The sequence below is a fragment of the Mesocricetus auratus genome, unplaced genomic scaffold (genome assembly GCF_017639785.1).
Source record: "Mesocricetus auratus isolate SY011 unplaced genomic scaffold, BCM_Maur_2.0 Super-Scaffold_100033, whole genome shotgun sequence".
Lineage (NCBI taxonomy): Eukaryota > Metazoa > Chordata > Mammalia > Rodentia > Cricetidae > Mesocricetus > Mesocricetus auratus.
The window spans coordinates 5,871,153-5,943,241 of NW_024429213.1; the positions used below are offsets into that span (position 1 = coordinate 5,871,153).

At 39.6% G+C, this 72,089-nt stretch overlaps 1 protein-coding gene and 1 pseudogene across 1 annotated transcript; one reads left to right on the forward strand and one right to left on the reverse strand.

The window, feature by feature from the left end:
• The first annotated feature begins 25,035 nt into the window (after nt 1–25,035).
• Nucleotides 25,036–27,456, forward strand: LOC121135239. The gene has a single exon (XM_040733730.1). The coding sequence runs from the start codon at nt 25,256–25,258 to the stop codon at nt 27,431–27,433; it is 2,178 nt and encodes a 725-aa protein (XP_040589664.1). The 5' UTR covers nt 25,036–25,255; the 3' UTR covers nt 27,434–27,456.
• A 9,954-nt stretch (nt 27,457–37,410) lies between these two features.
• LOC101826123 lies at nt 37,411–38,413 on the reverse strand (annotated as a pseudogene).
• Nucleotides 38,414–72,089: the final 33,676 nt, after the last annotated feature.

Consider the following 72,089-nt stretch of genomic DNA (forward strand, 5'->3'; position numbering starts at 1 on the left):
TAGCCATGCTCTCCACCATGATGACAATAAACTAAATCTATGAAAGTGCATGCCAGCCCCAGTTAGATGTTTTCCTTTCTAAGAGTTACATGGTCATGGCATGTCATCACAGCAATAGAACACTAAGACACATGGTGAAAGTACTATTTTCCCCCCTCATGCAAAAGAACTTTGAAGCTGCTATTTACAAATAGTTCAATACTAGAGGCAGTAGTAGGAATCCAAAGTATTGCAGATGGGCCTGTAATTCTAGCACTTGGGAAATGAAAGTAGAAAAATCATGAATTCAAACATGAGGGAATTCAAGACCAGCCTTATGACACTTGAGACTCATTTAAAAAATCAAAAAGGAGGAGGAAGAAAAGGAGGAGATACAAGGAAAAATGAGTACCAAAAATATAAAGACAATTTACTGTTTCAAAGAAATTCAAAATCTGATTATACATTTGGCTATTGCTTGTATATTCATTTTTTGCTTTTGATTTGGTTTGTGTTTTGAGATAAGGTTTCCGTGTGTAGTAGTTCTGACTGAACTGCAACTCACTCTATAGACCAGGCTGGCCTCAGACTCAAAGATTTGCCTGCCTCTGCCTCTTGAGTGCTGGGACTAAAGGTGTGTACCACTAGGCCTGGCTTTATATATATTCTATAAAATTTTCAAAAAATTATTTCATGGGAAGTATTATAATTACAGTGCAAAACCAATAATGTTAATGGTACTATTTTAAATAAACTTAGAAATCTAATTATTCATTTGGCCCTCTTCCTTCTCTCTCCATTTCTTTCTCAAAAATATATGTTCTGGCTAGTAAGATGGCCCAAGAAGTAAATCTTCTTGCTTGTCAAACAACATCCAACCCCCATAGAATTAATTAAAAATTTTTTAAATTGTGTGTGTGTGTGTGTGTGTGTGTGTGTGTGAATTCAGATGCAACAATGCATGCACATGTAGTAGTAAGAGGAGAGTTTGTTTGAGTCAGATATCTGTCTGTATGATTATTTATTTGGCACATATATTTTAAAAAGTTTAAGGGATTGGTGATATGTTTCAAATGGTAAAGGCACTTGTCACCAAGCCTGAAAGCCTGAAAGGAGAGAACTGACACAGGAAATACCTTAAAAGTCAGACATAAAATATGCCTTTATGTGTCAGAGTTCAAAACATTTTTTATTCCCCAAATGATCTTGCATCCATTAGGCAAACATCTAATAGGATAAGCAATTATTACTACTAATAAAGAAGCATCTCAGTGGGTTTGGGCCACCCACAGACATCACTACACATCATTAGGGAGCCCATGATGTATTTCTTTGTGGCTTCTTTTCTCTGATAATATCAAAGCCTGAAACAGAATATGGTGATTTAAAAAGATAGAAATAGTCAATGTATTGACCCCTAAAATTGGCTGGCTGTGGGATTGGGTCTGTTTCTGGGAACCTTCTAACAGTTCTGTTTCTCTATTTCTGTTCAACTGAAATGTATTTAAATAGGCTGTGACTTCGTTGGAATGGGGAACAAGAAAACAGCCAGGTTGGATAATGAGATTGGAATATTAAGTAGAGTACCGTTTCAGAATAGCCTATCTTTTTAAAGTAGCTATGCATATTCTCACCATTTCAAACATAAATATGAAAACATATAGCATGTCTTATAGTCTGTTTGTAATGACTATAAGGCTACCTATACCCCCATTTTTTCAATTATTTCTACTATTAGATCTAAAAATGTACTCAGTCCTATAAAGAAGTGATCCAAAGCCAAGTAACCAATTTAAATAGTGTTGAGCCTTATTTGAGCTGGATTGTAGCAATACAATACCTTCTTTTGGAGATTCAGGAGCTAATTACAATGATATCATGATTTACATAGCAAAAGTTTTGGGTTACAGACAGTTCTAGTTTCAACCTAATATTTAAGCTTACAAATGAACCTAACCTTATTTCTACAAGATAGATTTCTTTCTTTTTCTTTTTTGATTGTTTCTGAGACAAGATCTCATGTAGCCCAGACTGGCTTCCAACTCACTATGGAACAGAGGATGACCTCCCAAATGCTAGAATTATAGGAAGTGCCACCGTGCCAGACTTCCAAGGCAGATTTTGATGACAGGCCACATATTTCTGTGACTGTCATTAAAATACCACAGATTTGCTGTGTAGACCAGGTTGGCTTGTACTTGCAGAAACAGCTGATCTGAGCAAGTGATGGCTCAAGTTCTCAACACTGACAGCTGGTGAACCGGCATAAGACCAAACTAAGCCCGCTGAATGTGGGTGTCAGTTGGAGGGCTTGGGCAGTCACAGATTTAGTGACTCAACCCTCATTTCTTGGTTTTAAGCCTTGTAGGTAAAAAAAATTTGGATACAGATAACATGGCTTTAAGAAGTAGGTACTTGCGTTCAGCTATCAAAATACCCAAATCTCAAGATTTGGCTGGAAGGTTGTGGAGAGTCTTAGAAAGAATCAGTGTGGAGCCTCATTGAGATCATTAGCCAAATTTATATTCTTATGATTGTAGGACGATGATGGTTATATCCTTTCTTGCTGTCAGCTGGGATCTGGGTTTTATTCCCAGTGAGTGGCTGCATTCCCTCTTGAATGCTCCCTGTAACATCTCTAGCAACGACAGATCAAGCCCCTCCCATGCTTCAGATGTCCCTGACATCTGCCACTGCACCTGAGTTCTACTTCTAGCTGGGAGACGTAAAATGTACTGTCTTTTCTTGCAAAGGGTTAAATGAGACAAAACATTCCATCTTTAAAGAAATTTGTAAAGATACCCTGTGGCAAAAAAATCCTTTCCAACATTTAGCAATTTTCTAAGATAAAAGTACATGTTCACTGTTCCACTCTGTTTAGGGTTGCATTCTCTACTCAAAAGTGGCACTTTATTCATCAGCCAAGTTCACTTTAAGCTATCCAATCATGTTGTGAGATTGTAAGGATAATCTCTTACCACTTAGAGTGAGTAATAAAACCCTTGGAACCTTCATGTGTGTGCTTGCCTGGCTGATTTGACCTGACTTTACATATCTTGCACAAGTCAACTTTTATGTCTTGCCAAAATACTTTGGATTGTATGATCATTTTCCTGAGATTCCTAACCCTTAACTGACACAATACAGCAAGCTCTCTACTTTAAGGTTTCAGTGATTAGGATGTGGAATTTTCAGATCATCTTAAGGTTCTTGACTTTAATCACATTTGCAAAGTTCCTTTGGCATAGCATATAGCATGTTTACATATCTAAGGGGTTAGTGTAGGATATCTTTGGAAAGTTATTTTCATCCAATCATTGGCCAAATGCAAACCAGGTTACTCAAGGCTAATCATGAACTTGGCAATTTATAAGCATAAAAATAACACTTTTTTGAATTAGTGTTTAACATCTACTGAAAAACATGGTACATGACAGAGTTTTTCTCATTTGTGAATAAATACAGATATTAGGGGCTTTGGAGATGAAGAGACAAGTTCATATATTATTCTAACATGGGTCATTTAATCAGGGACTCTAAAGTGAAGACAAGAATGAACTTGTGAGTTTCAGTCCCAGAAACTGACCTAGACTCCAGCAGAGTGACAAACCATCTGGGAATGATATGCATGCTTCCCTTGGCCCCTTGTTGACCTTGTGAAGAGTAACACTTATTTAAGAGCACAAATAGATAAAAGAAGAGATTTCTCTGTTTCTCTCCTCTTCCTTCCTCCTCCTTCTCCTACTCCTCCCTTCTTCTAGCTATTCTAGGCTAGTAGTCTACCAATAAGCTTCAAGTACAATCTGTAAAGTAGAGGTTAAATGAGGTCAAATAATCTCTGGCTAATACAAACATTGCTTTCCCTAATCATTCATTGCATAAAATGTTGAAAGATTCAATAACTGTTAACCATAAAAATTTATACCCATTTTAATGTTTTCATTGTTATTTTTACTGAATTTTCCAGAAAGGGATGAATACAGGAATGATACATCAAAATGAGTCTAATTTAAATATTTTAACTTAAAATATGTATATATATTTATTATTCATGTGCATCATCCCTGTGTATGTGCCTCTGGGTGTGCTCTGTGTGTGTGTGTGTGTGTGTGTGTGTGTGTGTGTGTGTGCATGTGTATACATGGATGTGTGTGTAGATGTCTAAGGAGGTCAGAAGAGGGTATTAGGTCCTTTGGAGCTAGAGTTATAGGCAATTCTGAGAGACTCAACATGGGTGCTGGGAATTAAATACTGTCCTCTTGGAAAGCAGCAAGTGCTCTAAATTGCTGAGCCATTTCTCTGTCCCCTAAAGAAGAAAAAAATTCTAATTTGTTACAGACTGGAGAAATGTTGTAATCCTTTTTGAGGCAAACTCTTCCTGGCCACTGATAAGGTTTTGTTACCTCCTTGAGCCCTTTCTCCAAGAAATCAGATGGCAGATCTTTTGTTCCCAGATATGGCAACTTCAGAAGTGCCTGGTGATGGGGGATGTTCTTCTGTCTATGTGTTTCTCTTATTGGTTGGTGGCTAAAATGCTGATTGGTCAGTAGTCAGGCAGGAAGTACAGGCCGGTCTACCAGATGAGGAGAATTCGGAGGGAAGAAGGCTGAGAGAAGCTGCCAAAGAGACACAATGTAGCTGCCAGAAATACAGGATGATCCAGGCATTCTATGGTAATATAAGACCATGTAGAAATACCTAGAATTTTTTAGAAACACTTTTTTAATTATAAATTTAAATTAGAAACAAGCTTGCTTCCCATGTCAGTCCTAGCTCCCTCTCCCTCCCCTCCATGCCTGCTTCTCCCCACCAGAACCTCCAGCCCCCCACCAAAACCCAATCCGTTCCCCGGGTAGTGTAAGGCCCTCCATGGGGGATCTCTAGAGTCTGTCATTTCGTTCCAGGGAGGTCCTAGGCCCTCCCCCAAGTGTCCAGATTTTGAGAGCATCCCTCATTGTGGGATGGGCGCCCAAAGTCCATTTGTGTGCCGGGGATATATACTAATATATTACCCAAAGCCCCATAGATTGCCTAGGTCTCCTCATTGACACACACGTTCAGGGGGTCTGGATCAGTCCCATGCTGACCCTTCAGCCATTGGTTTGGGGTCCAAGATCTTCCCATTAATCAGGTCGGCTGTTTCTCTGGATTCCACCAATCCAGTCTTGACTCCTTTGCTCATAACTCCTCCCTCTCTGTCAGGAGTTCAGTTCAGTGTTTAGCTGAGGGTGTCTGCCTCTGCTTCTGTCTCTCACTGGATGGAGGCTCTAGGATTGTATTTAAGATAGTCGTCAAAATCATTATTAGGGAAGGGCATTTAAGGTAGTCTCTCCACTTTTGTTTAGTTTGTCAGGTGGTGTCATCCTTGTAGATCTCTTCAAATCTCACTAGTGCCAGATCTCCCCTCAAACCTAGAATGACTCCCTCTATTATGGTATCTCTCATCCTGCTCTCCTCTATTCTTCCCCCAACCTTCCTGCTCCCTCATGTCCTCCTCTCCCCTCCTCTTCTCCTCCTCTCTTTTTCCTGGCTCCCACTCCCCTCCCCCCATGTTCACAATCTGCTCAGGAGATCTTGCCTCATTCCACCTTCTCTGGGGTACCATGCATAACTCTCTTAGGGTCCTTCCTGATTCCCAGACTCTCAGGCAGTGGGATTGCAAGCTGGAACTCCCCTGATCCATGTCTAAAATCCATATATTTGTGACTACATACCATGTTTTTGTTACTGGGTTACCTTACTCAGGATGGCTTCTTCTAGTACCATCCATTTGCCTATAAATTTCAAGATTCCATTGGTTTTTTTTTTCTGCAAAGTAGTACTCCATTGTGTAAATGTACCACATTTTCTCTATCTACTCTTCAGTTGAGGGGCATCTAGGTTGCTTCCAAATTCTGGCTATTAAAAACAGTGCTGCTATAAGCATAGTGGAACAGACATCCTTGTTGTATGAATGTGCATCTTTTGGGTATATTCCTAAGAGTGGCATTGCTGGGTCTTGTGGTAAACTGATTCCCATTTTTCTGAGGTATCTCCACACTGATTTCCAAAGTGACTATAGGAGTTGGAACTCCCACCAGCCAAAGAAGAATGTCCCCTTTCTCCATATCCTGTCTAGCATAAGTTGTCATTGGTGTTTTTGATTTTAGCTGTTCTGAAAGCAGCAAGATTGTATCTCAGAATTATTTTGATTTGCTTTTCCCTGATTGCTAGAGATGTTGAGCACTTTCTCAATTGTCTCTCAGCCATTTTAGACTCCTCTATTTAGAATTCTCTATTTAGTTGTGTAGATCACTTTTTAATTGGATCCTTTGGTGCTTTGGAGATTTGTTTCATGAGTTCTTTGTAGATTTTGGAGATTTGCCCTCTGTCAGATGTGGTGTTAATGCAGATCTTTTCCCATTCTGGGGGCTGCCTTTTTGTCTTGTTGACTGTATCCCTTGTGTTGCATAAGCCTCTCAGTTTCAGGAGGTCCCATTTACTAATTGTTGATCTCAGTGTCTGAGTTACTGGTGTTATGTTCAGTAAGCAGTCTCCTGTACCAATTTGTTCAAGGGTGCCCCCCACTTTCTCTTCTAAGAGGTTCAGTGTGACTGGATTTAGGTTGAGGTCTTTAATGCATTTGGACTTAAGTTTTGTGCATGGTGATAGACATGGATCTATCTGCAGTCTTCTACATGCCAGCATCCAGTTATGCCAGCACCAGTTGTTGAAGGTGACTTCTTTTTCCAATGTATAATTTTAGCTTCTTTGTCAAAAACCAAGTGTTCATACATGTGTAGGTTAATATCAGGGATTTTGATTCGATTCCATTAGTCTACATGTCTATTTTTGTGCCTACACCAAGGTATTTTTATAGCACTATAGTTCTATAATAGAGCTTGAAGTCAGTGATGGTGATGCCTCCAGAAATTGCCTTGTTGAACAGTGTTGTTTTGCCTATCCTAGGTCTTTTGTTTTTCCATAAAAAATTGACTATTCATCTTTCAAGGTCTGAGAAGAATTGTGCTGGAATTTTAATGTGGATTGCATTGAATATGTAGATTGCTTTTGGCAAGACTGCCATTTTTACTATGTTGATCCTACCTATCCAGGAGCAGGTGAGATCTTTCCATTTTCTGGTGTTTTCTTTAATATCTTTCTTTAAGGACTCTTGTGATACAGGTCTTTCACTTGATTGATTAGGGCTACCCCAATGTATTTTATGTTGTTTGTGGCAATTATAAAGGGTGATGTTTCTCTAATTTCTTTCTCAGCCATTTTATCACCAATATATAGAAGGGCTATTGATATTCTTGAGTTGATCATGTATCCTGCCACTTTGTTGAAGGTATTTATCAGCTGTAGGAGTTCCTTGGTAGAGTCTTTTGGGTTACCTATGTAAAGTATCTTATCATCTGCAAATAGTGCAAGTTTGACCTCTTCCTTTCCAATTTGTATCCCGTTAATCTCCTTTTGTTGTCTTATTGCTCTAGCTAGATCTTCAAGTACAATATTGAAGAGGTATGGAGAGACTGGACAGTCATGTCTTGCTCCTGATTTTAGAGGAATCAGGTTGAGTTTCTCTCCATTTAGTTTGATGTTGGCTGTTGGTTTGCTGTATATAGCTTTTATTATGTTTAGGTATGTTCCTGTTCTCCCTGATCTCTCCAAGACCGTTATGATGAAGGGGTGTTAGATTTTGTCAAAGGCATTTTCAGCATTCAATGAGATAATAACATGATTTTTGTTTCTCAACTTGTTAATATGGTGGATTACATTGATGGATTTTCATATGTTGAACCATCCCAGCATCCTTGGGATGAAACCTACTAGATCAGGGTGAATACTTGTTTTGATGTGTTCTTGCATCCGATTTTTGCATCAGTGTTTGTTGGGGAAGTCCTGTGTATTTGTCAATAAAGCACTGTTGGCCAATAGCAAACCAAGATAGGAAGGGCTAGGAGTCCAGAAGCACTCTGGGAAGGAGAAACACAGAGAGTCAAGATGTAACACCATGGAGTAGGAAGCCCGGAAACCTCTCCGGTAAGAGAAATACTTAGATTAGCAATTATGGGATAAATACTTAAGTCAGAGCTAGCCAGTAAGAAACAAGCAAGGCCAACAGCTTCATAATTAATACAGCATCTTGTGTGTTATTGGGGACTACAATGCGGCAGAGCCCAGGTGACTGGCGGGAGATAAACCAAAGCGGCTAGCAAGGAAAAGCTTCTTTTACATAATGGTGATCAGGAGTGGGATGATGAATTTCCATGTAGAACGACAAAAGATTTAAGGGAATTTTAGAAACAAAAGAACAGAGAAAAGCACAGGCTTTTGGGTAGCAGCATTTTTCTCAAGTGGGCTCTGTTTTGCTAGCGACAAGCAGAGACTCACGTCCCTCACTTAAGAGAGTCTTCGAGTCTTCCTGAATCAGCACCAACAAAAAACAAAAAACAAGAAACAACAACAATAAAAAACAAGGTTCTTGAGCCCCTCCAAGACCCCAACCCCAGCGAGTCCAGCTTCAGGTGAGATTGGGTCTCCGGCGGGGACTGCCCACCAATCACCCATCCCCTTGATCTTCTGGGCCACTCCTGGCATCCAGAAGACCCGCCCACACAGGAAAGACATCAACTCCTCCAAGACCCCAACCCCAGCGAGTCCAGCTTCAGGAAAGACATCAGCCCCTCCAAGACCCCAAACCCCAGCGAGTCCAGCTTCAGGAAAGACATCAGCCATTCCAAGACCCAAACCCCAGTGAGCACAGCTTCAGGAGTCCTGCCCACACAGCAAAGATGTCAACAATTCCAAGACCCCAACCCCAGCGAGTCCAGCTTCAGGAAAGACATCAGCACTACCAGGACCCAAACTCCGTGTCAGCATCCCCAGCTTCAGCTGCAGGAAGGAAGGAGACCAGTGGAGATGGAAAGACCCCACCAGCACCCACTGGAAGAAGAGATGGGAAGAAGACAGAATAAGAGATCACTCAGCAATAGAAACACCAACATGACCCCACCAGAATCCAGGGATCCAACACCAGCAAGACCCGAAAAGCACTACATAGACGAAGAAGAGGAGACAGACCTTAAAAATTATTTCATGAAGATGATGGAGACCCTCAAAGAAGAAACGAGGAAATCCCTTAAAGAAATAGAAGAAAAAGCAAACAAAAAAATCCATGAAATGGGGGAAAATTCAAGAAATAAACAAATCTCTCAAAGAATCTAAAGAGCACCAAGAAAAAACAACCAAAAAAATTAAGGAAAAACTCAAACAGTTGAAGGATTGAAAGCTGAAATAGAAACGATAAAGAAAACACAGAATGAAGGGATGCTGGAAATAGAAAAGCTGGGTAAATGATCAGGAACTACAGATGCAAGTATCACCAATAGAATACAAGAGATAGAAGAGAGAATCTCAGGTGTTGAAGACTCATTAGAGGATATAGAGTCGTCAACCAAAGAAAATCTCAAAACCAACAAATCCTTAACACAAAATATCCAGGAAATATGGGACACCGTGAAGAAGCCAAACCTGAGAATAATAGGTATAGAAGAAGGTGAAGAAATTCAACTTAAAGGTACAGAAAACATATTCAACAAAATCATAGAAGAAAACTTCCCTAACCTAAAGAAAGATATGCCTATGAAAGTACAAGAATCTTACAGAACACCAAATAGGCTCGACCAGAAAAAGAAGTCACCTCACCATTTAATAATCAAAACATCAAACCTACAGAGTAAAGAGAAAATATTAAGAGCAGCTAAAGAAAAAGGTCAAGTAACACACAAAGGCAGACCTATCCGAATTACACCTGACTTCTCAATGGAAACGATGAAAGCCAGAAGATCCTGGACAGATGTCCTACAAACACTAAGGGTACAAGGATGCCAGCCCAGACTACTATATCCAGCAAAGCTCTCAATTACCATAGATGGAGAAAACAAAATATTCCATGACAAAGCCAGATTTAAACAATACGTATCCATGAATCCAGCTCTACAGAAAATGCTAGAAGGAAAACCTAGAGCCAAGGAAGATAACTACATTCACAAAGACACAGGCAATATATAATCACACTTTACAAAAAAACCAAAAGAAAAAGGGAGGAGAAACTACACAAAATAACTTCACTAACAATAAATCAAGCGCAAACAAGGATCACCAATCAATGGTCATTAATATCCCTCAATGTCAACGGCCTCAACTTGCCTATAAAAAGACCCAGACTAGCAGAATGGATACGAAGACAGAACCCTTCCTTCTGCTGCATACAAGAAACACATATCAATATCAAAGACAGACGTTATCTCAGAGTAAAGGGTTGGGAAAATATCTTCCAATCAAACGGTCCCAAGAAACAAGCGGGTGTAGCAATCCTAATATCTAACAAATTAGACTTCAAATTAAAATCAATCAAAAGAGTTGAAGAAGGACACTTCATATTCATCAAAGGAAAAGTACATCAAGACGAAGTCTCAATTTTAAACATCTACGCCCCAAATACAAAGGCACCTACATTCGTGAAAGAAACATTACTAAAGCTCAAAATGCACATAAAATCTCACACACTAACAGGAGGAGACTTCAACACTCCGCTCTCACCGCTAGACAGGACCTCCAGACAGAAACTTAACAAATAAACAAAAGAACTAATAGAAGTTATGACCCAACTGGGTTTAACAGTCATCTATAGAACATTCCACCCAAATACAAAGGGATATACCTTCTTCTCGGCACCACATGGAACCTTCTCCAAAATTGACCACATAATAGGAAACATAGCAAATCTCCACAGATACAAACAAAACTGGAATAACCCCCTGCATCTTATCAGACCACCATGCATTAACATTAGAATTCAACAATAACACAAGTCGCAGAAACCCTACAAACTCATGGAGATTGAACAACGCACAATTGCACCACCTCTGGGTAAAGGAACAAATAAAAAAAGAAATTAAAGACTTCCTCGATTTCAATGAGAATGAAGACACAACATACACAAACTTATGGGACACTTTGAAAGCAGTGCTGAGAGGAAAGTTTATAGCAATAAGTGCCCTCATGAAAAAACTGGAGAACAGTCATACTAGAGAATTAATAGCACAGCTGAATGTTCTAGAACAAAAAGAAGCAAACTCCCCCAGGAGGAGCCGACACCAGGAAATAATCAAATTGAGGGCTGAAATCAATCAAGTAGAAACCAGAAAAACACTGAGAAGAATCAATGAAACAAAGAGTTTGTTCTTTGAGAAAATCAACAAAATAGATAAACCTCTGTCCAAACTAACCAAAAGACAGAGGGAGAGCATGCTAATTAACAAAATCAGGGATGAAAAAGGGGACATAACAACAGACTCTGAGGAAATCCATAGAATCATCAGGGCATACTTTGAAAATCTGTACTCCACAAAATTTGAAAATTTAAAGGAAATGGACAATTTCTGGGATAGATATCACTTGCCAAAACTAAATCAAGAACAGATAAACAATATAAACAGACCTATAACCTCTAATGAATTAGACGCAGTCATCAAATATCTCCCAAACATAAAAAGCCCAGGCCCAGATGGCCTCAGTGCAGAATTCTACCAGAAATTCAAAGAACAGCTTATACCAATTCTTCTCAAAGTGTTCCACACAATAGAAGCAGAAGGGTCTTTGCCAAACTCTTTCTATGAGACTTCAATAACCTTGATCCCCAAGCCACACAAAGATACAACTAAGAAAGAGAACTTCAGACCAATATCCCTCATGAACATTGATGCAAAAATACTCAATAAAATACTGGCAAATCGGATCCAAGAACACATCAAAACAATCATTCACCACGATCAAGTAGGTTTCATCAAAGGAATGCAGGGATGGTTCAACATATGAAAATCCATCAATGTAATCCACCATATAAACAAGCTGAAAAACAAAAATCACATGATCATGTCACTAGATGCTGAAAAAGCCTTTGACAAAATCCAGCACCCCTTCATGATAAAGGTCCTAGAGATATCAGGGATAACAGGAACGTACCTGAATATAATAAAAACACTATACAGTAAACCAACAGCTAACATCAAACTAAATGCAGAGAAACTCAAAGCAATTCCTCTAAAATCAGGAACAAGACAAGGCTGTCCACTCTCTCCATATCTCTTCAATATTGTACTTGAAGTTCTAGCTACAGCAATAAGACAACAAAAGGAGATAAAGGGGATACAAATAGGAAAAGAAGAAGTCAAACTTTCACTATTTGCAGATGATATGATAGTTTACATAAGTCACCCAAAAAACTCTGCAAGATTACTCCTAGAGCTGATAAACATCTTCAGCAATGTGGCAGGATACAAGGTAAACTCAAAAAAATCATTGGCCCTATTATATACAGAAGATGAAGTGACTGAGAAATAAATCAGAGAAACATCACCTTTTACAATAGCCAAAAACAGCATCAAATATCTGGGGATAATGTTAACCAAGGAAGTGAAGGACCTGTATATCAAGAACTTTGTGTCTTTGAAGAAAGAAATCAAAGAAGATACCAGAAAATGGAAAGATCTCCCATGCTCTTGGATTGGTAGGATCAACATAATAAAAATGGCAATCTTGCCAAAAGCAGTCTACAGATTCAATGCAATCCCTATCAAAATTCCATCACAATTCTTCAAGGACCTGGAAAGAACATTAATCAACTTTATATGGAAAAACAAAAGGCCCAGGATAGCCAAAACATCCCTATACAATAAAGGAACTTCAGGAGGCATCACCATACCTGACTTCAAGCTCTATTATAGAGCTATAGTCCTGAAAACAGCTTGGTATTGGCACAAAAATAGGCAGGTAGACCAATGGAACCGAATCGAAAGCCCTAATTTTAACCCACACACCTATGAACACTTGATTTTTGACAAAGAAGCTAAAACTGTACAATGGAAAAAAGAAAGCATCTTCAACAAATGGTGCTGGCATAACTGGGTACTGGTATGCAGAAGACTACAGATAGACTTAAGTCCAAATGGATCAAAGATCTCAACATAAATCCAGCCACACTGAAAGTTTTAGAAGAGAAAGTGGGAGATACTCTTCAACGAGTTGGTACAGGAGACCACTTCCTAAACATAACACCAGTGGCACAGGCACTGAGATCAACAATTAACAAATGGGACCTTCTGAAACTAAAAAGCTTCTGTAAGGCAAAGGACACAGTCAAAAAGACAAAAAGGCAGGCCACAGAATGGGAAAAGATATTCACTAACCCTACATCTGACAGAGGGCTAATCTCCAAAATTTACAAAGAACGCAAGAAGCAAGTCTCCAAAACACCAAAGGATCCAATTAAAAGGTGGGGTACAGAGCTAAATAGAGAATTCTCAGTAGAGGAGGCTAAAATGGCCAAGCGACACTTAAGAAAGTGTTCAACATCCTTAGCCATCAGGGAAATGCAAATCAAAACAACTCTGAGATACCATCTTACTCCTGTCAGAATGGCTAAAATCAAAAACACTGAAGACAATTTATGCTGGAGAGGATGTGGAGAGAGAGGAACACTCCTCCACTGCTGGTGGGAGTGCCAACTCATACAGCCTCTTTGGAAATCAGTATGGAGATTCCTCAGGAAAATGGGAATTAATCTACCACTAGACCCAGCAATTCCACTCTTAGGCATATATCCAAATGAGGCAAGTTCATACAACAAGGGCATCTGCTCCACTATGTTCATAGCAGCATTATTTGTAATAGCCAGAACCTGGAAGCAACCTAGATGCCCCTCAACTGAAGAGTGGATAGAGATAATATGGTACATTTACACAATGGAGTATAACTCAGCAGAAAAAACAATGGAATCTTGAAATTCGCAGGGAAATGGATAGCACTGGAAGAAACCATCCTGAGTGAGGTAACCCAGTCGCAAAAAGACAAACATGGTATGTACTCACTCATATATGGATTTTAGACATGGAACAGGATAGTGCCAGTCTGCACTTCCACTGATAGAGAGTCTGGGAAACAGGAAAGAACCTAAAAAATATGCATATATGCATAGTACCCAAGAGAAGAGGATTGAGACAAGATCCTCTGAATGGATGGGGAACACAGCGAGGGGTGGCAGATAGTGAGACCTGGGAAGAAGAGAAAGGGTGAAGAGTAAGAGAGTTGGTCATGGGGGAACAGGAAGTTGAGGGGGTGGGGGTAGAATAGGGGGAAGAGGGAATCATAGGATCGAATACAGATCAGGCACCAGAGTGACCTCGAGTGATCTAAAGGGATAACATCAATTGGCAAGCTAAACAATAGTGGAGAGACCACCTCGAATGCCCATTCCTGATAATGAACTTGATGTCTATAACCATCCTGGAGCCTTCATCCTGTGACTGATGGAAGCAGAGGCAAACACACAATTAATCACTGAACTGAACCCAAGGAACCCAGTGACAGAGAGAGGGGAGTGATGAGCAAATTGGCAAAGAATGGGCTGGCAAAACCAGCAGAGACAGCTGATCTGAACAGGGGAGAGCTCTTGGACCCCAGACCGACAGTGGGGAGGCCAGCATGGGACTGATCTGGACCCCCCCAAATGTGAGTGTCAGCGAGAAGGCCTGGGCAATCTATGGGACCCTGAGCTGTGGATCAGTGTCTATCTCTGGTATACAAACAGTCTTCGTATGCCTATAGCACAAAGAGAGATGCTCTCTCAGCCTGGACTATTAGGGGGAGTGCCTGGACCCTACCCAGAGTAAAATGACAGACTCTAGATATCCCCTATGTGGAAGGATTTGGCAATAGGGTGGGAAGGTGGGGGGGGAAGGGGAGTGCGAGAGGAGGGGAGGGAGAGGGAACTGGGATTGACATGTAAAACAAGCTATTTAAAATTAAAAGAACAATGTTCTTTTAAGAGGCTCTGCTAACAATTGAAAGGTATATGCATGCAGCTGGAAGTGGCAGTGACCACATCTCCAAGCAGGCAGCTGGAGTCACGCTTATGCCCGCCATCTTGGAAAAACTGCAGTTTAAACAGCCGGGGTTTTAACAGAGAAGACACGTGGCCAGAAAAACATGAAGATTTACATTAAAGTCAGACTTGGATGAAGAAAAACATCTAAAGGTTTACAGTGTGTTTAAAAATATGCATAGGATTGAGACAGAAAAAGAAAAATGGCATAGTGGCAAATAAAAATAGAGAAGCTGGTTGTGGTGGCACATGCTGGTAGGATTTGCTGCAGAGGCAAAGGCAGGTGGATTTCCAAAGAGAAACCCTGTCTCAGAGAAAAATAAATAAAAGTAAAAGAAATAAAATAATAATAGATAAATAAGCCATGTAAAGATGGAAAATACACAGAGAGTCTAGATACTGTTTTTCAGCTTTTTGATTGCTCAGGAAGGAACAACTGCTAAAATACCCTTGAATATAAATGCTGCTGAATTAATTCAACTTATATCTTTTGAAAATGCCTTGACTTCAAAATTTAAGTATAAGGATATATTACTTGGAAAAGGAGTTTTTATTTATGTTTCTACAGAAAATGAAAAGCTGAGGATTCCTTCCAGGCTTCTGTGGTTTGACGAACCAAGACCCCCAGAAGCAGTGGACCAAGTGTTCCAACAATTGAAACAGCTAAAATGATTCAGTCTTACAGACCCTGAAAATACGGAGTTATACAGGTTTCTGAGTTTTTTTCATGATCCTCATGGTATAAACAGTGCCCCCTTTCTAGCACGATGCAGTTTGGAATGAGCGACATCCTAATACACATCTTGTTTATAAGTCTTTGTTTTCATTTAAATGGGGTTGTTTATAATTGGCTAATGATCACAGCCAATCTCTTTTTAATGGTAAAAAGGGGAATTATGGTATGGGCATGTTTTTTCATTTATTGATACAAATTCAAGGTCAATTTTGTGATGCAAATATTTCTCCTCTTGATAAAGTATTGTGTTTATACTGATCTTTTAAAACATAGTACATAATTAAATACAGACTATAGATAGTTACTAATAATAGTCAGAATTTATAGTTAGGTAAGTTAGGTTTTCTAGATATATAGAGATGTATTTGAGACAGTCTTCAAACCTTTCAAAGACCTTCAGAAAATGGCATTTAAAATGGTTTAGGGTTTTTCTTGACAATGAGAAATGTCTGCTCCTGGCACAACAATTACGTCTGAGAGGAAGATGGGCATCGAAGACACTCGTTATGGGGTTTGCTTTCAACATGGCAAAATTAGCCATTTGGGCAAGAAACTGCTCTTGCCTAGACTGTTTGACTGTTGCTGTATAAACTGGACATGCAGGACCCACAGGAAAGTGACTGCTGAACTCAGTCTTACAGGGTTCCTGCTTCATGGAAGAGTCTACTAGACTTTCTGTAGGACACAGAGAAATAACTGACAGACTGTCAATGCAGATGGACAGTTTTGAAATTTCATGCTTTGCTGAGAAATCTTCTGGATACATTGTGGCCTAAGGGCTGAAGATGGATGCCCCAACGTTACAGAGAAACTTTGTGTGACTGTCCAGGTAGCAAGATGTCTCTGTCAATCCTAGTGTTTATATATTATCCTTCTGTGGTCTTTGATGGAGTTGAAGACAGATAGTTATAGTTATAGATTTCCTCAGTTATGATAAAAGATAAGCTACATATAGAACTTTAGACTCACAAGGATGGGATGGATGATATTTCTTTAAATCTTGCTAAATGTTGACAAAATATTGTAACTGTGTTCTTACTTGATAACTGTTCTGTTATAAATAATTTGACTATGTTAAAGTTAAGACCTTTCTTTTTGTTTAAACAGAAAAGAGGAGATGTTGGAGAAGTCCTGTGTATTTGTCAATAAAGGACTGTTGGCCAATAGCAAACCAAGATGGGAGGGACTATGAGTCCAGAAGGACTCTGGGAAGGAGAAAAGGTTTAAAGAAAATATCATCTATCCCATCCTTGTGAATCCAAAGTTCTATATGTAGCTTATCTTTTATCATAACTAAGGAAAACTGAAATTATAACTATCTGTCTTCAACTCCATCAAAGATCACAGAAGGATAATATATAAACACTATGATTGACAGAGACATCTTGCTGCCTGGACAGTCATCTGAGGTTTCTCTGTAATGTTGGGGCATTCATCTTTAGTCCATAGGCCACAGTGTGTATGGAAGACTTTTTAGCAAAGCAGGAAATTTTAAACTGTCCATCTATATCAGCAGTCTGTCAGTCATTTTTCTGTGTCCTGCAGAAAGTCTCCTAGATTCTTCCATGAATCAGGAAACCTTTAGGACAGTTTGAGTTCAGCAGTCACTTTCTTGTGGGTCCTGCATGTCCAGATTATACAGCAACAGTCAAGCAGTCTAGGCAAGAGCACTTTCTTGGCCAAATGGCTAATCATGCCATGTTGAACGGAAACTCCATAGCGATGCCCATCTTCCTCTCAGACGTAATCGGTGCTTCCAGGATCAGACAATTCTCATTATCAAGAAAATCCCTAAACCATTTTAAAGACTATCTGTCTCAAATATATTTCTGTATATCTAGAAAAGCAAACTAACATAATTATAAGTTCTGACTATTATAAGTAACTATCTATAGTCCGTATTTAATTATGCATTATGTTTTAAAAGATCAGTATAAGCACAATACTTAATCAAGAGGAGAAATATACACATCAATAAATTGACCTTGAATTTGTATCAATAAATGAAAAACCATACCAATACAAAGAAAGTACTCATTTCCATACCATAATCCCCTTTTTACTTTAAAAAGAGATTGGTTGTGATCATTAACCAATTATAAGCAACCCCACTCAAATGAAAACAAAGATTTATAAACAATATGGGGATTTGGATGTTGCTCATTCCAAAGTGCTTCGTGCTGGAAGGGGGTGCTGTTCATACCATGGGGATCATGACAAAACTCAGAAACCTCTATAAGTCCTTATTTTTGGGGTTTGTAAAGCTGCATCATCTTAGCTGTTTTAAATGTTGAATCACTTGGGCCATTGCTTCTGGGGGTCTTGGTTCATCAAACCACAGAAGCCTGGAAGGAATCTACAGCTTTCCATTTTCTGTGGAAACATAAACAAAAACTCTTTTCCAAAGTAACATATCCTTATACTTAGATTTTGAAGTCAAGGCATTTCCAAAAGATATAAATTAAATTATTTCAGCAGAATTTATAATCAAGTGTACTTTAGCAGTTGTTCCTTCCTGAGCAATCAAAAAACTGAAAAACACAGTAGCATATAGTATCCAGCCTTTCTGTGTAGTTTCTATCTTTACGTGGCTTATTTATTTATCTATTATTATAACTCTATTTCTTTCACTTTTATTTCTTTATTTATTTCTCCGAGATAGGGTTTCTCTGGAAATCTACCTGCCTCTGCCTCTGGAGCAAATCATACCGGCTTGCGACACCACAGTCAGCGTCTCTATTTATTTATCATTATGCCATTTTTCTTTTTCTCTCTCAATCCTACGTATATTTTTAAACACACTGAAACCTTTAGAGGTTTTTCTTCAACCAAGTCTGACTTAACTGTAAATCTTTATGTTTTTCTGGCCATGTGTCTTATCTGTTAAAATCGTGGCTGTTTAAACTGCAGTTTTTCCAAGATGGCAGGCATAAGCATGATTCTAGCTCATTGCCTCAATCTATGCTGACATCCAGTAAAAGCTGTCGGCTTGGAGATGTGGTCACTGCCACTTCCAGCTGTACGTACACACCTTTCAATCATTAGCAGAGCCTCTTAAAAGAACCTTGATGGTTTTTTGGTTTTTTTTTTTTTTGCTTTTGCTGAGTCAGGAAGACTCCCTTAAGTGAGCTGCGAGAGTCTCTGCTTGTAGTTAGCAAAACAGAGCCCACCTGAGAAAATGCTGCCCCCAAGAACCCATGCTTTTCTCCCTTCTTTTTTTCGAAAATTCCTTTAAAGCTTTTGTCATTCTACATGGAAATTCATAATCTAACTCCTGATCACCATTTGTAGAGGGAAGCCTTTTCCTTGACAGCAACTTTGGTTTTCCCCACCAGTCTCCTGGGTTCTGCCACTTGGCAGTCCCCAAGTAAACACACAGCACGCTGTATTAATTATGAAGCTGTTGGCTGTTTGCTTGTTTCTTACTAGCAATCTTTGACTTAAGTATTTAACCCATCTAAGTATTTTTCTTACCAGACGGACATCTTACTTCTCTGGCGGGCTACATGATGACTCCATGTGTTTCTCCTACCCAGAGTCCTCCTCAACTCCTAGTCCCACCTATCTTGCTTCCCTATTGGCCAACAGTCCTTTGTTGACATATACACTACACATGGGACTTCCCCACCGACAGCGAACCTCCAGCTTCTATTGTATAGAACATTTTGAGGAGTATTGAAATTAGCTCTTTGAAGTTCTGGTAGAATTTTGCACTGAAGTCATCTGGGTATGGGATTTTTCTTGGGTGGGAGATTTTGATGACTGCTTCTATTTCATTGGGGGTTATAGGTCTGTTTATATTGTTTATTTGTTCTTGATTTAGTTTTGGCAAGTGACCATTTCCTTTAAATTTTCAAATTTTGTGGAGTACAGGTTTTCAAAGCATGCCCTGATGATTCTCTGGATTTCCTCAGTGTCCGTTGTTATGTCCCTCTTTTCATTTCTGATTTTGTTAATTAGTATGCCCTCTCTCTGCCTTTTGGTTAGTTTGGACAAAGGTTTGTCTATCTTGTTGATTTTCTCAAAGAACCAACTCTTTCTTTCATTGATTCTTTGTAATGTTTTTCTGGTTTCTACTTGATTGATTTCAGTCCTCAATTTGATTATTTTCTGGTATCTACTCCTCTTGGGTGAATTTGCTTCTTTATGTTCTAGAGCTTTCAGTTTGTGCTATTAATTCTCTATTGTGACTGTTCTCCAGTTCCTTCGTGTGTGCACTCAGTGCTATCAACTTTCCTCTCAGCACTGCTTTTAAAGTGTCCCATAAGTTTGGGTATGTTGTGTCTTCATTCTCATTGAATTCCAGAAAGTCTTTAATTTCTTTTTTATTTCTTCCTTTACCCAGGGATAGTGCAATTGTGCATTGTTCAATTTCCATGACTTTGTAGGGGTTCTGCAATTTGTGTTGTTGTTGAATTATAACTTTAAATCATAGTGGTCTGATAAGATATATGGAGTTATTACAATTTTTTTGTATCTGTGGAGGTTTGCTATGTTTCCTATTATGTGGTTGATTTTAGAGAAGATTCCATGTGGCTCTGAGAAGAAGGTATATTCTTTTGTTTTTGGGTGGAATATTCTATAGATGCCTGTTAAAACTAATTAGGTCATAATTTCTCTTAGTTCTTTTGTTTCTTTGTTAAGTTTCTGTGTGAAGGTCCTGTCTAGTTTTGAGAGCAGAGTATTGAAGGCCCCCAATACTAGTGTGTGAGATTTTATGTGAGATTTGAGCTTTAGTAATATTTCTTTCAGGAATGTGGGTGCCTTTGTATTTGGGGCATAGATGTTCAGAATTGAGACTTCATCTTGACACACTTTTCCTGTGGTGAATATGAAATGTCCTTCATCTCTTTTGATTGCTTTTAATTTGAAGTCTAATTTATTAGATCCTTGGATTGCTATACCAGCTTGGTTTTTGGGTCAGTTTGTTTGGAAAATCTTTTTCCAACCCTTTACTCTGAGGTAATATCTGTCTTTCATGTTGAGATGGGTTTGTTGTATGCAACAGAAAGATGGATTCTGTCTTCGTATCCATCTTGTTAGTCTGTGTCTTTTTATAGGCAAGTTGAGACTGTTGGCATTGAGGGATATTAATGGCCATTGATTGTTGATTCTTGTTTGTTTTTGATTTATTGGTGGTGGTTTTAATATGTGTGGGTTTTTCTCCCTTTTTCTTTTGGTGTTTGGTAAAGAGGGATTATTTATTGCCTATGTCTTTGTGAGTGTCCTTAATCTTCATTGGGCTGAAGTTTTCCTTCTAGCACTTTCTGTAAGGCTGGATTAGTGGATATGTATTGTTTAAATCTGGCTTTGAAGGTAAGAATCTGATTGTTCAGAGAAGTGGTGGAGAAGCAACCTGTGATCTCCTATCTCTTTCATTCTGCCATCCAATAGGGACATGGTTCTCTCTAAGCCCTACCCTACTTCTTTCTGTGTCTATCGGTCCTCAGTCCTCCAAAAATTCTGTGTTTAATTTTGGCAAGGTAAGAGCTATCTCTGCCCTCTGAGTCAAAACAAACTTTATTATCAGTCTTCGGAGTTTCATGATGTACTCAAAATATCAACAACATGAAATAGCAGTAAAAGAGAGGTGGGCAGACAGGGCTATGGTCCTAAAAATAGGGCCTGAAAGGCAGAAACTGATAGGTGATAGCAGCTGAGCAATGGATAAATGTGTTATTCTCTCCTACCACTTGCTTGGCCTCTTTTCTGAGATGAACTAGACCACCACTTACTGCTTCCTGCTAACAGGCAGGAGCTGCCTCTGCACATAGGCTAGTAAAGGCTTTTAGGTAAATGGTAAATCTATCCCAAAACTTGTCTCATTTCTACTACAGCTCATTGCACATGGGACACACAAGCTCTAAAATGTACTTCAAAGTTGCCACTCAATGACCTTCTCAGACACTGGACGAAAGTAGATCCTCAGATATGCAGACAAAAGGTCCTGACCTTTTGCTGCCAGTGTGCATGGCTGAATTTTCCCCAGGGATGTTTCCCTTGCAGGAGGTGCTGGGAAAATTTGGACCCATCTATGTTCACAGAACCTTCTCGTTAGTTAATCCTAAGGAAAAGCAGAATGCTCAAGTAAAACAAAGACCAAATTTCTCAATCATTCTCAGCTGATGGCTATTTGTCAATGAGAAAGTGAACTTCCTATATTATCCTACTGTTTGTTCTTTTTGCAGGAGGGAAGGTACCAAGTTTTTCAGATAGTTGGCTTCCCCTTGCAGGTACACTCAAACTGATTATTGGTACAGGCTTTCAAACAGTTGGTCACCCTAAAACTAGTCAAGGAGGACCTCAAGTAGGAGGCTTATAAAGGCATATAGATACCAATGCAGATTGATTATAAATACAGACAGCCATACACCTATGACCTTATAAATTATAAAGCTATCGGAGGGTGATGTTTCAGAATCAAGTGTTCTGTCTTTTATAGTATTCTTTTTTTAACATTCCAATCACAGTTTCCCCTCTCTCCTCTCCTCCTCCTCATCCTCCCATGCCTCCCCATCTCCCATTTGCTCCTTGGAGAGGGTAAGGCTTCCTATAGGAAGTCTACTGTCTGTCCCATCATCTAATTGAGGCAGGACCAAGGCACTTCTCCACCCCCATACACCTGTGTCTAGATTGGGCAAGATATCTCTCCATATAAAATGGACTCCACTAAGTCAGTTTGTGCATTAGTGTTAGATCTTGGACCAACTGCCAGTGACCTCATGCATTTTCCCAGTCTGACCATTGTCACCTATATTAAGGGAGTCTAGTTTGGTCTTATGCAGGTTCCCCATTTGTCAAATCTGAGTCAGTGATCTCTCACTGGCTTGTTTCAGCTGATTCTGTGGGTTTCCCCACCATGGTCTTGAGCCCTTTGTTCCCCCCCTAACTTTGGTTGTACTCCAGGAGCTTGGCCCATTGGTTAGTTGTGGATTTCTGCATCTGCTTCCATCTGTTTCTGGACTTTTATAGTATTCTAACAGGGAAAAATGCTTCCTGTATCTGGTCAGTCTCTATTAGAGTCAGCAAATTCAACTCATCTGATGGCCAGGATCATCTTTCAGTCTGAGGAAGAGTAAGAGATAGTGATCAGGTGGTTTGCTTTACTGATCGTCAAGCTTGAAGCTTGAACCCCAATGTCAGTCTCTGGGTCTTTTGTTTGTTATGTTACAATATCCCTTGAAGATAGATTTGTGGATGGCTGTGACTACTGGATATGTCTTGGGGAAACCAAACTAGGATCCTTTGTGAGAACAACAATGACTTGTAACTGTTGAGCCATCTCTCCAGCCCCTTTTTCTTGTATTTTTTTAAAAAGGCACTCAAAGTTTGAAAATGTCCATAAGGACTAATTTAGTAATATCTTATAGATATTCATGTATTTTTATTTTCATTTGAGTTTTTATCTCCAATGTTTTTTTTTCTCTGTAGTTGAAATTTCAATTGTCCTGCTTTGGCTGTCCAAGTAGCTGGGATTGTAGGCCTTCTCCACCAAGTGTGGTGTTTACATTGGATTGTCTAACTTCCCTTATCCATTTCTTCTCTTACACATTGTTACACTAGTTAACTTCCACAGATTTATTTTCATGAATTTCCTTGTGATTGACTTCTAACTTCATGCCTTTGTGGGCATAGAACATACTAAATTCTATTCTTTCCTTTTTCTTCTTCCCAGTATATGATCAACCGAGAATGTTTTACATGAACTGGAGAAGAATGCCTATTCTGCTGCTCTTGGGTGAATTGTTGTGCACATGTGTTCCTAAGACTATTTGGTTCTTAGTGTTGTTCAAGTCTTTTATCAAATTGTTATCATCTCTCTAGTGCTCTAACAGTGAAATGTCCAATTAGTAGTTTTGAATGGTCTATTGTATTTCTGTGACTTTTTGCTTCATGTATTTTGTTTTCTGTTCTTAGATGATTACATGTTCGTGATTGTGATAGCTTCCAGATGTTTTAACCTCTTCATCATTAGAAAATATTCTTTATCATGTAAGTATTTGTTTTAAAGTATGTTTTGTCTGATATTTATATTGCCAATCTTCTTTCTTAGGGTTACAATTTATATCGTTTCCCATTTTTAAAAAAATTCAGTCTATCTGCATATTTTTAAGACACAGTTTAGTAGATTAATGTATCATTCTTATATTCTCAGGGAGAATGGAAATGAACTCATTACCACACTCAGAAGTGGCCCAATCCTAAAGGCAATGGACAAAGGCAGGTTGGAAAGAGACCTTTTAAGTTTTATTTATGTTACATGCATCCCCTTCCTCCTCTCCTCCTGTACTCTTCCCTAACTCCTTCAGAAAAGGTAAGGTCTCCCAAGAGGAGTTAACAAAGCCTGGCATATCAAGTTGAGGTAAGACCTATCTCCTCTCTCCTGCTTCAATGCTGAGCAATGCGTTCACCATAGGGAATTGGTTTCAAAAGGTTAGCTCATGCACCACGGACAGATCCTGGTCCCACTTCTAGGGGCCCCACAAACAGACCAAGTTATCGAACTGTCACCCGCACACAGAGGGCCTAGTTTGGTCCCATTTAGGCTTCTTAGCTGTCAGTCTAGATTTCATGAGCTGACAAGCTTGGGCCAGCAATCTCTGTGGGTTTCCCTGTCATGATCTTGAACCCCCTTGGTCATATGATCCCTTCTCCCTCTCTTCAACTGGACTCCAGGACCCACAAGAGCTGTGGATATTTGCATCCTCTTCGATCTGTCAATGGGTGAAGGCTCTGTGATAATAATTAGGGTAGTCATCCATCTGATTACAGGGGAAGTCCCGTTCAGGCACCATGTGAACTATTGCTTGGAGTCTCAGCTGTGTCATCCTTATGGATTCCTGGGAGTTTCCCTGGCACCAGGTTTCTCCCTAATCTTATAAAGATTCCTTTATAAAGATATCTCTTTCATTGCTTAGAGTTCCGTTCTTCCTCAGGGATGAGAGGCTAGAGATGATGCGCCTTTCTTTTTCTCCCTCTGGGCTGCAGAAACCTCAAGCCTAGAGCTCTCCATACCCATGCACTCAGGACTGAAGAATAGAAACCAAGTGATTGAGTCAGAGAAAGGGTCCCAGGAAGGAAGTTAAAGTAATCAAGAAAGACGAGCAAGGCATGCATGACTTTAATGCCAGCACTGGGTCGGCAAAATCTTGGGGATGGATTTCGGTGAGTTTGAATACAATCTGGTCTTTAAAAGAAAAAAAAAAGTAAAGAAAAGGAAGTCCTCTCCCCCTGCCCAAGCGCCATCACTATGATATCAGAGTGGTGGTCCAATTATTTGCCTATGGAACCTCGTAAAATTTACATAAGGCTGCCGATTGGTTGAAGCGCCTAAGCCCGCCCCCAAGATGACGTTTGTGTACAGATAGTTGCCAGAGAAACAAGACTTTGAGCTGGTGGTTGGACGTGTAGTACTTGAGCTCCTTACTGCTGAGCCTCTGCCATCCTTACAATGGGCTAAATTTGACGGACAACCAGGAGATTGGATCCTGGTTGTAGAACTAATTCAGACTGCAGACTTCTGGGCTGTGTGTCCAGTCCGTTTTTCCAGATAATCGCAAGAAACCTGGGAATTCATTTGTTCTTTCAAGATAAATCAGAAGATTACTCAAATGAGTGCTAGAAAGCAAGGGCCTCAGTTGCGTGGCCAGCATTTTGCTGAAGGTGATGACTTCATGAGTCTGACACCAAGCCGCAGGCGGGTCACAAAGGTGACAGATGGCTCCTCAGGAAAGAAGTCACCTGAGCCGAGAACTCTTCAGTCATCTCTTCCAAGAAGACCACAGGACCGTCCAGCCACAAAACGTGGCTTTGTGGAGAAAGGTCGCGCGGATGAGAAAACCTGCACAGCAGAGAACAAGCCGTCCACCGAGAAGCATCACATTGCAGAAAAAAGATGCACTGCTAGGATGAACTACGTTATGCAGGACACCAAATTGCCTGACATGCTTCTGATAGACGATGACTCTTGTGATGATGAAGAATGTCCTGCTACAGAGAAAGGACCCAGTGACAGAAAGCACCAGTTCAAGAAGCAACTCTCTGGGAGGAGGCACTGCTTTTTGGAGAAAAGTTGCTCATTCGAAAGGCATCTCTCGGCTGAGAAAGATCTCCCTACACAGAGAGGTTGCCTTAACAAAAAAGGATGTCTTACAGAAAAAGATCGTTCTACAGAGGAAGGTGGTTTGGGGGAGAGAGGTCCCTATGAAGAGAGAGGCCACCCTACTGAGGGAGGTCATCCTGCAAAGAAAGGTCTTTCTACTAAGAAGAGTCCATCATCTACGAAAGATTACTTGGATGAGAGAGGCCCCTCTATGGAAAACCACCACCCTGAAGAGAAAGACCCCTCAGCCAAGAAACTTAGCTCTACACAGAGAGATCTCCAGATAGATGGAGAGCATTCTGTAGGGAGAGGTCTGCCTGCCATCAAAAGTCAACCTGCAAAGAAGGGTTGGTCAGCAAACAAGAGTGGATCTGCAGGGAGAGGTCACCGCATCAAAAGCCACCCTGCAAAGGAGGGTCGCTCAGCCGAATGTGTTAACAAGGCACAGAGCAGACCCTTTGCAGGTGAAGATACACCTACATTGAGAGGTAGCCACATCCAAAGGTGTCCTGCAGAGCAGGGTCGCTCAGTGGAAAGAGCTACCACTGTGAAGAAAAGAACTTCCACAGCGAAAGCTCACCCCACAGGGAGAAGTCGACCTCAGAAGAAAAGCAGTCCTGCAGAGGAGGGTCAGTCAACAGACAGGGGTGCATTTGCAGGGGAAAATCTCCCCACAGGAAGAGGTAGGCTCTCAAAGAAAAGCCCCTGTGCAAAGAAAGATCTATCTACCGAGAGCAGTTGCCCTCCCAAAAAGAGCCATCCTGAAGAGAAAGACCTGTCTTCCAAAAGAATCTCCTCCACAGAGAAATTTCACTCTGAGGAGAGACGCCACCTTGTTAAGAAAACGAGACAGCTCTCTGCCAAGAAAGGGAGCATGGGAAAGAAATTTGGTTCTGGTGAAAGTGTTGATATTCAAGACAGCTATACTCGTGAGGAAAGTAGCACAGGAGAGAATGGGTGCTCTGTGGAGGAAGGTCATCCCTCCATGGAGAAAGGCTTTCCTGTAGAAACACCCTCTTCAGGATCTGTGCCTGCAGTGCCAGCGCCAAAGAGCACACAGGATGCTCCAGAAAGCAGCATTGGCAATGCTACCAGCCAAGTACCCCAGGTCACTCACCAGAATGTGGCTGGGGCTGTCACCACTGGTCAACCTATGCAGGCAGTGAATATGAGAATGGGAGTCAAATTGAAGTTGCCTGAAGAACTAAAAGAATGCCTTGTTGATGACTGGAACTTGATAAACACGTACAACCTGTTATTCCAACTCCCTGCTGACATTAATGTAGATTGTATTCTAGCAAACTATGTCGCCTTCGTGAAATCACAGGGAAAGTCTGATAGTAGAGACTATTATGTTGATGAACTTGTGTATGGAATAAGAGAGTATTTCAACATGATGCTGGGCAACCAGCTGCTCTACCATTTTGAAAAACCCCAGTATGTCTCAGTCCTAATGACTTTCCCAGATATTCCAATGTCTCAGGTTTATGGTGCTCCACACCTCCTCAGATTATTTGTGAAAATTGGGAGTGCATTGACCAATTTTTGCCTAAATAGGTGCAGTCTAATATTAGTGTCCGGATATATGCATGATTTCCTTAATTTCCTAGCAGATAATTCTACTTCTCTGTTTAGTGTCAACGATTACAACATGCCTTCTGCCTTATATTGTCTCAAAGACATTTGACTGCTCTTTTATGACCTAGACCAATAAACATTTCTATATTTGGTATTTTTAATGTGTATTCGATTTTCTTGAAAACTATCATGGTACAAAAGGGCTTAGTATTTCAGGTTTGGTATTGTGAACAGAAAGAAAAAATATTAAGTGCTTGTTTACTACAATTTCAACAACAAATATATGTTCACTAAGTAATTTGTGTTGCTTATTTCACAAGATTGCTTGAATGTTGGTGCTTCTATCCCCTCCATATCACCAGTGTCTACTAGCTGTTCATATACATGATATAATGCCCACATTCCTAGTGCATGATGGATATACTCCAAACACATGCGTGCACATAGTTAACAATATAAAATCTTTTTACATGTAAAAGTGATTGAAGATGATTGCTAAGGAGGCCTTGGTACACCCCTTAGTTTCAGCAGTGAAACGAGGAAGAAGAAGAAGAAGAGGCAATGACAAGAAGGAAAAGGAAGGAAGTGTGCAAAGAGAAAGGGAAGAGGGGGGCTAGAGAGGGAAGGAGAAGAGGGAGGAGGGAGAGTTAAAGAGGAGGAGGGGAGCGATATGTGGAGAAGAAGAGGGGAGGAAGAAAAGGAAAGGAGATGGAGGAGGGGAAGGAGAATGGGGAGGAGGAAGACAAGATAGGGCAGGAGAAGGAGCAGGAAAAGTAGAGGAGGGGGAGAAGAAAAGGAAGAAGAAAAGACAGAGGAGGGGAGAAGGAAGAGGAGGAGAATGAAGAGAAAGGAAGGGGAAGAGAAGAGAGGAGAAGAGGAGGGAGGGGCAGGATGAGATGGAGGGGAAGGAGAAAGGGGAGGAGGAGGAAAAGGAGAGAAGAGGTAGGAAGATAAGAAGAGGGGGAAGAGAGAAGGAAGAAATGGAGGAAATGCTGAAGGATAGGGAAAGGAGGGGTGGAGAAGGAAAGGGGAACAGGAGGAAAAGTAGGGAGAAGAGGGGAGAGGAAGAAGAAAAGGTGAATGACAAGAAGGAGGAAAGGAGAAGAGAGGGAGGAGAATGGGAGAGGCAGATGAGAAGGTGAGGGAGTTGAAGGAGGAAGGGAGGAGAAGGGGAGGAAGATAAGGGGAGGGAAGAGGAGGAGGAGAGGAGGGGAATGAGAAGAAAAGGAGGAGGAACAGAAGATGAAGTAGAGGAGAGAAGAAAGAGAAGGAGAGAAAAGAAAAGATGGAGAAATGGGTAGACGGGGAGGAAATTGGGGGAAAGGAGGAGGAAGAAAAGTGGGGGAAGAAGGATAATGGAGACTGAGGAGTGGTAGAAGAGGAAAAAGATAGAAGGTCGAAAATGAGAAGAGTTAGGAGGAGGAAAAGGAAAGGAGTAGTAGTAGAAAGATTGGAAGGAAGAAGGGGAGGAGAAGGTGGAGGAGCAGAGGGAGAAGAGGAAGATATGGGGAGAACAAGAAGGAAGTGAGGAGGATAGGAATAGGAAGAGGAGAGGAGAAGGAACAAAAGTAGGGGAAGGAGGAGGGAAAGAGGTGAATAGGGAAAGGAAGGGGGAGAAGGAAAGCGGAGAAGGGTAAAAGGAGAACAAGAAGTGGGGAGGAATGGGGGAGAGGGAGGAGAGGAAACACTAGGAGGAAGAGGATGAGGAGAAGGGGGCAGGGCAGAGCAAAGGGAGGCAGGGGAAGGAAGATACAGAAGAAGAAGAGGAGTAGAAGGGTTGGGAGAAGGAGTGGGAGAAGAAGGAGGGGAGAGAGGGAGGAGAGCAGAGAGGAAGAGAAGGACAGGGAGGAGGGAGAGTGCTGGGTTCCAACCCTGGCTTTGTCCAGGCATGGTTAGGAGGGAAATAGACTGAGCATGTGCAGGGCAAAAGGTGTGTTCTGAGTGGACATGAATACAACAGGGAAAAGGACACCCTGGAGGCTGCATCAGTGGACACCTCATTTATTAGGAGTGGCGAAGGGACATTTCTACCCCAGGAAGAACGACCTGTTGGGTCCATGTGGTGGTATGCTGTTGGTTGGGGTAAGAACATAAAGGGACTTCACTTGTACACTCAGAGACAACAGGGGCCAGAGGAAAATAACTTATAGTCATAGTAAGTCCAGCTCGGGCTGCTTCAGAGTTCAGATAAGCAGCAACCAGTCCCTGTGACCTTGGAGACCATGAGCTTATCAGCTGCATTGGGGCACATCACAGGAAGCCTAACTGTTTGGAGTCTGCTGGCATCTGGACAAGGAGGTGGAGCAAACAAACTCCTGCTGCTCTAAGGATAAGAAAATCCAGGGTTTGACGCATTCTTCGACCTCTTAGTTTCAGGCTAGCTTGATGGAGAGGATGGGAAAACAAGGGGAAGAAGAAGGAAGGCAATAAGGAGGGAGGGTGAGGAAGAAGAAAGGACAAGAAGGCAAGAGAGAAGGAAAGAGAAGAGAAGGGAAAGGAGGGGAGGAGGAAAATGGAATGAAGGAGAAAGAAGGAAATGATCAGGGAGAGGAGGAAGACAGGAGAGGAGTGGGAGGAAGGAAGAGGAAGAGGAGGGAAAGAAGGAGGATGGGGAAGAGAAGACAAAGAGGGGAAGGAGAAGGAGGTGGAAGAACAGAGGAGGTGAAGGAGGAGAGGGGAGGGGAAGAAAGTAGAGAGAGAGGAAGAGGGTAAGGGAAGGAATGGGGGAGGAGGAGGAGATGGAAAAGGGGAATGATGGGGAGGGGAAGAGAAATGGTGTGTGTGTGTGTGTGTCTGTGTCTGTGTTTGTGTGTGTGTGAGAGAGAGACAGAGACAGAGACAGAGAGAAAAGGAGAGAGAACCATAGGTGAATTCTGTAATCCTGCAATATCTGATCCATATTTAAACATGTTTCTGTCTTTCTACACTGTCAGAATTTATTGAATGAGATGAAAATCACTAAGGTTACCTTTCAATGAAAACAATTTGTCACATAATCCACCTACCCTGGTAGCTATGCCAAGGCTAATGCAGGCAGGTTCATTATTCCAGTCTTAATCACCAATATTAACACATTGCACAGCACTATATGTATTTACATGCATAAAAGTACAGAAGATATGAGTTATTGAGGCAAAGCAAAGCTCAAGAGGTTTCAATGTAGGCCAAGAAGGAGTCTGTAAAGACAATGGACCAGATCACTATCTGGAGGGAGCTGCTGTTGGGGCTGCTGGAGTCAGGGTTTGAAAGAAAATCTGTTCCATCTGTGAGGTTGGAGGCCCAGACCTTCACCCAGGCCCCTGCTTTGGCAGCCATGACAGGCTGCAGGAAAGACCCAGTAAGATGTAAGGCCCTGACTCAGCAACATTTGATGAGCCCCTGATGTTGACCTAATCACTAGGTTCAACCTCCAGACACCATCCATATAGAAAGGAACCGACCACAAGTTAGCTGGTGGGCTCTGGATTTGCTTTACTGATAATAGTGGAATGCAGGGCAGAGAAAAGCTTCCCTGGGAAGACCTCTAGGGGCAACAACCTTTCTGCAGCTGTAGATGACCAATCAACTCAGGACAGATGGCCCCAGACTGGAGGTACAAAAATTCTGAGACTATTGATATGCAACTAGCAGATCCCCAGACATTCTCCCCTTGCTCTATCCCAATATATGCCCTGCTCCATTGCTGCTCGGGGTCCTTCCTGCTCCATGTGCTCTGTTGGATGGACAGAAGACCCGAGTTAACCCATAATTTAGAAACACTCTTTGCTTTTGCATCGGATCTGGGGGTTCTGAATATGGGCACAACAAGGTTAAAGGCTGAGTTGAAGTCTGAGAGCAAGAAACAGTGGATTGAGGTCCAGGTCCAGACATGAGAGTAGGTAGCTGAGAAGGCCATCCAGGAATTCATTAATCCTTAATGCTTATGATAGGTATCAAATGACAGTTTGGTGTGGGAGCCATGCCAACACTGTGTTGGGTGTCCATTACTTTATGGGAGCCTTGTAATGAAGTTCCACCATTCTTTTGGCTTGTTGTATTGGTAAGTTCTTGGACCTCATTTCCCTTATAAGACATTAATATGCCCATGTTCTGCACAATTACAGTTTATCCAATAAATGGAGTGGTTCATCTTCTTTTCCCAGGAATAAGTCATTTATCAGTCTATGCTAGATGGGTGGTACCTTGATAGATGGTGCAGCTTCTGCATCTACCCAGGGACTTCTTGTCCTTCTCCCTCAAAATGAGTCAGGTTCTTCTAAAATGGAACCTCCTAGGGCCCAGTCTGAAAAAATAATCTGTTTCATACAACATAGAGAAGAGTGAGTGGGGCATAGCCTGATCTCAACAGTATGGACTAAATGAAAATCAAGGGCAATACACCAGTTTGAAATTCTGTGGGGGGCACCACAATTTGCCCCAAATATGAATTCCCCTGGATAAAACACTTGAAATTTCTTGAGTATCACAGGAGACATTACTTGTCATAGCTAGGTCTGTAGTGGGAGCATTGAAGACTAAGCTGTGGAAGACTAAGCGTGGCCTCTCTAGCTGGTTTTTGGCTTGACCAAGGGTCCTTTCTTCCTTGTCCTCCTCCTCTTCATCCTCCTAATTTTCTATGCCCTCTGCTTCTTTTCATCCTGATCTTGTCTGTAGCCATTGAGATGTCCTGAGTCTTGTTATCAAACTCTTTTATAAACTTTGGTGACAAAGCTGTCAGAGATGGTACCATACCCTACTTCTAGATATTGCCATTGAGGCAGTATTTGGACTGTACATTTCTAGGTATATCAAACAAGTCCTTGTAATCAGAGTTGTTCATCTGTTGTAGCTTCCAATTGCTCTTATACTCAGAGTTATGAATCACAGAAGATTCCCTCATAGGGGATATCAAGAGTCTTTCATTTCGCTCAGGACAGGGTCCAGGCGCTCCCCTAGTAGTCCAGTCTGAGAGAGCACCCCTCTTTGTGTTATGGACACACAAAGTCCGTTTGTATGCCAGGGTTAAATACCGATCTACTGCCCAGGGCCCCATAGGTTGCCCAGGCCTCTTCTTTGACTATCACACTCAGGAGGTTTGGATCAGTCCCACGCTGGCCTGCCAGCTGTCATTCTGGGGTCCAAGAGCTCCCCCTTGTTCAGATCAGCTGTCTCTGCTGGTTTTGCCAGCCCATTCTTTGCCAATTTGCTCATCGCTCCTCTCTCTCTGTCACTGCGTTCCATGGGTTCAGTTCAGTGTGTGATTTTGGGTGTTTGCCTCTGCTTCCATCAGTCACTGGATGAAGGTTCTAGGATGTCATATTAGATACACATCAAGTTCATTATCAGGAATGGGCATTTAAGGTAGTCTCTTCACTATTGCTTAGCTTGCCAGTTGGTGTCATCCTTTTAGATTACTAGAGATCTCACTGGTGCCAGATCTCTCTTCAAATCTATGACTCCCTCTATTATAATATTTCTCATCCTGTTCCCCCATGAACTACTCTCTCCTCCTCTTCTCCCCCTCTCTTCTTCCCAGCTCCCACTCCCTCCCCACACTTCCCATCATGTTCCCCATCTGTTCAGGATATCTTGCCTCATTCATCTTCTCTGGGGTACCATCCATATCTCTCTTGGGTTCTTTCCTGATTCCCAGAATCTGTGTCAGTGGAATTGCAGACTGGAACTATCCTGATCCATGTCTAAAATCCATATGTGAGTGAGAACATACCATGTTTGTCTTTTTGTGACTGGATTACCTCACTTAGGATGGTTTCTTCTAGTGAATTCCATTTACCTGTGAATTTCAAGTTTCCTTTTTTGTTTTCTGCTGAGTAGTACTCCATTGTGTAAATGTACCACATTTTCTCTATCCACTCTTCAGATGAGGGTCATCTAGGTTGATTCCAGGTTCTAGCTATTACAAATAATGCTGCAATGAACATAGTGGAACAGATGCCCTTTTTGTATGAATTTGCATCTCTTTGATATATGCCTAAGAGTGGAATTGCTGGGTCTTGTGGTGGATTGATTTCCATTTTCCTGAGGCATTCCTGTATACATTTCCATAGTGGGTTTATGAGTTGGCACTCCCACCAGCAGTGGAGGAATGTTTCCATGTCTTCACATCCTCTCCAGCATAAATTGTCTTCGGTATTTTTGATTTTAGCTATTCTGACAGGAGTAAGATGGTATCTCAGAGTTGTTTTGATTTGCATTTCCATGATGCTTAATAATTTGAACACTTTCTTTTTTTAAAATGGGCCAAAAAGTTTTATTAGATACAATAATGATACACACAAAACAACTTATATATAATCATTGATTATTGAAACAATAAGAAAAATATGTTTTGCCATTAGATTCTAAAATTTTCCCCCAGCCCCCACCCCATACCCACATCATTCCCCAGGGTGGGTGAGACTCTTCATGGGGGGATCTCCAGAGTCTGCCACCTAATTCATGGCAGGACCTAGGCCCTTCCCCATGTGTCCGGGCTGAGAGAGCATCCCTTTATTTGGAATGAGCCCTCAAAGATCATTCATACACCATGGTAAACACTTATCTACTACCCAAGGCCCCAGTGATTTCTGTGGCCTCCTCACTGGCACTGCATTCATGGAGTCTGGATCAGTCCCTTGTTGGCCTCTCAGCCATCAGTCTGGTATTCAAGAGCTACCCCTTATCTGGTCAGCTGTCTTTGTGGGTTTCACCATCATGGTCTTGACCCCTTTGCTCATCACTCCTCTGACTCTGTCACTAGGTTCTATGAGTTCACTTCAGTGTTTAGCTGTGGGTGTCTGCCTCTGCTTCTATCAGTCACTGGATGAAGGTTCTAGGATAGCATATAAGGTAGTCATCAACCTTGTCATCAAGGAGGGGCTATTAGTTTAGTCTCTCCACTATTTCTTAGTTTGCCAGTTGTTGTTATCCTTGTAGATCCCTGGAGATCTCACTAGTTTCAGCTTTCTACTCAAGCCTTTAATGACTCCATCTATTATGGTATTTCTCATCGTGCTCTCCTCTATTCTTACCCTGAGTCAACCTTCCTGCTCCCCCATGCCTTCTTCTCCCCTCCTCTTATTCTCTCTCTTTTTCCTGGTTCCCATACCCTCCCCTGGTTTTCCCAATCTGCTCAGGAGATCTTGCCTCATTCCATTTCTCAGGGGTATCATACATCTCTCTTCAGAACCTCCCTGTTTCCCACACTCACTGGCACTGGATTGTAGGCTGACACTCCCCTGATCCATATCTAAAATCCATATATGAGTGAGGACATACTATGTTTGTCTTTTTGTGTATGGGCTACCTCACTTAGGATGGTTTCCTCTAGTGCCTTCCATTTTCCTGCAAATTTCAAGATTCCATTTTTTTCCGCTGAGTAGTAGTACTCCGTTGTGTAAATTTACCACATTTTCTCTATCCACTCTTCAGTTGTGGGGTATCTAGGTTGCTTCCAGGATCTAGATATTACATATAATGCTGCTATGAACATAGTGGAACATACATCCTTGTGGTATGTATGGGCATCTTTTGGGTATATGCCTAAGAGTGGAATTGTTGGGTCTTGTGGTAGACTCAGACCCATTTTCCTAAGGAATTTCCATACTGATTTCCATAGTGGCTGTATAAGTTGGCACTGCCACCAGCAATGGAGGAGTGTTCCCCTTTCTCCACATTCTCTGCAGCAAACTGTCTTTGGTGTTTTTGATTTTAGCCATTCTGACAGGAGTAACATGCTATCTCAGAGTTGCTTTGATTTGGATTTCCCTAATGGCTAATGATGTTGAGCACTTTCTCAAGTGTCTCTCAGCCATTTTAGTCTCCTCTATTGAGAATTGTCTATTTAGTTCAGTCCCCTACTTTCTAATTGGATCCTTTTGTGCTTTGGAGACTTGTTTATTGAGTTCTTTGTAAATTTTGGAGATCATCCCTCTGTCAGATGTAGGTTTAGTGAATATCTTTTCCCAATCAGTGGGGTGCCTTTTTGTCTTGCTGACTGTGTCCTTTGCCTTACATAAGCTTCTCAGTTTCAGAAGGTCCCATTCATTAATTCTCGATCTCAGTGTTTGTGCTACTGGTATTGTGTTCAGGAAGCAGTCTCCTGTACCAATTGATTCAAGGGTACCTCCCACTTTCTCTCTAAGAGGTTCAATGTGGCTGGATTTATGTTGAGGTCTTTGATCCATTTAGACTTAAGTTTTGTGCATGGCAATAGACATGGATGTATCTGCAGTCTTCTACATGCCAACATCCAGTTGTGCCAGCACCATTTGTTGAAGATGCTTTCTTTTTTCCATTGTTTATATAACTTTAGCTTCTTTGTGGAAAATCAGGTGTTCACAGGTTTGTGGATTAATCTCAGGGTTTTCAATTAGATTCCATTGGTCTACCTGTCTATTTTTGTGCTAATACAAAGCTGTTTTCAGGACTATAGCTCTGTAATAGAGCTTGAAGTCAGGGATGGTGATGCCTCCAGATGTTGCCTTGTTGAACAGGGTGGTTTTGGCTATCCTGGGTCTTTTGTTTTTCCATGTAAAGTTAAGAATTTTTCTTTCAAGGCCTGTGAAGAATTGTAATGGGATTTTGATGGGGATTGCATTTAGTCTGTAGATTGCTTTTGGCAGGATTGCCATTTTTACTACATTGATCCTACCTATCCAAAAGCATGGGAGATCTTTCTATTTCTTGATGTTTTCTTTAATTTCTTTCTTTAAAGACTCAAAGTTCTTTCGGTACAGGTCTTTCACTTGTTTGGTTAGTGTTACCCCCAGGTATTTTATGTTGTTTGTGGCAATTGTAAAGGGTGATGTTTTGTTGATTTCTTTCTTGGCCCTTTTATCATCTGTATATAGTAGGGCTACTGATTTTCTTGAGTTGATCTTGTATCCTGCCACATTGATGACCATCTTTATCAGCTGTAAGAATTCCCTGGTAGAGTTTTTGTGCCACTTAAGTAAACTATCATGTCACCTGCAAATAGTGACAATTTTACCTCTTCCTTTCCAATTTGTATCCCCTTGATCTCTTTTTGTTGTCCCATTGCCCTAGCTAGAAGTTCTAGTACAATAATGAAGATATATGGGGAGAGGTGACAGCCTTGCCTTCTTCCTGATCTTGGAGGAATTGCCTTCAGTTTCTCTCCATTCAGTTTGATGTTGGCTGTTGGTTTGCTCTATATAGCTGCTATTTTGTTTTGGTATATTCCTGTTATCCTGGATCTCTCCAAGACCTTTATAATGAAGGGGTGTTGGATTTTATCAAAGATTTTTCAGCATCTAGTGAGATGATCATGTGATTTCATTCTCAGTTTGTTTACCTGGTGGATTACAATGATGGATTTTCATATGTTGAACCATCCCTGCATCCCTGGAATGAAGCCTACTTGATCGTGGTGGATGATTTTTCTGATGTGTTCTTGATTCCGATTTGCTAGTATTTTATTGAGTATTTTTGTATCAATGTTCATTAGGGAAATTGGTCTAGAGTTCTCTGTCTTAGTTGTGTCTTTGGGTGGCTTTGGTACCAAGGTAGTTGTAGCCTCTTAAGAAGAATTTGGCATGAGCCTCCTGCTTCTATTGTGTGGAATACTTTGAGGAGTATTGGAATTAGCTCTTCTTTGAATTTCTGGTAGAATTCTTCACTTAAGCCATCTGGGCCCGGGTTTTTTTTTGGTTAGGAGACTTCTGATGACCTCTTCCATTTCATTAAGGGTTATGTGTCTCTTTAGATTGTTTATGTGTTCTTGATTTAGTTTTGGCAATTGATATTTATCCAGGAAATTTTCCATTTCCTTTAAATTTTCAAAATTCTTTGAAAGAATCAGTTATAATAACTTTAATTTATCTTGCATTTTACAGAAGTCTATGAAAGGTTTTAAAAAGCACCTCCTTACCCTATCATGTTTCTTTGACAGTTGTTAAAGTAGGCAATGAGTATGTCAACAGCTTGAGTATCGGCATCTTACAATGATTTCAGATCAATCACTTGCCAAAGAACTTGGCAGCTTTTATATCTTGTTTTTCAACTCAATGGTACGTCAACTCTGATGGTAACCTGTCCCGCCAAATCTCCACCACACATTTCAGAAAATCAATGGTGATTAGCAAATTAGTTAGCTTTGGCACTGAGCTGTGCTCGCTTGCCCGTGACAGCCTGGAAACCAGTTTTTATACTGGCAACAGAGCATCGAGAGTGACATTTTTCACACTGTAAGAAATAGAGTCGGGTGTCCTTCTGTAGGATTGTGTCCGATGATCAGCATGTGTGACAAGTGACGTATTCCTTGATATATCTTCTCAAGACATTCTTTATCTGTTTCTGTTGGAATCTTCTTTGATTACAAGTTGGTTATTACCATCTATAGAACCACTTATACCCAATTCTGCCAATAAAAATGCAAGGGGATGTTTGGGTTGATGATGTAATAGTTTACAGATATCTATAAAATTGACAAAAGCAGTTTTCTTGCTTCCTACTCGGACAACCTGTGGAGGTTATATAACAAATTTCCACTTCTCTCCAGCAACCATATCAGGATTCTTTTCTCTCATGATGTTGAACACTCGGTTCAGCAACTCCTCATATGTGTAGTCTCTTTCTGAGCCTGCCCAATCAGGCCCAGTCTGGTTACTGAATGATATATCATCATCTTTTTTGCTGTCTTTATCTTTTAAAGCTTCATCTTTTTCTAGTATTTCATCTTCATCTAAGAATTTGACATTCTTCTTTTCCTTCTTTTTATTGCCAAGCATAATATCCAGGTCATTCTCTGGCTCAGCTGGCTCTTGGGCATCACTTTCAATCTTAAGATCCTTTACACCTTCTTCAGCTTCATCAATGTCAAATGTCTTTTTTGTTTTTTTCTTCTTTTTCTTTTGATTAAAGAAGTTCAAGTCATCTAAGTCATCAGAAGCATCTTTTTTTCTACTGTCTACTTCATCAGCTTCCACATCTTTGTCTTCAGTTGGTTCTGGCTCCACTTCTTTTGTTTCTGAGGGCTGGATTTCTTCTTTCTGGGCATCACCTTCTTCATCTAACATAAAAGGCTCTTTCTTCTTCTTCTTTTCTTTTTGCTCATAGTAGGATCAAAAATCATCTCATGCCCGGACATGGCTGTGGTTCTAGCGGGTTCCGCATGGGTGTGAAGTCAGACCAGTCAGCTTCAGACCCTGGAGTCAGCGCAGCTCCTACAGATACTTCCTAAATTTTCAAATTTTGTGGAATACAGGTTTCAAAATATGCCCCGATCTTGTTGGTTTTCTCTAAGCATCACCCCTTCGTTTCATTCATTCTTTGTACTGTTTTCTTTGTTTTTAATTTATTGATTTCAGCCCTCAGTTTGATTATTTCCTGGTTTCTAATCCTCATGTGTGAGTTTGTTTCATTTATTCGTAGAGGTTGGAGGTGTGCTTTTTTTCTCTTGTATGACTATCCTCCAGTTTCTTCATGTGGACTCTTAGTGCTATGAACGTTCATCTTTGTAGTGCTCTCAAAGTTTCCCAAAGTTTGGTTGTGTTTTTTCTTCATTTTCATTGTATTCTAGGAAGACTTTAGTTGAGGTTTGCTTTGTTGCTGAGTGTGTGGTTGATTTTAGAGAAGGTTCCATGTGGTGCTGAGAAGAAGGTATTTTTTTGTGTTTGGATGGAATGTTCTAAAGGTGTCCATTAAAGCCAATTATGTCATAACTTCTTTTAGTTCCTTTCTTAAGTTTCTCTCTGGTAGTGCTACCCAGTGGTGACAGTAGTTACTTGAAGTCTCCCACTGTTGCAGTGTGTGGGCTTTTGTGTGATTTGAGTTTTAGTAATGTTTCTTTTATGAAGTTGGGTGCTTTTGTATTTGCTGCATATGTATTCAGAATTGAGATTCATCTTGATGGACTTTTCCTGTGATGAATATGAAATGCCCTTCTTCATGTCTTTTTATTAAGTTTAGTTTGAAGTCTAATTTGTTAGACATTAGAATTGCTATACCAGCTTGTTTCTTGGGTCCATTTGATTGGAAAATATTTTCCCAAATCTTTACTCTGAGATAACGTCTGTCTTTGAGGCTAAGGTGTGTTTCTTGTATGCAGCAGAAGGATATTTTCTCTCTTTGTAACCATTCCTTTAGCTTGTGTCTTTTTATAGGTGAGTTAAGATCATTGATATTGAGAGATATTAATGACCATTGGTTGTTAATTGTTGTTTGTTTTGGGTTTGTTGTTGTTGTTGATATTGTGTGTGGATGTCCCACCTTTTTTATTTTGATTTTGGTAAGGTGGGTTTATATATATTGTCTTTGTTTTTGTGATTTTAGTTAACTTCATTGGGTTGTTGTTTTCCTTCCAGAACTTTCTGTAGAGCTGGAATAGTACATATGTATTGTTTAAATCTGGTTTTGTCATGAAATATCTTGTTTTCTCCATCTATAGTGTTTGAAAACTTTGCTGGGTATAGTAATCTGGACTGGCATTCCTGGTCTCTTAGTGATGGTAGAATATCTATGCAGAACTTTCATTCTTTCAGTGCTTCCATTGAGAAGTTGAGTGTAGTTCTCATAAGCCTGCCTTTATGTGTTTGTTGATGTTTTCCTTTGCTGCTCTTAGTATTTCTTCTTTACTCTGTATGCTTAGGTTTTGATTATTATGTGGTGAGGGATTTTTTTGTGGTTCAATCTATTTGGTGTTCTGTAAACTTCTTGTAGTTTCATTGGCATGTCTTTCTTTAGGTTGGAAAATTTTCTTCTATGATTTTGTTGAATATGTTTTCTGTGTCCTTTAGTTGGGTTTCTTTGCTTTCTATTACTATTATTCTTATATTTGGCCTTTTCATGGTGTCCCATATTTCTTGAATAATTTGTGTTAGGGATTTCTTGGTCTTGAGATTTCCTTTGGTTGATGACTCTCTTTCTTCTAGTGAGACCTGAGATTCTCTGTTGCTTATACTTACATCTGTAGTTCTTGATTGTTTACCCAGCTTTTCTATTTCAGAATTCTCACATTCTGTGTTTTCCTTATTGTTTCTGTTTCAGCTTTTAAGCCTTGAACTGTTTGAATTGTTTCCTTCACTTGTTTTATTGTATTTTCTTGGCTTTCCTTGCTTTCTTTAGGAGATTTGTTTATTTCTTGAATTTTTTGATATGTCTTTTCCTCCATTTCTTGTAGTGTTTTGTTTATGCTTTCTTCAATTTCTTTCAGGGATTTTCTCATTTCCTCTTTTAGTGTTCCATCTTCATAAAGTTGTTTTAAAGGACATTCTCTTCTGCTTCATCTGCATTGGGATGTTTGGGTCTTACTGATATAGTGTACCTAGACCCTGGTGTTGTCATATTGGTCTTTCTTTTGTTGAATGTGTTCTTATTCTGTCGTCTTCCCATTTCTTCTTCCAGTGAGTACAGGTAGGGTGCCTCTCTCTTGTCTCCTCTCCTCTCCTGGTGGGTATCTTTGGCCTAAAACTGCTATGTTGGCAGACTCTGGATGGTTTGGCTGACTGGAGCAGCTCTGATACACGCTGAGTAGACCCAGGAAACACCAAGGAGGGGATGAGGAAGATGGACCTGAGCAGAACCCACACTCATATATCCAGGTAGATGTAGGAGGGCTAGGAATGTGATGGCACCATAATTTCCTGAATTGTTTTTTTATATACCAAATAAACCTTACATTTTTGGGATTGTTCCTATTCAGTTATAGTGTATAAATATTTTCATATGTTGTTGGATTGGTTTGTTAGTCTTTTGTTGAGATTTTCAGCACTGATATTCATAATTGTTTGGTTTCCACCATTTTTTTCTTGTAGTGCCCTTTTCTGGCCTTGATTTTGGGGTAATAATTTAGGAATTGCTCCCTCATTTTCTGCTTTGTCAGGAGAGTTTGAGAAATATTGGTGTTAATTATTCTAAAAAATGACTGATAGAATTCAACAGTGGAGCCATCTGATCCTGGGCTTTTCTTTGTTGGGAGACTTTTGATTATAGAATCAATCCACTTAATAGGTATGGGTCTGTTCTAGTTATTTTCTGTCATTGATAAGACACTGATGCTAATCAAGTTGGGGTGGTGGTGAGAAGGTTTATTTCTCTTACACATTCCAATCATAATAACAGAATTGAGGGAAGTTAGAACAGGAATTCAAGCAGAAGCAGAAGTAGGAAGCATGGAGGGATGCTGTTTCCTTGCTTGCTCACCATACCTTGCTCAGTTTACTTTCTTAGACAACCAAAGGTACCAACTACAGTGGGCAGGACTGTCTCACATTAATCATTAATCAGAAATGGAGAGACAGCAGGGCCCAGCCTGCCAGGTAGCCACCAGTCACCCAGACATGGGGGAAGCAGGAAAACTATGACATACAGAATGAAAGAAAGGTGAAAAGCTCCAAGGCAAACATAGATGATAAACTGGTTTAATTATGTTATAAGAGTTAGTGGGACAAGAATAAGGTAAGGCCAAGCATTCATAACTAATATAAGTCTCCATGTCCTCATTTGGGTGCTGGCAGTTCAGAAAGTGTGTTACCAAAAGCCGAGAGAATGTTCTTCTGTATATGTGATTCTCTTATTGTTCAATAAATAAAACACTGATTGGCTGATTGGTCAGACAGGAAGTAATGTAGCTGGGAAGAAACTGCCACTAGCTAACCATAGAGGTCTGGAGGTTTATACAGACAGACAGGATGTGACAAGCTGGACCCAAACTCCACCCCTCTCCTGGGGACTGCAGTCAGGTCAACTTACTCCTGGACAGACATCTAAGTGACCAGAAGCCTGCAGATAGAGCTAGTCTACTCCTGCCCACACTCAGGGCAGAGGGCAGAGGACATAGAGCAGAGGACAGAGAGTATTGGATTTGCTTGCACCCACAGAAAAGGAACCCTGGTCACCTACCCACCAGGAGAGGAAGAGGCTCATTCTACACCCACTGGAAGAAGTGACGGGAAAGAGGCAGTATAAGAACACACTCAGTAACCGAAAAACAAATATGACACCACCAGAGTCTAGAGATTCTATACCAGCAAGACCTGAACACCCCAATGCAGATGAAGCAGAAGGGAATGACCTTAAAACCACCTTCATGAAAATGATAGAGGCCCTCAAAAGGATATGAGAAAATCCCTTAAAGTAATGGACGATAAAACAAACCAAAAAATCCAAGAAATGCAAGCAAGGGAGGAAAACATGAAGCCAAAATTACAAGAAAAAATTCAAACAGGGCAAAGGTTGAAAGCTGACATGGAGACAATAAAAAAACACAGTCTGAAGGAATGCTGGAAATAGAAAAACTGGGGAAACGGTCAGGTACTACAGATGCAAGTATAACCATAAAAATTCTTAGTGCTTCTCTTATGAGGTCTTGGCCCTAGAGAATTTCTTAAAATTTTATAATATCTAATGTGATACACATATTAAATAAATACAGTACTTAAAATTAGTGAGGAAAATGTACAAATGCAATTCAGATGCAATGCCACCACAATGCTCCCCCTTCATGTCACTGTTGCACCTTTTCTCCTACCCTTCTGCCATCTCAGTATTATGCCATTTCTCATCCTTACCATGAATGTATGTGTACTATTACTCTCTCCAGCCTTTGCTATAAAGCTTCTATTTTTTCTGTTATGGACTCCCTTTCAAGTTTCCTGGCTTTTATTCATACTTACTCTCGCTTAAGTATCCACATGTGGTGTTTAGAAGACAGGATCTGCATATGTGATATTTGAATTCCTGCATCTGGATTACTTCACTCAGAATGACTGTTTCCAGTTCCATACCTTTGCTTGTGAATTCAATAACTTCCTTTTTCTTAGCAATTGAGTAATACTCCATGGTGCACATATACTACACTTTCTTTATCCACTCATCCTTTGATGGACATCGAGGTTGTTCCCATTTCCTGGCTACTGTGAATAGAACAACAATAATCATGGCTAAGCTGGTAACTGTAGAGTATAATGTAGAATTCCTTGGTATATGCCAAGGAGTCATACAGCTGGGTAATGTGGATGCTCTAGGTTTAGTTTTTTAAAGAAATATCCACACTAATTTTTATACTGGCTATACCTGTGTAAATTCTCACAAACAGTGAATCTGGATTCCCTTTACCACACAGACTTAATGTTTTGGCTATTCTTGGTTGTCAACTTGACTAAATCTGGAATTAACTAAAGTCTGAGCAGCTGGGCACATCTGTGAGGGATTTTGTCTTAATTAAATCATTTGAATCGGACAGACCCACTGTTAATCTGAATCTTTATCTGGACCACAGCTTCTGCTTGCAGCTTATATAAAGGGCATGGAAGAAGGAAGCTTGTTCTGTCTTTTTGCCTGCTTACTCTATCTCTTGCCAGCAAGTCCATTTCCTCACTGGCTTTACAGCCTAATTCTTCAGCATTCTGGTGTGCCATGAAAGGCTGCTAAGATATCCAGCCTCATATACTGAAGAACTACTGGATTCTTGGACCTTCAGATCATTGGCAGCCATTGTTGGAATAGCTGGACCACAGCTTGTAATGCATTTTAAACATGTACACATATGAATATTATATTCATTCTAAAAGTTCTATTCTTCTAGAGAAACTTAATACACTCACCAACAGTTGTTGTCATTTGATTTCTTATTGACAATCATTCTGAATTCATTGAGAGGGAATCTAAAGAAGTTTTAATTTGCATTTCCTTGACAAGTCACCTAATAATCACATGCACTGGGTCATTATTGTGAGGTTTGAATGTAATTGGCTCCCATAAGCTCATGGGGAGTAGTACTATAAGCAGGTGTGCCTTTTTTGGAGTAGGTATGACCTTGTTAGAGGAAGTGTGCCACTATGGGGGTGGGCATTGAGGTCTCACATATGCTCAAGCCACACACAGTATCTCAGTTCACTTTCTGTTGCCTGTGGGATCAAGATGCAGCTCCTTCTCAACTCTCAGTTCTTTCTCTAACACCATGTCTGCTTGCATGTCACCATACTTCCCACCATGATGATAATGGACTGAACCTCTGAACTGTAAGCCAGTTCCAATTAAATGTTTTCCTTTATAAGAGCTGCTGTTGTCATTATGTCTCTTCCCAGCAATAGAAACCCTAACTAAGACACCTACATTTGATTTTTTTCTGTTTAATATGGCTTGAACATAATTGTGGCAACTCCAACTCCAACTTTTAAAAAGGAAGATACAAATTATCCTAAGTTTAAAAATGAAAAATCTAAATGTAAATATTTTTGGAAAATCTATTGTCTAACGAGTTATTTATAGCATATTTTAAAATGTATACCAGGGTTGGCAAGTAGACTAAAAGGGTAAAGGTGCTAGTTGCCAAGACTGATGACCTGAGTTCTGTCCGCAGAATCAACATGGTAGTAGGAGAGAACCGACTTCCACAAGATGGCCTCTGACTTCCACTTGTGTGCTGGGACATGTGCACACATGCACATACCACACACACACACACACACACACACACACACACACACAGAGAGAGAGAGAGAGAGAGAGAGAAGTTAATAAGTAAATGTAATAAAAATTGTATAACAGGGTGTTGCTTAGTGTTCTTTGTCATGGTGTAGGATCAAGGTAAAAATGTGAAGACATATAGGCAGTTTGCGTCTGAAAGTTCTAACTTTGGGGGTGGGGGAGAGTAGAGACAGATCGATCCGGGCTCCCAAGGTACTGGAGCATCTTACACACCAGATGCCTGTATTTTCCAAAGGCACCATACTGGGTTTTTGGCATCTGGAGAAATGAAAAGATGACTGTTCACTTCATAGTCTGTGTGGCCAAGGCAGAAGAAATACTGGAGGCATGAAGGTGAACAATGACTTACATAGAAATGATTTCTCAGTTGTTGTAAATTGTGGTTTGAACTCCAGAGCACCCTGATCTGGGCATCAACATCCCTGAACACTGGTATCTATAGGCTGGGCTTCTATGCGACTCTGATATATCAGGTTTCAGCATCATAGACAAAAAGCTCAAGACAGGTTGCATTGGAAGCACATACGGAATCAGCAAAGAGAAAACCATATGCTGGTTTCAGCAGAAGAATAATGAGTCACTGTTGTAAAATATTTGCTTAACTATGCAAAGATGTTTTGCATTTGCTTAACTATGCAAAAATGTACTGCATTTGTCTATGTTGTGGAATATTTGGTTAACTATATAAAGATGTGTTGCATCCATTTCATTATGTAAAGATGTGTTGCTGTTTTACCTTGACTGCCTAAGGTTCCCGATTGGTCTAAGGTTCCCGATTGGTCTAATAAAAGGCTTAATGGCCAACAAAGAGGGAGAATGTATAGGCAGAACAGGGAGAGTAAGTAGGAGAAAAAACTTAGGTCCAAAGAAGAAGAATCAAAAAGGAGATGCCAGGGAGATGGCAGGGGCCAGCCAGCTAGATAGAGAGGAAGCAGGAAAGTAGGACATACAGAATGAAAGAAAGATAAAAAGCCCTGAAGAAAAACATAGATTAGTGGAAACAGGTTAAATTAAGTTAAAAGAGCTAATGGGATAAACATAAGCTAAGACCAAGCATTCATAATTAATAATAAGTCTGTGTTTTTATTTGGGAGCTGGTTGGCTCCCCAAAGGAAATGGCACCTACATATCATTCTTCCCAGCAACTAAATTCTATCAAAAGACTAGTTTTTTTGTTCAGTGAAATGTAAAAAGAAAGAAGGAAATAAGGAAGGAATTATTTCATATTGGTTCCTATAAAACATACTTGTTTGACAGAAAGAATTAAATATTCCACAAATTCAGTGTAGCATTCTTTTGATTTCTTTTGTATGGTGTATTATTTTTCATTCTTTAACATTTTAACCTATTTATCTATATTTACATTACATATCATTAGAAGTTTAGGTGTAGTGGTGCATGCCTTTAACACTAACATGAGGTAGTGGCAAGGACCTCTCTGAGTTCCAGGTCAGCCAGGGCTGACACACATGGAAGGGAATCAGAGGAAAGCTTTTGGTTAGTGGGTCTGTCTTTCCAAATGTATGTAGTTTCTTCAGATCCAACTCAGCTCATCAGACTTGTGTGGCGAGTGAGTTTTATCACTGAACCATCTTGCAGGCCCCAGCATTTTTTTCTTGGATGAAGATAGATTACTTGAAAATATTTTTATCCTTTTAAGGTTTGCTTTTATGTTAGATGTGACCAGATATCCTTATTAATATTAAAGATTTCTGTGATACTCTGAATACTCAATCCACTATTCCATGATTTGCAATTGCTTGTTTGATCTCCTTGGTAGAAATTCTCACTATTCAGGGTCATAATTACTCTTCTGGAGTTTTGAATAGTTCCATCTTTAGCCCCAGGAAATATTCACCATACAGTGTTAAATCCATCAATACTTGGCAGAGCACTTGAGGGAAAACTTTTGCAGGTTCTGTAGTTTTATTATGTATCTGTGTTTTCATTGGTCAGTCTTTCAAACATTAGTGGCATTGGCTCACTCATACTTCCAATTAAATCCTGGTTTAGGGGAACATTTGAGTTCCTCCATGGTTCCACTGCCTATATTGTGACTTGCAAACATTCTGTTGATACTATGATGGTACAATGAGAAATGCATGATATATTTTGTTTGCTGTATTTTTAATTATATACTAGTTAATTTTCTCATGACTGTCATAAAATGCTTGGCTTAACAGCTTAAGATGGAAAAGAGTTGTTTTGGCTCATTTTCCCCAAGGATATTGTCCATCATAATGGTGAAGACATGGTTATAGGTCCAGTTCCAACAGCGATGATGGGTAGGCATCTGGTAACACTACATAAGCAGTAAGGAAGTAGAGTGCTTAGGTCAAATAAGGCTATACTTTTGCCTATAGGACCCACTCACCAGCTGCTCACGTCTTCCAGGTGAGCCCAACCTTCTAAAGGTTTTATAACCTCCCAAAACAGCGTTGCCAGCTGAAGAAAAAAGTATTTAAACACATCCTTACTGAATTCCTAGCAAGTTGCTGAAGGTAGAATGTTCAGTATCTCTCAAACAAGGCAAGAAACAGACATCTCCTTTCAGATATATCTGGTCACTGCTAAATTCCACACTGGGTTGAAGCTTTTCTTTTTGTTCCTAATACTTACTCCTATCACTTCTTCTTGTTTTTTCCTTTTATTGAAAATATTTTTTTCTGATATAATGTGTCCTGATTATTGTTTTTCTCTCCCCCTAGTCCTCCCACCTTTCTTTCCACCCAGATCTACTCCATCTCTGTCTCATTAAAAAGCAAACAGAGGTTTTTTTGGGATAACAATAAAATAAACTATAAGGTAAAATGGTAACTAACACATTGGAATTAGATGAAACCAAACAAAAACAGAAGGAAAACAGCCCCAAAGAAGGCACAAGAATCCATAAAAAACACTAAACTGGAAGCAATAAGAGAGGTACAGTGGAACTGGTACAGACCTGTGCATGCCCTGTACGTGCTGATTCAGTCTCTGAGTTCATATGAGCTCTGCTCATGTAAACGTAGAAGGCCTTTGTTATTTTTGGTGTCTTCCATTCCCTCTGGCTCTTGCACTCTTTCTACCTTCTCTTCTACAGGGTTCATTGAGCTCCAAGGAGATGAATTTGATGGAGACACCCCATTTAGAGCTGAGTGTTCCAGGGTCTCTCACTCTCTGTACACTCTCTAGCTGTTGGTCTCTGTGTTTGTTCCCATCTACTGTCGGAGGAAGCTTCTCTGATCATGGCTGAGTAAGACACTGATCTTTGACTATGGCAGAATGTCATTAGGGGTCATTTCATTGCTATTATTCTTCTTTAGCAAGACTGAAGGCCAAATAGTAGAGAAGTATATAGCTGGCAGTCAGGATCCATAATGGCTTATTTACTTGACCCTTTAGTGTGTACCAAATCATGTATGTAATTGATAAAGATATATTCTGTATAAAATATAATATCTGGAACAAAAATGTTTATATAAAAGGTCCTTAAAAAACTTCTTGGCATGTCAAAAGGTAAATATAAGATCTTAAAATGTAGATCGAATTGTACTCTTGAGCAATAATTAAGCCTTATTATCACACGCATTTTCTATTACAGATCAAGTTAGAGAAAGCTCTTGTTAATTTATGTTATTTCTCAGCATCAGACAGAAATTTAACATACACTATTTGGGAGACGAATTGGAAGGGAAAATGAAACCAAGAAAATGAGATGATGGTTTTCCTAACATTTCAGTGGGCGCTGTTGTTTTGGAATAAGTATTGTTTGAAGTTTCCCAGGTTGTGAAACACCCACCAAAAGCAGTAGCAGCAGCACAGCACAGGCACAAGCTGCTTGGCTGATTATCTCAGGGTTGGCCTGTAAGCAGCTTCCTCTAGGGTGAAATGCAATTGAGTCTCTATTAACTCCAGACTGGAGTGACTCTGCAGCAGCAGTCTTGGTTTTCAGGCTCACAGCACATTGAGTTAAGTGGGAAGGCACTTGGTGGGTAATAGTTTTGTGGTGCAGATTACAAACAGTGAGAGACTAAGCTGCAAATTACTTCTCTGGGGCTGCTGAGGACAGGAAATCGGGTGAAAGTTGAGGTTGAGCTGCAAGGTTTGGTTTTCCATCTGCCGTAAATGGTCTTGCTCTGTGGTTTAAAGGCAGCTATAGGACTTGTAAATGTAGACTAGTTGTGACTAATGACATTGATTAGCTACAGAGAGTGGTTGCCTTGATGAGCCTGAAAACTACTATTGAAGGCCTAAGTAGTAGTACACAATGGCATATTCATAGATGCTTTCTGTAACCATGGGGAAACTGAGTGAGGAAATTCAGATGTAAAATGCTCCAGACTCTATATAGAGTGTCTTTTGAACCACTATTTTCTTATCTCTGTCTCACTACAGCATTGTTGACAGAAAGAATGCAACTACAAAGAAAACAAAACAAAACATCCTGCTAAAAACCCTCTACATGATTTACCTTTCTTATGTCTGAGCTAGTCTTAATCTATCTGTGTTCATCTTAATTTATGTATACATGCGCACTCATCTTTATTGTTCATCTTAATTTATGTACACATGTGCACTCATCTTTATCATGGGAAATATATCCAGCTTGTTTCTGCTGGCTGTATTACTTCACCTCCCAGTGGTTCTGTAACTTCCTGTGTAAAATGGTCCTAATGTGCTTGTTATGGCCCCAAATAAGCTAATAGCTATACATATGCAGCACTGACATAGTGTTCACTGCATTCTAGGTTTTATTACTAGTGTAGCCATTGGTATTATGCTAAGTGACAAAAGAGTCAGCATGTGCACATATATAGTGCACAGCTTAGAATTCAAGCCCGGGTTCCTTTTTAATCCTTCCCTTTAAGCCTCTTTGAGAAACAGATTTTGCTTGATTATGTACAGGTGCAGTTTCTTCCAGTTTGTAATTATGCTGTCTTCTGTAGCTGCCTAGAAGTTCTTGAAGTGGACATTTTTATTTCCCTCTTCACTTGCCTTATAAATAAGAAGCAACTGCCAAGAAAGAATTGGTGTTTTAAATATTAACTCTAGCAACTATGGTTTTATGTGTAGTCTCTGTACCTCATTGCCGTGAGTGCAGAGATGCATGCATTCAACTCCTTCAAAAGCTGATATTATGTGGTGTGTACTAAAAAGAGAACAGAACAACCTAGCTGCCATGTATTGAGTGGCTACCATGTGCAGGCATCTCTGCAAACAGTTTATACAGTTCATCTCCTGAAACTCACAAAATTTCTATGAAGTGGATGATATTGTCCTCCCTTTAGTGATGGACAAATAGAAGTTCAGTGAAACTTAGTGGGGTTAAAAGGCTCTGTCACCTAGTTCTACTTGATTTGAAAGTGCATGGATTAGTTTAATATGTCCAGCTGCAGTTCTCTCTGTTTATATGGTCTCCTTGCATTCTCTTTCTAATGAATCCTTTAATTGTTTCTCATTTTTTGTGTTGATTTGGTGAAACTTTTCACTCACAGGTATCAATATTATGGATAAATGATGTCCACTGATCCACTCAGACTTTCTTGTGGTGTGAGGGAATAAAAATCACTGTTCATCTTTGATTAAACATCATTTTAAGTTACCTGTAGTGAACATTAACATGGCCTTTGTTTCCCACTCTGCTCAATAAGTTAACTGGTTGAGGTCCCTACTGTGCTCCAAGAACAGCTGCAAAGATGAGGGGAGGGGAGAACTAGAACTTGATCTAAGCTGTCCCCAACCAGCAGAAGCCCTATTGGCTTCTTTAAGAATTCTCATCTCTAAGGATTCCCAGAATAATTGTTCTTACCTTTTCAAAGTTAAAAATTTACTTATCTATATGTAGATGATGTGCATGAATGTGTGTGTATGTGTGTGTGTTTGCACATATACACAATAGGCAGCGTGTCTCACTTGTCTCACTGAAGCCAGAATGTACCATTTCAACTAGTCTGGCTAGCCTTCTTGATCTTGGGTTCTTATCTCTGCCTCCTATGCATTGGCCTCTCCCACCTGGCTTTCTCTATATGTCCTGAGAATCTATAATCTAGTTTTCAGTGCTTTACCCTCTGAGTCATCTCTTCAGCCTCTGCTCTTCCCTTACCATGAGGAGAAAAGACTGGAAATGACTCTTATTCAAATCTGTGATTAAGAAAAGACATTGCTGCTCAGTTCTCTAACTTTTCCTTGCACTTTGCCAAGTGGAAAAATAGCACAATTATTTTTCACAAGTTCTTTTACATGGATCAAAAGTCAAAATTTCATTCACTCATCCATCCATCCATCCATCCATTGCTAAGAATGGAAGCTAGGGTCTTAACATATGCCAGGCAAGTACTACATCACTAAGTTTCACCCCGGGTCCTCAGATTTTTTATTGACAATTAAAATTGTATCCACAGAAAATCTATTTGCACTCTTTTGTCTGTACTCTTTTCTCCTGGCCTCCATAAGCAGCCCCATTGTCCCCCTCTGGGTTGGCTCTTATACATGCTAGGCAAGTACTTTTCCTAGTCTTGAGTTTTGGAAACAGGGTCTCACTATATGGCCAAGATTAGCCATACATTTAGGATTTTCCTGTTTCAGCCTCCCAAGATTGTAATCCAAGACACTCCTGAGATGGAAGCTATCAGGTAAGAACTTCAGTATTATCCTGTGCCTCTGCCAGCTCTGGGTCTACTGTAGCTAAATTAAAACCTGCCTTGAAACAAGAAAAACCTGGTCAGATTTGCTCTACGGGTGTCTAAACGTTGGTTTAGAGAATTGGTTCTCAAACTTCCTAATGCTGCCACCCTCATGTTGTGGTGACCCCCACCCATAAATCTATTTTCATTGCTAATTCATAGCTGTAATTTGGCTACTGTTCCAAACATAATGTAACTATATGATATGTAGGATACCTAATATGTGACCCCCCAAATGGGTTGCAGCCCAAAGGTTGAAAACCACTGGTTTAGAGGCAAGCTTCTCCAATAAATGTACAAACTGTACCAGATTGTGTCAGAAATTATATATAAAATTTTATTGTGATAAATCACTGAATTTTGGGATTGTCTGCTATAATAGATAATATTTTCCTTGATGGGAAATGCAAGGAAAAAAACTAACAGTCAGATTTAATGATTTGCTCAATCGATGTGGGTAGTCACTGTCAAAGCTGATATTTTCTAACAAGGTTTATACACTTCCAAAGTTCATGTTTTATCATTATATCATATGCAAGTCTAGTAATTATAGAAAAATTCACTTTTTCTATTGAAGAAATTTTACCCAAGAGAGGTTGGGTGGTGTGGCCAAAGTCACAACTATTTAGAAATGTAGGAGCTGACACTATTGTTCAATGGATTTGCTACATCAAGGTCATGTGAAGACTATGTTTTGAAACACTGAGTTTGATCTTATTGGTGTGTGTCGATGTAAGGTTGAAAGTAAACTACAACCCATATAATCTCTCATTCAAAACTCAGGTGGAATTTGAAACTAGCAATTAACTTGCCAATCTACTCACTGACTATATTTTTCGCAGTGAATGATTTTGCTTTTATATAAAATAGATTTTTCTTCACATAATATATCCTGAGTTTTGTTTTCTTTCCTTCTATTCCTCTCAACCACCCTCCTCCCTTCCTTCTACATCCGCTTCCATCCTGTCTCTCATTAGTAAACAAGCAGGATTCTATGGGATAATAATAAAATGTAGTGTAATAAGATACAACAGAAACTAACATATCACAATTAGATAAAACAAAGAGAAGGAGAAAAGCCTAAGAGACAGCACAGGATCAGAGACCCACTTATTCACACATTCAGGAGTATAATAAATTATACTAAACAGGAAGGCATAATATATATCTAGAGGATTTAATGCAGACCCATGCAGGCCTGGTGTATGGTACTTTAGTCTTTGAGAGTTCATATGAGTTTGATCATGACTGACTGACTAACTACCTAAATATATATTCATGATACATGTATAGTTTTTGAGACAGGGTTTCACGGCTTTCTTGGAACCTGCTTCTTAAACCAGGTTGGCCTCAAACTCACAGAGATCAACCTGCCTCTACCTCTCAAGGGCTGGGGTCAAAGGCATGCACCACCACACCTGGCAACTATATTCTTAATAGTAACAATGGCATTTAAATCCCTTCTCTTCCCCCTTCCTTCCACATACTCTAACAAGACAAAGTTGTAAATCTATAATATGAACCCCTGAATTGATAGTCCAGGGATCAGGCTGTTTTTGTCAGTCTCATTCCTCCAAGGCACATATTTTTTCTTTAACTGCCAGTTCCCTCTCCCAGGTATCAAACATGGATAATGGTTGGAAAATTCTCCAGAAGGCTGGAGATTTTTGTGAGACAAGCACTGATTATGCTGGAGCCTATAAGTGTACTGTTCTGCCTTTTTCAAATAAAGTGAATTGTTAACTTAGAAGCAATCCTAGGTTCAAGGCTTGAGAATTATATTTTAATGTAACATCAAGATCTCTGACCCTCATAGAAAAGAGACTGAAAAATAAACAAATGGTAATTTGCACTTGAACTCAATCATACAATTGAATTTTCACTTATGCAATCCATTTTTCTTATTTCCAATGGTTCTTTAAAATAATGTGCTTGGCTTAGTTTTAAAAGAGTCATTATGTGTTTGTGCTCTGAACCTCACTTGGGTCACCTTGACACTAATTGAGACCACAAGACAATTCCCCCGTTAATTGTTTCTTTGTTTCTGCTCTGGTTCTACATCACTTATTTTCTTGTTTTTAATTATGGGATTGAAAGGGAACAGATATTCTTTTAGTTTGTATTAAAGACTACAGATCTAACAATGTGATCTTTTAATACTTTTGTTTGCCAAGTATCGATTTTTTGTTTGCAGCTATTCTCAGAGTCTTCATCTTTCAGTCTCTCTCCTGTCTCCTTTGTTCATAGATCTGTCTTCTTCCTGAGATGTCAGAATTGTTCACCCACAAGGTGTGGGGGGAGCTGGTTGGCCTGTGAGTTCTGATGATCTACCATCTTTACCACCCTAAAGTAGGATTACAGCTGTAAGATGTCACACCAGAGTTTCCAGGTGGGCGTTGGGGATCTGAATTTAGATTTTTAGGTACATGACAAATACTTTAATGACTAAGCCATCTCCTCACCCCTGAAAATGAGTTCTCTTATCTCTGACTTACATGTTTTTTGTGTCTTCTTGATGGCTGAGATTTGAAAAGCGAAATGGATGTACAAAGCTCTTGATCCTTTGTTCCCAAGACAACCTTGATGGGGTCAGCTAGAAAAAATACCAATGCCAAAATTCCAGTGTAAATGAATGATACAAACAGTTCGTTTGTAGTTTAAATCGTTTCTGTATTGAAAATACCCTTTGAGCTTCAGTAGTAGATGGAATAAAAAAAAGTCTCCCTTTAAAGCTGTCTGCCTATGATATGCAGTTCTCAGCTTATACCTTAACCAATGGGTTTTCTTCTCAGTCTTGTTTTCCATAACAGAAACATCTCCCCAATCTCACACTCATCTGGAGCTTCACCACTCCATCACAGATAGCTTTCATATTTGGCACACAGTTGAAACAAACGAAGCTATCTTTTACAATTCCCTCTTTTATTTGCACAAAAGGGAGTGTATTCCCAGGACTTCTCCTCAGGGAACAAAACCCCATGTATGCTTCTGTGATTCTCTAGAAGTCAAAGACAGCTGGAACAGAAATCATTTTCAAATCTCCCATGGAGCTGAAATGAAATCCAGTCCATGTTGTACTATTTTCATTTTTGTCACTGCCTAAGACTTCAAAGTGAGAGTTTCTTTCAAATGAGTCATTTATACCTTCAGGTGATTTTATCTGCTTAAATCTTTTATTAAAAACTTTCATTTCAGCTCTTACTAATTATAACAATTCCTTTGACATAGACTCCCTTCTTTCAGCACCATCTACCTCTAAAGTAATCACACAATCACCTACCATCAAAAGTCTGTAGTTAGTAGGGAGTAATCAAAGATTTCCACAGCAGGAACAAATTTCTCCTAGAATAAAAGAGGAACTTCCAGAAAGTTTTTGATGCCTTGCCTCATGTCTCTTGGTCAGGATCCCCCATCTTATATTTATGCTGCTTTTCTCAATGGATCTTTGAACCAAGGCTAGGCTATAACATCTACAGACTGGCCTCTACTAAATTTCAGGTTTCTCTGCTCTTCTTTTGGACTCATGTGTGAGGTTCTGGTTGTGCTAACTACATAGAATCTATAGTGTGTCTTTCCTTTTAAATATCACTGATAGCATTCACTATCAATTTGACTAGTTTGAAAATTTCCTATGAATGTTTGTGGAGCCATCCCGTTGACCGGGATCCCAGATGTAATTAAAGGGAAGAAGGATAAAAACAGTGAGGTGTCAGTATCACCATCCTTTGCTTTCTGATCGGCAGTGATATGAGCTCTTCTGCTCCCACCATGTCTTCCTACCACAATGGACTGAGCTCTCTGAAACTGAAGTATCAACTGCCTGATTTAAAAGTTTGTTATCCAAGGGTAAGCAAGTGAACACATTGCTATCCCTGAGTAGCTTATATCTTACAGATTGCTCTCTTTTTCATTTGGTTTTATTTAACAGGATTATATAAGCAATTAACTATGTGAGCACCATTTAGGCTTATGGGGAACTATGTATTCCCTGTAGCCACAATTTAAGTGCATCTATGTTGGGCAATCTCAGTATGTCTTGCTAGTATCTCTCTTCAAATATCTGATTAATTGTTTTGGTTTTATTTTTCTGTGTCAGAGCTTTCTCCAGAATCACTTAGAAAATTGTTTAGTTGTTCTTGGGAGGAACTCCAAAGTAAGGATAAGTTAACACCCTTTAATTTAGTCAGTAACAAAGGAGCAATAATAACAATAATTAACAGTAATAACAATCACTTCTGTGGATTTCAGTGGATTCTCAGTTGCCTATTGCAACTACCATTACAAAACCAGAGTTTGTGATATTTTTCTTCTTTTTCCACTACTTTCCTCTTTCAGACATGCCTTGCTTTCAACTCCTAAGTAAACTAGTACAACAAAATATTTGTATCATGTTCTGTATGCATACAAAAGCATCTGGAAAGATATTAATAAAACTATATGTTAAAGTAGTTACTTACAGTGATTGGAATACATGGGAATAGAAGATAGGAATTATAACAGATGTTACTGTTGGGTGTTTATATAACCTTGGAAGTCAGGATTGCTGAGTATGCATTTAGCTCCTTATTGTAAGTAAATGTAAGTTCACAGAAAAGTTACCTCTGGGAAGAAGTGTTTTATCTTGCCTACAGAGTCATCTAGAAATTCTGCAAGTTAGCTCCTTTAGTTGGACTGGGAAACTTTTTTCTTTGGTGCAAGAAAGTTCAATAATTTAGATTTTGAAGGCTAATTCTACCTAAAACATTTATTCAATTTGCAAAAAAATGTAAAAAACAAAACAATAACAACAACAAAAAACAGGGCATGGATGTAGGCCACTAAATAAAATAGTCAGTAGGCCAAATGTTGCCTCTGTTTTTTCATCATGGTGATGAAACACCCAACAAATAACTTAGAGAGGAAAGGTTTATTTTGCATTGTGGTTTCAGAAGTTCCAGCCCATTGCCAGCTGGTTCCATTGCTTTGGGGCCTGTGTGAAAGCAGAGCATAATTATACATGCATGGAGGGGGTCATAGCGAAGGCAAACTTCTTGCCACATGCATATTCACAGTGACCCACTTCCTCCATCATGCCCCAACTCTCTGAGAGACAACTCAGCTGGATTAATACATGAATAAGACTAACAATCTCATGACTCAATCACCTCTCAACAGTGATATCAGCTGAAGACCAGGCCTTCAACATGTGAAGTTTTGTGGAGAATTCTTTGACTAAACATAACCCTGTAATTTCCAAATTTCTATTGTATACTATCTACTAGAAGATCACCTACATATTGAGTACCAAGTATTTCAGCATTACTAATTCTATTTTACTCTAGTTTGTCCTTCATTCTTTGTCTTAAAGTTCCAATCATAGAGTCTACGTCAGGGGAATTCAACCTGAGAGGAACAGTTTATTTCTGTATATAATTAACTAGTTTGTGTGTGTGTGTGTGTGTGTGTGTGTGTGTTGTGTTGTGTTGTGTGTATATGGTATGGGCTTGTATATGCACAGAGGCCAGAAGAGGATGCTGGATATCTTGTTCTAGAACTCTCTCCTTATTGCCTTGAGATAAGGTCTCTTACTGAATGTACAATGGGGCTAGTGGCCAGAAAACCTTAGGAATGTTCCTGTTTCCACCCCTCTATCAGCACTGGGATCACAGGTATACACATGTTCATTTGCAAATCTTATAATTATATATATATATATATATATATGGTTTTAATTGACTTCTAATTTGCTAAGTTTTTATTATTTTATATTGTCTTTCTTCCTTTCAGATTCTTGGTCATCTCTCAGAAGAACTTTGAGAGATTGAAAGAATTCCTGTATATGATGGAATTATTAATAATTTTGATGACCAACAAATTTAATTTCCTTGGGTTTGGGAGAAGCGTGCTTTAACCTATTTTCTTCAGCAACTGGAATGAAACCTAGAGAATCATAATGATAAAGTCAAAATAGTAGTTGCCTTTGTGGATGAAGGTAAGAATATTGTTTAGTGTGGGTGAGACACGGAAAGCTTTTGCTTTCTGTGATGTGAGTGTTCATGTTGTCATACATTTTGAGTTGTTTATTTTGCACAATATTCTGCATGTCTATTGTATTTATGAGTTAAAGTAACTCAAGAATGCACTGAAATTGTGGTTATGTACATAAAATCTACATGAGATTGGATCTATTGCCATTTCATCATGAATGGAGGCTGCAGCCCCCCATATGGGACTATTTGCATCTAATTTTCTTCAGTGGTGTAGCCACGGCTAAGGTGCTCTTGCTTTGGTAAATAAACTTCCACCCAGGTTTGGGCAAGAAATTCTCAATGAAGCCAGTAGGTCATATACAAAAATACATGAAAATAGGAGCTTGCTAGGAAGAAGGGTTTCAGTAGGAGATGAAACTGAGAGGTGGGACTGGGTGGTGAAAACTACTTAAGTTTATTATATAAATGTACAAAACTGTTAAGCAATCAAATAAAATATAAATACAAAAATTAAAGAATGACAGGAAAAATGCTGTCAAATCCAGGGAGATCATTTTGTCCATTCTTATATCTAATATTCAAAAGGATGGAAAGCTGTCCATGCATCATAACAACTTGCATCTTGTGAAAAGTTCTTGATTATTCTGTGATACCATTCTTAGGCAGTCACAACACTGTACCTCAGATCTTTACAAATGAACTTGTCCCTCAGCTATACCACTTTCAGGATCAACATAATATGAATTGAATATGGAATGCCTTGTCCTCCACTTAGACTCGTGTATTTGAACACTTGCTCCCCAACTTTTGGCACTGTTTTGGAAGATTATAGAACCTTTCAGAGATGAAAACTTGCTGAATGAAGTTTATCACTATGGGCATGCCATGAGGTTTCATATCCCAACCCCTCTTCCTGTCTGCTCTGCTCTTCCTGATTGTAGACGCAGTGGGACCAACTCCCTTATGCCCTTACTCTGTCACGCCTCCACTACCATGAGGGATTGGATTCACTAAAACGCTAAGTCAAAATAAATCCCCCCTTAAGTTGCTTCTTGTCAGATATTTGGCACATCAGAGGAAAAGTTACTAATACACCAACTTTATTTTGTGTAAAAGCTGCATTATTCCTGCCAAAGTCTGTGCATGGGTGGTTAAGGCTTAGTAGGACCTGGCCCTTTTCTATATGAGAGCTGGGCATAGTGGTCAAGTTTGTAGTCACAGCTAATTGGGAGATTGAGGTTGAGAGATCACCTTAGCCCAAATACTCAGGACCATTTTGGGCAACAACATTCTTTTTCAAACAAAGATACAAGCAAACATACAATATGTAATTTCCACATGGTACCTCTTCTAGTGAACTTCTGCTGCACTTCGTTGGGTTCTCTAAGATACTGTCAAATTTCAGGCTTGCCTTTGAGGTGCTGTTTGCCAAATTCTGCTTGTTCCTTCTTATCTTTCAAAGAATTAGTTGCCAAATAAAATTCTAATATTCCTAATTTTGTTTTAGCATTTCTTCCTGGCAGACCTTTCTGACTCATTCTCATACTGGGAAGAGTCTGGACAGCAATGATATAGTTTTGGTACTAGATACCAAGCAGTTTTGAGTACTATGAAAGATAACTCTTTAGGAGTGGTGACTGCTGCATCCTTTCATGGGATCCAGGGACTTGGATGAAGAAAAGATAAATACACATATGGTGGGGTGAGGCAAGACAACTGAGAAATCTGGGATCAGGTGATCTCAGTTCTCAGCTGGAGAAATTATAGCACCCTATGAGTTCATTGTGTTTATTGTATTATTGAACAGAAAGACAGGGTTAGTGCATACAACTGAACAAGGAGGGAGGTTTATTACATATAAACAAACAAGGAAGCAGAGTTTATGGCACACGGCAGGATCAAAAAGATAAGTTTAGCTGATTTTGGTAGGAATAGTCTTCAGGCCATAAATATCTGGGGGAGAAAGCTATTGTGGACATCTACACATGGACTGAAAGGGAAGGCTTTGCTCTGTCCTGAGCTGCACCCCAGGGGAGAAAAATCTTTGGCATTATTGTCATGTGTCTGAGGCTGTGGAGTCCTTGACATGCCCATTCCTTTGTCAACAACATAAATATGCCTAGGTCATTCACCTCAGGACTTTTCTGCCCCCCACAAATGGTTATGCTTAAAAATGCTTTAGCTTCTTTTGATAGTCTTTCCTTTTCCTTTGGAGGACATCATGTGAACCTCCTTGTCTTTTACATGTCCATGTTCTTCCCCCTCCAAAAGAAATATGGAGGTGGTTTTGTGCATGATTCTTACCATCAAGAATAGCCCCAATCCTGACTTATGATGATATAATGGTATTCCATAAAAGGTGTATATCAATGTATTCATCATTGAAAGTGAGCTAAACTTGAATTAATGAACATTAATCAATAGACATTTTGTGCCCATCATCTAGACATCTACATACCTGGTTCATAGACTAAGAAACCAGTTTATAGGTGACTCCAAACATTATTTTGTGTTTTAACCAAAAATGTCTATTGCTAAATATCTGGTTGTAGCAAATAAAAACCTATTTCATGGGAGCCTACATGCAACAACACCTGAAAGGAGACCAAACAATTTAACTGGACAGATTTTTCCTAAATCACTTACCACTCAATTACTCACCTGATTTTTTTTGTAATTAACAACTCTGATCTTAGTATGTGAACTTTGTGGGGGAAGTTTCAGAAAGGAGAAATGAAGGAGTTTAGAAAATGCCACTTCAAAAATGTTCTACTTTGCTTTTTCTGTTCTTTCAAAGCAAGAGAATTACAGAAATCAAGACACAAGGATGAGCTTGTTCTCTCTCTCTCTCTCTCTCTCTCTCTCTCTCTCTCTCTCTCTCTCTCTCTCTCTCTCTCTCTCTCTCTCTCTCTCTGCTTTATATCCCAAAGGGTATCCATGTATTTAATCAATTCTGTGTGAAATGAATAGAGTAATCCGTGAAATACAGGTGTGTTCAGTGCTGTAAAACAATGTTGATATCATTTGTTAGGATATGAATAGTCTCTGAATGACCCATTTTTCTTTTTCTTTTTTCAACAAGAGGGTCTTATATAGCCCTGGCTGACCTTAAATTTTACGCAGGTAAAGTTAACATTGAACTTCTGATTATCCTGCATCTGCATTCAGAATACTGCTTTTCATAAGGATACCACTTCATCTGGTTAAGGTTTTATTCTTGTGTTCATCTAAGTGAGTCTGTCTTCAGAAGGTTTCTTTAATTTTGAACACAAAATGCTAAGGATAAAATATCTCTCCAAATACTCAAAGACAAAAGGTGCTTTAGACTTGTTATTTTGTGTTGCCTCAGAGGGACTATGGTTTTATAATATGCTCCGTTCTGTCTGAATAGGTTCAACTTGTTGTAATGAAAATTACTTGATGCCTAGAGAACTAGAATACTAAAGGGAAATAGCTCCTTGGGGAGGCAATTACCACTTAATGGATCTCATTGTCTGATGAATAAGAACCTACCCAAGAAGAGAAGGGAGCTCATATATTCCTACAAAGTACTACATTACCTAAAATGCTCTTCCATTTCCTTTTTCTCTCATCCATTTGGAAAACAATGGTTCAAATTCTCTGGAAGCACAAAGGTTTTGTGTTTTGGGGTGGGGGAGTTGTATGCTATTTGTGTGTGGGTAGATGTATATATGTGTGTTGCTGCAAGTGCATGGGGATGTGTTGGCTTGGAAACCACAGATCAACCTCAGGCATTATTCTTCGGGTGCTGTCATTCTTTCAAAGAATGTGTACTCATTTAAGAATAACATATAAGCATACAATGCACTTATCACATATAGGAGGAGATCTGTTGCTAGGACCTGTGCCTCACAGATTAACTAGTCTAGCTGACTAGTGAACTTCATGGAATCTCCTGCCTTTAACTCCCCAGCATTAGCATTATAAGCATGCACCACCATACCCCCAAGTCAAGGGTGCAGAAGATTATACTTAGGTCCCTATGCTCCTGAGAGACAAATACTTTACCATCTGAGCATCTTTCTAGTCCATGAAAGAGAAATTATTTTCTGTTAGATGAATGACGTTTCTTTTTTGGGCATGAAGTAAACCCCACTCCTTTTCAGTATTTTTAATGGCACAACTTTTAAACTAGAAAACTTGCACTCCCATATCTGTATGAGGCATACTCAGAGATTTGTGATTTGGAAATGTAAATTCAAAGAGAACAAGAAATAACTTCATATTTCCGACAGTTAAAAGAAGAGCTTGTTTGTAAACTTTTAAACTAAAGATCATTATTCAAATTGCTTTGGTGTTTATAATCCTTTGAAAATACTTAAAAGAGTGATATGACAGTTTTAATTTAAAATAACAATAAATACAGTGTGCTGGAAATGATAACCTTTGCAAATATTTAAACTTGTGCTGAACAAGCTGAGATATCAACTTAAAATTACCTGAGGAGATGCATATTTTAAGAAACTTATTTTTGAAATGTGCTCAGATTTATAGAAATGTCATAGTGATAGTTCAGAAACTTTTGTTTGTTCTTCATATTCATCAAAACCAAAAATTTAACATTAACATTAATTCTGTGCCTTATTCAGATATTCTTGGGCTTTCCTTCTTTTTAATTTGCTTTTCAAGATCTGTTCCCTCTTCCGTTCTTTAACATCCTGTCTTTTTGTTGTTTCAGTGTGCTATCTAGGATGTCACGTTACATTAATTATCACGTCTCTTTAGTGTGATTGGCAACAGTTTCTCACTTTTTTCTTGTTGGTCACATCCTTGATATTTTATGGCCCTCCAGTCAGAGATTTCTGCTTTTGGATATGGATATATATGAGGCATATACCTGGAATGCAGTATCATTCTCAATACCTCCCATCAAAGAGTCCAAATTATTAATGTGGTTTATCACTGGTGATTTATTGCTGAGATGTTGACCTTAATCAGTTGGTCAGCATAGTATTTACCTAGTTTCTCAGCCATGAAAGTACCATGTTTCCATTTCTGTACATATATTGGCTAGAAGAAAACCATAGGTCCAACATACACTTGAGCTAAATATGTAGCTCGATATCTGCATGTGTTTCTATGTAAGGAAGAGTTGTCCCTCCTACTCATTACATTCACTTATTGAGTCATTTATTATGTATGATGGATTTGAATACAGTGAGAGACAAAATATGAAAGCTGACAATTGCTAGACTATATATAAAAACAGATTTCTTTTTTTTTATGAGACAGGGTTTCTCTGTATTGTTTTGGAAGCTATTGGTCCAGCCCAGCCTCGAACTCACAGAGATCCGCCTACCTCTGCCTCCCGAGTGCTGGGATTAAAGGCATGTGCCACCACCGCCCGGCAAAAACAGATTTCTAATTAGGTATAGCGTCATACAACTATAATTCCAGCATTTGGGGAAAAATGGCAGAAAAACTGACATTGAAGCAGCAAGCTTATCTCTAAACAAACAAGTAGCTCTATTTATATTTCTATGCCCCTCTTATATGTGTATGAGTATGTCTTTCGTTAATTTTGGAAAATATTTCCCATGATTTTGGTGAGGATTTTATTCATGTCATTTATCTTGAAATCTTATCCATCTATTCCTGTAATTTGAAGATTTGATATTTCAATAGTGTTCCACAGTTCCTTCATATTCTCTCTTTTTGCGTGTTTTTAACTTTTTTAAATATATTTTTGTTTATGTGGTGTAATTATCATACATTATCTTGGAGTCTTGATATTCTCTCTTCTAGTTGATCCATCATAACTATAAAACTTTGCGTTTTATAGTTAGGTTATTAGGTATCCTGATTTGATTTTCATTTCAGCATTCATTCATTTTCTTCAATACTTCTATTAAATTCGATTTTCAAATTGTGGATTGTCTTTGTCATTTCATTCTGTTTGCATTTTCTTGGCATTACTCCAAAATTTATTGATATCTTCAAATTCATTGAACTGTTTTTTTTTTTTTGGTCTTCTATAACCCTTGCATTCTTTGATGATTGATGATTGTTCTTTTAGTTTCCTTGTCCTGAGTTTCATCTGGGTAATTTGTAACACGAATAATAAAAACCCAGAGATAGATATTAGGGTTCATTCTGATCGTCAGACAAGCAAAACAATCTTTTCCTCAGACTGAAAGGGTAAACCTGGCTCAAAGCATCCTGAGCACAATGCTCTCTCCATGAATCCTCAGAGACAAATGCTCTTCCTGTCTAGAAACTAAATTTCCACCTGAGACCCATTGCTTCTTCCTTTTATACCTTCCTAGCACTGGGGTTAAAGGTGTGTGATCCCAAGTGCTGATATCACCTTTGTATGAGCTGTTTCTCTTTAGGAATGGATCAATTTTGTGTAGTTCAGTGTGACCTTGAACTAATACAGATCCTTCTGTCTGTCTCCTGAGTCCTAGGATTAAAGATGTGTGCCACTACTACCTGGTTTTGTAGCTGACTAGTATGGCTGCTGGGATTAAAGTTGTGTATCACCACTGCCTGACCTCTATGGATTGTGGCTAAGTTTGCATTCTGAAACCTCAGGCAACCTTTAATAAATCATAAGTAATAATTTAGTAAATCACAGTAATTCCTAGTGGAGGTCATTTCTATAGAAATGATGGATTCAGGGTAGAGGAATACTATCTTGGAGTTTCTTGTCATTTGGGATTTTGCAACAAGACCTGAGCTTATTTCATCAGCTGTGTGTCTGATGTGAGATCCTAGACTGCTGTGTTGAGTGAATGTTTGTTTATTTTTTTTTTGTTTTCAAGCTTGTTTGATTTCATATCAGGCAAAAGGAGCTGGTAGGACAATCCTTTAGATACTACTCAGTATTGATTTTCGATTGGAGGAATGAGGGTGATTCCAATTTAGCGGTAAGCAAAGGAAGTATGTGAAAGGGGAAAACTATTGGATTTGCATGGACTGGTATGCAATTTGTGCTACCTGAGTTCTGCTGAGGAGTGTGAGGATGATGTGGATGGGCCAGGGTCCTGGGAACTCACTAGGCTAGGCCAGTGTACAGGTTGTGTGACTGGGGCTAAACCTGAGAGCTGAGAATGATGTGGGGAGGCAAGGTTTTAGGGACTTACCAGGTTCAGCCAGCACACAAATGGAGATCACAAGCTATGTCTAGAAGTTGGATATGGTACTATCAGGCAAGTGTCCAGCAGCTTCACCATACTTGGCTGGCATGCAGTGTGTATGACCCTAGAAACAAACCTAGAGGTTGAGAATGGCACAGCGAGGCTAGGATCTGCAGAGCTCACCAGTCTGATATGGCACATATCTCTAATGATAACCCAGGAAGCTGGACAATAGCTTCAGTAACATTTGAACCAGATCAGCCAAGAGTTAGGTAACAACTGATGACTTCCATGCTTTTGTTTCCCTTTCTAATAGACCCATTTGACAAACCCAAAATGCATATTTATAAAAAAGAACATAGGATATCTCATTCTAACTAACTTTCCCATTGTTTCCTCATACTAACAGCTTCTAAGCACTCCCTTTTCCAGACTATATAGCTTTCTTGGTCTTTTGTCTGTCTTAGAGTCCCTACCAAAATGTACTGGCAGCACCCGACTCCCTCGCCTTATCAAGTTATGAGCAAATGCAATTTGGGTATTCTCTTTTGGGTAGTGTGATGGTTAATGTCAACTCAACAGAATCTAGAATTACCTGGAAGATGGGCTTATGGACATGCCTGTGGTATTATCTTGATTAAATTAATTGAGTTGAAAAAACCCATGTACTTTTAGTAGCATCATTACTTAAGCAGGCATCCTGAAAAGTGTGAGAGCAGAAGAAGTATGATAAGTAGCATGTGTGTGTTTATTGTTCTCTTCTGCCTGTGGATGTAATTTGGTCAGTTTTCTCAAGCTCCTACTGCTGTGACTTCCATGACACCGTGAACTAAAACCTAGAAAGGTCAGATAGATAGACACTTTTTCCCTTAAGTTGCCGTTGTCAGAGTATTTTATCCCAGCATCAGGAAAAGAAATTAATAATGGAGGAACTCCTGAGGACTAACCCCACAGCCTCCTGCATGCTGGGGATGCACTCTGTCACTGAGCTGCATCGAGCGAGTTTTCGAGAACTACCATTTCTGTGACACGCTAATAGATTGGAAGTGAACCAGATGAGCCAGGCATGGTGCTTTTCAATTATTTCCACAATTATTTCTATATCTGCTTCATAGTAGGGTTAGTAAATGTCTCTCTCTCTCTCTCTCTCTCTGTGTGTGTGTGTGTGTGTGTGTGTGTGTGTGTATTCTCGTATTGGGTACTGTGTGTTATTTCAGTCTTGTTCCTGCTTTTCTTTGGCTAGTTCTCATCTTTTAGTTCCTTTAAGAACAGATGAATTCTGCCACTACAAAATTCTTCAAGATCATCCTGTATATTTTCTGCACCTGTCCTAAAATCAGCTATTTATCCAAGAATCCTTGGTTTCTATTATTAATAAATGGAATATAGCCCTCTCGGATCCCCTGACCTAGGGAGTGCAGCCAGGTTGACTGGTCCCTGGACAGATGACCAAGTGACCAGAAGCCTGCAGAGAGAGCTGGTCTACTTCTGCCCACACTCAGGGCAGAGGGCAGAGGTGAGCTCTATGTCCCCATCTTAGACCTGAATTCCTCCAGCTCGCCCTCCCTCAGATCTCCTGGCCTGGGGACCACAGCCAGATAGACATGTCCCAGACAGATGAACAAACAATGAGGAGCCTGCGAAGAGAGCAGGTCCACTCTTTCTCTCACTCAGGACAGAGTACAGAGGACAGAGAGCAGAGGCCAGAGGCCAGAGAGTATTGGATTTGCTTGCACCCACAGAAAGGGAACCCTGGTTACCTACCCACCAGGAGAGGAAAAGGCTTATTCTACACCCACTGGAAGAAGTGATAGGAAAGAGGCAATATAATAACACATTCAGCAACCAAAAAACAAATGTGAAACCACCAGACTCTAGAGATTCTACATCAGCAAGACCTGAACACACCACTGCAGAAGAAGCAGAAGGGAATGACTTTAAAAACACCTTCATGAAAATGATAGAGTCCCTCATAGAGGATATGAGAAAATACCTTAAAGAAATGGAAAAAAACCAAAAATCCAAGAAATGCAAGAAAGGGAGAAAAACATTAAGCCAAAATTACAAGAAACAATTCAAACAGTGCAAGGGTTGAGAGCTGACAGGGAAACAATAAAAATAACATAGCCTGAAGGGATGGTGGAAATAGAAAAACTGGGGATGCATAACCAACAGAATACAAGAGATGGAAGAGAGGATCTCAGGTGTTGAAGACAAACTAGGAGAAATAGATTCATCGACCAAAAAAAATCTTAAGTACAAAAGATCCCTAACACAAAACATCCAGGAAATATGGGACACTGTGTAAAGACCAAACCTAAGAATAATAGGTATAGAAGAAGGTGAAGAAACCCAACTCAAAGGGGCAGAAAACATATTCAACAAAATCATAGAAGAAATCATTCTCAACCTAAAGAAAATCATGACAATGAAGGTACAAGAAGCTTACAGAACACCAAATAGAGTGGACCACAAAAAAGTCCACTTGCCACATAATAATCAAGACCCCAAGCATACAGAATAAAGAAAGAATACTTAGAGCAGATAAGGAAAAGGTCAAATTACATATAAAGGCAAACATATCAGAATTTCACGTGACTTATCTATGAAAACTCTGGAAGCCAGAAGGTCCTGGATAGATATTCTATCAACACTAAGAGACTATGGATGCCAGCCCAGACTACTATATCCAGCAAAACTTTCAATCAATATAGATGGAGAAAACAAGATAGTCCATGAAAAAACCAGATTTAAACAATACATATCCACTAACCCAGCCCTACAGAAAGTTCTAGAAGGAAAACTCCAATCCAAGGAAGTTAGCTACAATGAGAAAAACATAGGTAATAGATAACCCCACTTTACCAACAGCCAAAAGACAAAAGGGGTGGAAATCCACACACAATTCCACCACCATCAATGATTCCAAAAAAACAAGAATGAGCAATCAATGATCATTAATATCCCTCAATATTAATGGTCTTAACTTGCACATAAAAAGGCACAGGCTAACAGAATGGATTCAAAGACAGAGTCCATCCTTCTGCTGCATACAAGAAACATACCTCAGCTTCAAAGACAGACATTATTACAGAGTTAATGGTTGGGAAAAGCTTTTCCAATAAAATGGACTCAAGAAACAAGAAGGTGGTAGCAATCCTAATGTCTAACAAAGTAGACTTTAAAATCAATCAAAAGAGATGAAGAAGGTCATTACATATTCATCACAGGAGAAATCCACCAAGATGAATTCTCGATTTTGAACATCCATGCCACAAACAGAAAGGCATCCACATTCGCAAAAGAGACATTACTAAAACTCAAAACACATTAAAACCTCACACACTTCTAGTGGGAGACGTCAACACCTCACTGTCACCACTAGATAGGACTACCAGACAGAAACTTAACAAAGAAACAAAGGAACTAATAGAAGTTATGACCCAATTGGGTTTGAGTGACATCTATAGAAATTCCATCCAAATAAAAAAGAATATACCTTCTTTTCAGCACCACATGGAACCTTCTCAAAAATGAGCCACATACTTGAAAACATATCAAACCTCCACAGGTACAAAAAATGGAGTAACTCAATGTATCATATTAGACCACCATGCTTTATAGTTAGAATTCAACAACAACACAAATTGCAGAAACCCTACAATCTCATGGAAACTGAATAATGCACAATTGCTCCACTCCTGGGTAAAAGAAGAAATAAAAAGAGAAATTAAAGACTTCCTAGAATCCAATGAGAATGAATATACAACATAAGAAAATTTATGGGACACTGAGACTGAATATACAACATAAGAAAATTTATGAGACACTCTGAAAGCAATGCTACGGGGGAAGTTCATAGCACTACGTACCCATGTGAAGAAACTGGAGAATAGTCACACTAGAGAATTAATAGCACAACTGAAAGTTCTAGAACAAAAAGAAGCAAACTCACCCAGGAGGAGTAGAGGCCAGGAAATAATCAAATTGAGAGTTGAACTCTATAAAGTAGAGACTAGGAAAACGATACAAAGAATCAAAGTAACAAAGTGTTGGTTCTTTGTGAAAATCAACAAGATAGACAAAACTTTATACAAACACACCAAAGGGCAGAATATGGACATGCAAATTAACGAAATAATAAATGAAAAGGGGGACATAACAACGGACAATGAGGAAATCCAGAGAATCATCAGGGCGTACTTTGAAAACCAGTACTCCACAAAATTCAAAAATTTAAAGGAAATGGGCAAATTTCTGGAAAGATATCAGCTGCCAAGATTATATCAAGAACAGATAAGCAATTTAAATAGACCTATAACACCTATGGAAATAGAAGCAGTCATCAAAAGTCTTCCAACCAAAAAAAAAGCCCAGGTACAGATGGACTCAATGTAGAATTCTACCAGAAATTCAAAGAACAGCTTATACCAATTCTTCTCAAAGTACTCCACACAATAGCAGCAGAAGTATCTTTGCCAAACTCTTTCTACGAGGCTTCAATAACCTTGATCCCCAAGCCACAAAAAGACACAACTAAGAAAGAGAACTTCAGACCAATATCCTTAGTGATGATTTATGCAAAAATACTTAATAAAATACTGGGAAATCGGATCTAAGAACACATCAAAACAATCATTTACCACGATCAAGTAGGTTTCATTCCAGGGGTGCAGGGATGGCTCAACATACATAAATCCATCAATGTAACCCACCATATAAACAAGCTGAAAAACAAAAATCACATGATCATCTCACTAAATGCAGAAAGAGCCTTTGACAAAAATCCAATACCCATTCATGATAAATGTCTTGGAGAGGTCTGGGATAACAGGAACATACCAAACATAAAAGCTATATACAGCAAACCAACATCCAACATCAAACTAAATGGACAGATACTCAATGCAATTGCTCTAAAATCAGGAACAAGACAAGGCTGTCCACTCTCTCCATACCTTGTCAATATTTTACTTCAAGTTCTATCCAGAGCCATTCGACAACAGAAGGAGATCAAGGGGATACAAATTGGAAAGGAAGAGGTGAAACTTTCACTATTTGCAGATGATATGATAGTTTACATAAATGACCCAAAGAACTCTACAAGGGAACTCTTACAGCTGATTAACACCTTCAGCAAAGTGGCAGGCTACAAGAACAGCTCAAGAAAATCAGTCGCCCTACTACATACAGATGATAAAAGGCTGAGAAAGAAATCAGAGACACATCACCCTTTACAATTGCCACAAACAACATAAAATACCTTGGGGTAATGCTAACCAAACAAGTGAAAGACCTGTATCTCAAGAACTTTGAGTCTTTAAACAAAGAAATTAAAGAAGACATCAGAAAATGGGAAGATCTCCCATGCTCTTGGATAGGTAGGATCAATGTAGTGAAAATGGCAATCCTTCCAAATGTAATCTACAGAGTCAATGCAATCCCCATTAAAATACCAGCACAATTTCTTCACAGACCTTGAAAGAACAATAATCAATTTTGTATGGAAAAACAAAAGACCTTACTCAACAAAGCTACATCTGGAGGCATCACAATCCCTGACCCCAAGCTCTATTATAGAGCTGTAGTCCTGAAAACAGTTTGGCACAGAAATAGACAGGTAGACCAATGGAATCGAATTGAACAACTTGATATTAACCCATACATGTGTGAACATCTGATCTCCAACAAAGAAGCTAAAAATATAGAGTGGAAAAAAGAAAGCATCTTCAACAAATGTTGCTGCCATAAGTGGAATCTGGTGTGTAGAAGAATGTGCATAGATTTATGTCTATTGCCATGCACAAAACTGAAGTCCAAATGGATTATAGACCTCAACTTAAATACAGCAACACTGAACCTCTTAGAAGAGAAAGTGGGTGGTACCTTTGAACCAATTGGTACAGGAGACAGCTTCCTGAACATAACACCAGTAGCACAGACAGTGAGATCAACAATTAATAAATGGGACCTCCTGAAACTGAGAAGCTTCTGTAAGGCAAAGGACACAGTCAGAAAGACAAAAAGGCAGCCCACAGAATGGGAAAAGATATTCACTAACCCCACATCTCACAGAGGGCAGATCCCCAAATTTTCAAAGAATTGAAGAAGCAAGAATCCAAAACACCAAAGGATCCAATTAAAAACTGTGCCACAGAGCTAAAAAGAGAATTCTCAATAGAGGAGACTAAAATGGCTGAGAGACACTTGAGAAAGTGCTCAACATCCTTAGCCATTCTGAAAATGCAAATCAAATCAACTCTGAGATACCATCTTACTCCTGTCATAATAGCTAAAATCAAAAACACTTACGACAATTTATGCTGGAGAGGTTGTGGTGAAAGGGGAACACTCCTCCATTGCTGGTGGGAGTGCCAATTTGTTCAGCCACTTTGGAAATCAGTATGGAGATTCCTCAGAAAAATGGGAATAAACCTACCACAAGACACAGCAACTCCACTCTTATGCATATATCCAAAAGATGCCCATTCATTCAACAAGGACATCTCTTCCACTATGTTCATAGCAGCAATACTTGTTATAGCCAGAAATTGGAAGCCACCTAGATGCCCTTGACTCGAAGAGTAGATAGTGAAAATGTGGTACATTTACACAATGGAGTACTATTCAGCAGAAAAAACAATGGAATCCTGAAATTTGCAGGCAAATATCCACAAGAAGAAACAATTCTGAGTGAGGTAACCAAGTCACAAAAAGAGAAACATGCCATGTACTCTCTCATATATGGATTTTACATATTGATCTTGGAGTGGCAGCCTACAATCCCATGGCCAAAAAGTCTGGGAAACAGAACCTTCATTCAGTGGCTGATGGAAGCAGAGGCAGACTCCCACAGGTAAGCACTGAGCTGAACTCAAGAGAGTGACAGAGAGGGAGGACTGATGACCAAAGGGGTAAAGACTGGGCTTGTTTAACCACCAGAAACAGCTGACCTGAGAAGGGTTAGCTCTTGAATCCCAGACTGATGGCTGGGAATCCAGCATGGGACTGATCAAGACCCCCTGAATGTGAGTGTCAGTGAGGAGCCCTAGGTGATCTATTGAGCCTTGGGTAGTAGATCAGTATTTATCCTGGGTATACAAATGGACTTTGGACTCCCATCCAACAGTGTGAGATGCACTGTCACCCTAAACTCTTGGGGGAAGTTCTAGGCCCTGCCCTGGATGAAATGACAGACTATAGACACCCTCTTGGAGGCCCTCACCCGCCCTGGGGAAATGAGGGGATATTGTGGGGGTTGGTGGGAGGGCACGGGAGGAGGGGACAGAAGCAGAGAGGGACCTGGTATTGACATGTGAAGCAACCTTGTTTCTAATTTAAATTTAAAATTAAAATATAAAAAATACAAAGAGCAATGGCAGTTTATTCTGGGGAGGATGTGGAGAAAGAGGAGCACTCCTCCACTGCTGATGGGAGTGCCAACTCGTACAGCCACTATAGAAATCAGTATGGAGATTCCTCAGGAAAATGAGAATCAGTCTACCACTTCTACTGTTAGGCATATACCCAAAATTTGCCCATTCATACAAGGACATCTGTTCCACTATGTTAATAGCAGCACTATTTTTAATAGCCAGAAC

Coding starts and splice junctions, on each gene's coding strand:
- LOC121135239 (XM_040733730.1), top strand. CDS start 25,256: ATGAGTGCTAGAAAGCAAGGGCCTCAGTTGCGTGGCCAGCATTTTGCT.